The sequence below is a fragment of the Natator depressus genome, chromosome 22 (genome assembly GCF_965152275.1).
Source record: "Natator depressus isolate rNatDep1 chromosome 22, rNatDep2.hap1, whole genome shotgun sequence".
Classification (NCBI taxonomy): Eukaryota; Metazoa; Chordata; order Testudines; family Cheloniidae; genus Natator; species Natator depressus.
The window spans coordinates 16,334,080-16,405,928 of record NC_134255.1 but is presented as its reverse complement, the minus strand read 5'-3'; the positions used below and the strand labels follow the sequence as shown (position 1 = coordinate 16,405,928).

General features: G+C 43.8%; 2 protein-coding genes and 1 pseudogene across 5 annotated transcripts; 1 reads left to right on the top strand and 2 right to left on the bottom strand.

The window, feature by feature from the left end:
- Positions 1 to 11,948: 11,948 nt before the first annotated feature.
- On the top strand, positions 11,949 to 16,151 carry LOC141975870 (NXPE family member 1-like; annotated as a pseudogene).
- A 7,769-nt stretch (positions 16,152 to 23,920) lies between these two features.
- Positions 23,921 to 34,180, bottom strand: REXO2 (RNA exonuclease 2). The gene is made up of 7 exons (XM_074936752.1): positions 34,026 to 34,180; positions 33,105 to 33,188; positions 32,010 to 32,087; positions 29,905 to 30,016; positions 28,981 to 29,089; positions 27,692 to 27,745; positions 23,921 to 24,337 (listed from the first exon to the last, which is right to left on the bottom strand). Exons 1-7 carry the CDS (start codon positions 34,149 to 34,151, stop codon positions 24,208 to 24,210), a joined length of 693 nt encoding a protein of 230 aa, XP_074792853.1. The 5' UTR covers positions 34,152 to 34,180; the 3' UTR covers positions 23,921 to 24,207.
- A 7,250-nt stretch (positions 34,181 to 41,430) lies between these two features.
- On the bottom strand, positions 41,431 to 50,575 carry RBM7 (RNA binding motif protein 7). Of its 4 annotated transcripts, none has more exons than XM_074936749.1 (5): positions 50,398 to 50,565; positions 48,021 to 48,183; positions 45,501 to 45,603; positions 43,135 to 43,234; positions 41,439 to 42,245 (listed from the first exon to the last, which is right to left on the bottom strand). In XM_074936749.1, the coding sequence occupies exons 1-5, from the start codon at positions 50,491 to 50,493 to the stop codon at positions 41,808 to 41,810; spliced, it is 900 nt and encodes a 299-aa protein (XP_074792850.1). In that variant the 5' UTR covers positions 50,494 to 50,565; the 3' UTR covers positions 41,439 to 41,807. The 4 variants fall into 4 exon arrangements, with proteins under 4 accessions (XP_074792852.1, XP_074792851.1, XP_074792850.1 ...); XM_074936747.1 differs by having other exon boundaries at positions 43,135 to 43,237; positions 50,398 to 50,564; XM_074936751.1 differs by lacking the exon at positions 48,021 to 48,183 and having other exon boundaries at positions 41,431 to 42,245; positions 50,398 to 50,575.
- Between the last annotated feature and the right edge of the window lie 21,274 nt (positions 50,576 to 71,849).

Here is a 71,849-nt window from a genome sequence, read left to right as displayed (position 1 = left end):
CTTTGTATCCGTGGCATAGAAATAGGGAACTGTTGGGAAAATAATGGCAACAGATATTCCCTGCCCATTTGTGCGAACATTAGTAAAAAGATCATATCTGCAGCTTTTCATTCTGCACACACACACAAAAATCAAATGGAAACCAGTAAAAACATGCCATACCGTTATTGTTGGCTAAAATGTACGTAAAGTAAAATGGGGAATGCTGGCATAAGCAGAATGTGAATTTCACTGATGAATCAATAGCTGCTGGTATGTTTAAGACTTTGTTTTTCTCCCCTTTTTCTCATAGCTCGCAAAGAGTTACCGGATATGAGAAGACATATGTAAGGCAAATAACATAGTTAAAGCTGGAGGATTCTTTTGTAACTTGATTAACAGTAAGAGTTTCATAAAGCTTTGTTTGGTTAGTTGAAATATGTAATAAAACATTCTAAATAAAAGAAGACAGATTCGTTGGGGTTTGGATGAAGACTGGATTTGATTATTTTATGTTAAGGGGGAGTAGGGACTTATGGTTAAAGGGTTAGAGCAGGATTGGCTTGGCACTTCAGAGGTCTGTGTTCAAATCCAGGTTCTGTTATAAACTCCCTCTGTGACCTCAGGCAAGTCAATGACTCTCTCTGTGCTTCAGTTACTCATATGTAAAATGGGCATATATTTAGGTCTAGTAAAAAACAATTAGAGCTTGTAAGGAAAACAAATTTCCCCATGGAAAAATGTGATGGAAAATAAAAAATATATAATGTTCAGTAGTCATTTTTGACTTTTTACTGCAAAGATTAAACATTTCTGCAGACTCTCTGACATGAAAATTTTCATGAATCTGAAAACCTCTTTTGTTGAGAAATTTCAGAGTAACAGCCGTGTTAGTCTGTATTCGCAAAAAGCAAGTGAGCTGTAGCTCACGAAAGCTTATGCTCAAAGAAATTGGTTAGTCTCTAAGGTCCCACAAGTACTCCTTTTCTTTTTGTTGAGAAAAAGTTGGTTTTGGTTCTGATACAGCCCAACGTGGTGAAAATCACATGAGGACCATTCCATGTGAGAGTCATGAACATTTTCTTGTGAGCCTTCTCGCCATTTGAGATTTCCATGATCTATATGACAAACCTAAACCTGAGCCCTCATCCTGATTAGATTTTGAGCTCCCAACTAGAAATTTCAGCCTAACCCTAATCCAGATCCAAACAATGTTCCCATGGGACCATCTCCAGTAATTACGCAACTTTGCAAATTAGAGTGATTTTAATTAGGGTTTGTAGCAGAGTGTGCCATGCCTCACTAACATGCAGGATAATGACATCTGTGCGTAAAGAGTCCACCATGATCTGCTACAGGGAGAAAAGGAACTGGCCTGAACCTTCAACCAGACCTCAAACCAATAGCCTAACCTTTCACTGAGTGAATTTCACCAGTTCCTCCTTAAAACACCCTTGTCCTGCAGAGTGGAACACTTCAAACAGTGTGCACAGACAAACAGATATCTCCATTGCCAGGGGAAGTTTCTGTCAGCTCTGTTACAACAGTTATCCCATGATAGGACCGGGATGTAGTGCATGGGATGTTCATGAGACGTGACAGTGCTTTGGCTCTTAGCTCGACAAAGCAGAAGTAAGGTACCTACGTTGGCCATTTGATGAAATTTTTTGGCAACTGCTTAGGTAATTTTGCTGCCCCAGCTGTGCCCCAAGGCAGGAGAGTCACACAAGCAGCTCCCTGTAGAGGGGCGCTGGAACACTGACTGCCTTGTGTAGTGGGGTGGCTGCCCCACTCCTATACTAGTGGGGGCTCCAGCAGTCCAGACAGGCTGTGCAGGTGGGCGGCCAATCAGAGAAGGCTTGCTAGGGAGCCAATCAGGGCCAGGCTCAGCCCTATATAAAGGCTGCCTAGGAAGGGAGCAGGTAGTCTCTCCCAGGGTTTCAAAGGGTGAAGGTCTGACTCCTGTGCAAGGGGACTAGCACCAGGGATGGCGCGGGGCAGGCGAGGGGAGCAGAAGGAACTCCAGCCCAGGCTGCAGGCCCTGAGGGAAGGGCCGGGCCGGTGCAAAGGTGACGAAGGGGAAGCAACCCAGGGAGAGAGGCAGACAAGGGGAGAGGAGGGCAGGAAGGCTGCTGCCAAAGGGTCCCTAGGTCGGGACACAGAGTATAGGGTGGGCCTGGGTCCCCCCACCCTCTTTCCCCCTGGCACATACACCCAGCCATTGGATGTGGCGATAGTGGACTGCAGCGGACCCCTGGCAAAAGGGGTTAGACTTTAGGGTGTGGTTGGCTGCTGTGGCTGGGCAAAGTGAAAGACTGCTGATAACCCCTCTTCCCCCCCCCCCGCCCCGTAAGGGGGGGGGGGGAATGAGGACTAAGAGGCACTGCCGGAGGGCAGCGTCTTGAAGAGGACGCTGCAAGGAGGGAGCAACATGGGTCCAGGCGCCAAGAGAGGGTGAGAGACTGACAGGACACCACCAGTGGAGGGTGCTCGACACTGGACTGAGCTGATTCCCTGATGAGTCAGCAGGAGGCCCTGCAGTGGTGAGTCCCAACCCTGTCACACCTTGCAACAGCTCAGAATTAATTCATCTGGAAACCAACCAGTTCAACTCCTCGGGACGCTCCTGAGTGTGGGGACCAACAGCTCAGGTGCTGATAATGTGTGAGGAGCCGTTCGGCCGCCAGGCCGCTGGCTTGAATCCAGTCTGGGCTTGTACTGACCAAACACTTTTCTGATCTCGTGGCTGCTCAGGGGCCTGTGTGAAGAGACTAATTTTCTCCTGGACAGGTGTCATTGGGAAAAAACACACTTGTGATTGGCACTAATTGTCCCCAAGTTTGGAGTCTCAGCTGAGGGTTCATGAATGGATTAGACTATGGAGATGGATGACTAATTCTGATCTCTCTGGTGTAATCCATTGACTTCAGTGGATTTACTCCTGATCTATACCAGTGCAAATGAGAGAAGCTTCAAGCCCTGAATTCCCCTTCCCTACCAGAAGGGAGTCTCTCCAGGTCTGGACATTGGTGGGATGGTGAAGAGACACTGACATGGCTGCAGCTCTGGCTGAAACGGATCTAGGGAGAAGCAGAAGACTGAGCTGCCAGCCCAGCACTGATCTCACTACACAAAGGATTTCCAAGAGAGAAATGAAGTTGCGAAGAGCATGAGGCACCGAGTGGGGATGATGCACCTTTCTGAATTTGGTCAAAAAATCATAATTTTTTTGCACATGAAGTCAAAGTGGCAGGAGCCAGAGGCACAGAGAGAAATGTGAGAGAGAATGTTTAATATGGGAATTTCAATCTTCACCACAAAGGAACCTCCCCCATAAACAGTAGAGCTTCCTCAAGCAATACCATGTGATTAAACCAAAATAAAGCATCAAAGACCTTGAGGAAAAGGGGAGGGAAAGAAGATCTTTTCCTCACCTGAGCTTGTTCCACACCTTCTGTCTGTACCAAGCTCATTTAATACTAAAACAGGTCCCTGCAGAGGAAGCTACCAAAAGCAGCGCAAAAGAGAGACCGTGACGGTAAAATTTGTATGTAAATGTGTAGATGACAATGATTTACATGGTGATTTGGTTGCATCTCATTTGTTAGTAACTTATGTGTGTCTATTTAAATCAAGATGTTAAAATCAGTGTGTGTATAGATAATTTTTCACAAAGTACCTTGAAGATTACAAATCCTAAGAAGCCTATGTAAGGGCTAACAGTTACTTTAGTACCAGGAAACTGTGACCATTATTATTGCACAGGGAACTTTCAAACACTTACACATGTGAATAACTTTATTCCTGTGGATAATACCATTGAAATGAATGGGGTCGTTCACATGAGTAAAGTTACTTGCATGCATATGTGCAGGAATGGAGCCTTAGTCAGTTTCCTTCCCTTGCTGTTCACGTAGTCACGAGATTGTACTTTTTTAAAATAGGCAAATATGTCTGTAAACCCCACAGAAATGATCCAAGGGGACTCCAGAGTAGGTATACTTGAACTGCTTTTTACCTAATTGTTTAAAGCTGATAAGCTTGATGGTTAATGTTTTCAAATTTACATAAATAAAAGTACTATCTGAGAAGACAATCCTACAGCGTATGCAGTCACAAAACTCTCACTGATGTTGGTAGGACTTACAGGCACACTTAAGGCTACAAGACAGGGCCCTCAGTGAAAAGATAATGTACAGCTTTGGTGTTTTTATCTGCCTTTTGCCAAAATGCATGACAAATTTGTACTAAATCAGAACCTTAAAATATTCAAATACATAAAAACAGGAACTCTATTGCATAATACAGGGAAAACTAGACAAAATTCACCATACAACAGAATTGCTTCAGAAGCAAGAATAAACATTATTTAAAAATATTCCAAGAAAAAAAGCCAATTAAGAAAGAATAAAATATAAAAAGGAGAGAAACTAGGACAGTTCATAATTATTTTCTGCAGATTAGGGGGGTAAAAATAAACTAGAAAAACAAAATGAAAACTCAATGGGACTATATATTCCAGCAATAACTGCATGTGAGGTTTGTGCTGTTCTATGTTAGCATCTGCTGGTGCTGCAATGAATTGCAATCCTCAAGTGTAGATAAACATTTCTTTCCATGCTCCCGATCCAAGGCCATTGAGATCATTGGTGCTCTCTGTGGTGCACCGGCATGGATCAGCTTGCCAGATCCAGAGCCAATACTGGATGCTCTTTATAGCCCCAGCACTGAGTCCATGTGGATTCCAGGGATTGTTCACTTACAGTCATTTGCAGGGTTGAAGCCTAAGGAGGGAGTTGTCTCTTTAGGTCTGTTTCGCTCCTCCACAATTGGTTTTGTTTGCTTATGTTACTCCAAATTTCAATTAGCTTAATCTGGCTACACAGAGGTCCCTTTTATGAAAAGTCAAGAATTCTGCTTGCTCTCAGGCCTTTCCCAGAATCCCTGTTTCTGATATCTGCATCTTAGCCATTGCTATAACCAGGTAATGTACAAATTGCAAGAGGTTTAGTTAACAAATGTTTCTGGAACTGGTGAGCAAGAAGAATTCAGAATAAATTGAAATTCCATTGAGAAATAAACTTAAAGGTGGGGCTGAATCTACAAACGCGTTTTTAGTTTTGTTTTTTTTTTTGTTTTTGTTTTTTTGCTAAGCTACCATTTGAAATCTTTACCTATGAAATTAACCTTTCTTTGAGAGACTCAGTGATAAGGAGATGAATTAAACCTTATACCTCAAAGGGACTGAAGAAACATGTAAATCTTCTTCTACTGACCTTGATTTGGTTTCATCTGGAAATAACAGCAGACAGCCAAGGCTTTCAAAAGTGATGAGGGATTTCAGATGCCTCAATTTTCAGGAGCTCAACTTGAGACATTTTCAAAGAGCCTGATTTTCAGGAGATGGATGTTCAGCACTCTTTGAAAATCAGGCCCTTTTAGGGTTCTCATAGATTCATGAGGCCAGAAGGGACCATTATGATCATCTCGTCTGACCTCCTGTATAAACCAGGCCAGAGAACCTCACCCAGTGATTTCTGTATCAAGCCCAGAACTGCTCTCAGATCTCTTAGAAAGGTGTCCAGTCTTGATTTAAAGACTTCAAGTGATGAAGAATCCACCATATCCCCAGTTTAATTATTCCAGTGGGCTGAATTTGTCCCACTTCAGATTCCAGCCAACGGGTCTCAAGTTGGGAACCCCAAAATGCTAATTACTTTTCAAGATTTTGGCAAACATTTATCTAGCACCTTTATAATTATGTTTATGCAGCACAGTGCGGCCTTAGCCACCAGCCAGCATACGCTGTTCTGCCCAACAGTGGCAGGAGGCGAAATGTTAAACCAAGAATATCAGGGCAAGTCACTGCCCTTACACAAATTCACCCCAAGAACAAGGTGAACACATGCTTTGCTCAGCTCATCTTTGGCCAATAGAGTTAGGGTGCTGGGGAAGAGGCAGGACAGCAGCATCCTGGAACACCGTATGAACCCCAACACAAGAGATGAGAAGAAAGGGGAAAGAAGTTGGTGACTCCCTAGGAATAATTATGAAAGGAAGGGCATGCGCTCCAGACCCTAGTTCCCTACAGCTTGTTGAGTTCTAGGATGTCAGGGCAGAGGACCTCATCGTATGACAAAATACTTAGCAACAGAGTTCCCCAAGGAGTTTTGGCAAGGGAAAGCCGTTACAGAGTCTCACTTTGCCCCTGCCCTGTAAAACCCTCTCCAGCAATTTATTAGGTTGGGTCAGGAGACTCCTGTTTGGGGATGCTTGTTAAAAGTGAACAATATACAGCATGTTAGGGTAGGAATGGAAGAACACCCTAGTCTACTGAAACACCGGGGAGTTACATTACAGAATAAAATGACCAGTTTGCAAACTGGAATTTAAAACGGACACTGGGATTAACATGTCTGGTTTTGATGAGAAATGACATAGAGTGCTCCGAAATGACTTAGGTGCTAATGAAAATATTACCCATTGTGCTGATAGAAATGTCTCTCTTCACAACCTGTTTTACATGCCATGTGAATCCCCCATAGCACAGTGCCCCTGTACCACCCTGTGGTATTGAGTCAGGACTAGCACAGAAGGAAGTACACGCTCAGCACTGCCTGCCCTAGCACCGGGGTGTTCCCTGGTGTTCCACCCATGCCTAAGATGAGATATCCCACAGTCAGAGTACAATATGTCAGAAGCTTACAAGAACCAGTCAGGGTTTAGCTTTGATTGCCCTTCGTGTTACTCGGCAGGATATTGCACACCATGAAAACATTTTTAGCACTTCAAAATATTTACCTTGGCTTAATCATTTTAATGATGTGCTATGATCACAACAATCCCTATGCAGGTTATTTCTCTGAGAGATAAGTGAGCTTGAAGGCATTATGTGCTTTCATCTTCAGTACATGATAAATAACTTGCATTGTGGTCAATTATCTCACAGTGGAACCTCAGTGGTGAGAACCTGTGGCTTAATTAATTCCAGTGAACCTTTTGGTGATGTTGATTTAAAACCATTACTATTTTTTCAGGAAAGAATAAATAGGCGCATAGCTCATAAAATCAATGAGGACTCACATTTGTTCTTTTCTAGCAAGCTGAACTGATCACCCAGTTTAGAAGCACCTAAACATGAAGAACATATCTGATATGAAGGGGGTCTTTAAGCTAGAAGACAATGGTGTAGCAAGATCCTGTACCTGGAAGATTAAATTAGAAAAAATCAAATTGGAAAAAGATAAAAGTGAGAGTAATTAAACCCAGAAACAACTTATTCAGGGAAGTGGTAAAGTCGCCACCATTTGGAGTCTCTAAATAGATACCACACATCTTTCTAAGAGAGATATTCTAGTTCAACCACAAGTTATTGCATTCAATAGTATTTACTGCTGGAGCAGAAAGAGAAATTCCCTCCACTGCAGGAATCACTGAATGAAGGACTCTGGCCTGGGCTATCCAAGAGGTCAGACTAGATAATCAGCATGGCACCTTCTGGCCTTGAGACCTCCAAATATAATTTCTCATTCTAATTATTTTTCTTGTTGCACACCTGAGCTTACCAACTTTAGAGGTCAACATGAACTGTCACAGAGAAGCTTGGAAGTAAATCTTGCTGCCATTGAAGTTAATAGAGGTTTTTGCCATCAAGTCCAATGGGAATCTGAACTGGCCTTGGAAGTATGGTACATTCTGCATTGCAGTCTGCAATCCGACAGATGGGAACAGAACGGAAACTAAAGGACGTCCTCAAGAAAATGGATAGGCTAATATCTCAGATCTCTTTCCCTGACATGCTAAGCAGAGCATGGCTGTTGTATTAAACTACATCACCACCTACTGCACTGGAAACCTCTTCACTATTGACTTAATCTGTATAATTGCTAAGGCAAAAGAAAGGAATATGGAGCAGATTTGTTGAGAGCAAGGATATATTTCTTTAAACTCCAGGTTGGAGTGTCTGAACACATTGACGATTATAACAATTGGTTAATTTCACTTGATTTTGGGAGGGCAGAGTTGCAGTTTCCCTCTTGCTCATCCATCCCCAGTAAAGGACAGTTTCTGCCCTGCAGAGAACATGGAAGAAAGGGTATGAAAAAATACCTTTCGTGGTCCTGATTGGTGGTGGAATGTTGGCTGTTCACACTGAATGTGGTCTTAATCTAACTACAAAGGCTGAATTATGTCAATGGCTAGACCAAAGAGATCAAGAGGCGTTCTACTGTATTAAACCTGACAATGTGTCCTGTGTGGCTTTTACCTACCTGAAGACAGCAAAAAGCCAGATTCATATCTCAGCGTCTTGAAAAAGGGCCTCTAACAGGTATTTATATTAGAAAATAATTCACTGCATTTTCAAAGGCTTGGAGAGGGTTTAGGAGTTGGTGAGATCAGTGCAGCTAATCCTTTAAACCCTTTGCAAATGGAGGCCCTAGGTAATGCCTGAGTGGGGCTAGGAGATCCTGTTTTAGATTCTGTGGGAATGAGGCTTTTGACAGTGCAGGAGACACAGATGGGGGAAACCTCAAAGGGTTTTGAGAGCCAGTTCAGATATTGAAAACTTATTCAAAGTTTGAAACTATTTTGTTCTGGAAATCCTGCTGGAGAGCTCATGCTGTCAAGCTATTTGCATTCTCTTCTGGTTCCTGAGATCACAGAATGTCCCTTCATCAAGGCTGAGAAACAATTCGTGAACCTTAAAGCCAGTAACTGGACCATAGTGAGTAAAATTTTCAAAAGAGCCCCCTGATTTAGGAACCTAAGTCCTATTTCAAAAGTGACTTGGGGCCAGATTTTAAAGGTACTTAGGCATCTAAATCTAAATGTATCAAATTAGGATTAATACCTCTGGGATATATTGTTGTCAAAATGTGTATGTGGGATTGGAGCATTGTATGTACCTTCTCCAGCAGGGATGGGGGATGCTAATGAACCTCCCCCAATATCAGCCCCTGAGCCTACTTCCTGGAGAGAGATGCATATACTAGTTCAACCTGGATTCTCCAGCAGAGACTCTTGGATAAATAACCTGTGTTTAGACTGGCTCATGGCCCTCTTCATGATCCAGCAAATGGACAAGACTGCTGATCTATGGAGGGCCCCAATCCTTAGGGAAGAATTGGAAGCATTTGGCCCACTGAGGCCTCAGACTGGGTGCTTGTTCTGAGCTGAAGCTGTGATGAATTTGTTACCACAAGGAAACCCCTAGGCTGGAGGGGGCTGTTGAAGGATTTATCCTGCCAGAACCCATGTCTGAGCTGGGCTGAACTCTGGTAGGAGTATTAGCATGCATGTAGGTTCTCTTTGTGTTTATTCTTCAGGTGAAAAGCGTTATAGAGAAAAGTAGGCTTGCTTAGCAAGAGCTATATGGTAACTTAGATCTGTAGCAATCCCTCTGTGATCAGTCTCTGAAGAGAAAGCAAGCAGGCCTGTTTAGGCAGACTGTCTTTATAGGGAAATACACAGTGAAGTCAGGGAACTGTACAGCCTGGGAATAGCCTGCTCAGAAGGGAGAGACACACAGGTCGGCCCCAGAAAGGCAACATCTGTGGGTGCCCTGAACTACAGAGGGGAATGTCAGGTGCAGTTGCCCCACATTGGCTCATTCAGGGCTCCTCTCTCTTAAAGGGACACCAGAAGACTGGCTCATCCAGACAATCCTCCTACTGCAGTTTGATGGCTACAGAACCATTACACACCTACTCTCCCCTCAGATTCTGCCAGCTCCTGCTGCCAGGGATGTGCCTAGTCCTAAGAACCCTCCCCAGTTTCCCCATAGTGTTAGGAGCAGCTACTTCTGAACTAAGCTCTTCCTCACCTGAGCTGTGATAGCTTCTCCAGCACATGTGGGTCTATTCCACTCCTCAGCCTACACTGCTCCCCTGCAGGTGCTGGGGTTTTTTCCTCCTAACACCCACATGGAGGAGCTGTCTTGCATCCCTACTCCCATTGCTACTCCTCTACCTCACTGGACAGCAGCCTCTCAGATACCTGCTCTCTGCTAGCTCTTCTCCCCCAATCACAGCCACTCTGAGGGGCACCTGTTCCCATGCCCAGCCCACTGAGCTGTATCCTGGGTCCTAAGGAAGGAAGCAGTCTCATGGGATCACTGGCTGTGCTCCCAAGGAGGTAGGTTCCCCCCTTAGGAGCAGCTTCTTCAGGGTCTGCTCAGCTCACTGAGTTGGGCAGGAGTCAGACCTTCCCCTGCACCCTCCTGAATTTTTCAGAGCTGGGGAAAGGGCTCCTGTAGCTCACCAGACTCACAATACCTGCAAAGATATAGTATTTCAATCAGCCCTCAGACAACCTGAAATAAGTAACCCAAGCCTTCTTTCCCTGATCTAATTTGGACTGGCTACTAACATGGCCAGAATTATATAGGGCGCTGCGCTTTGCTTTGCTTTGCTTTGCCCCTCCCCTTTCTGATAGACCCACTACTTTGGGAGGGGAATTAGTCTATAAATAGACTGCCTTCCACACACACACACTTTTTTTTTTTTTTTTTTGGTGGGGTGGGTAAAATGAACAAAGCTCTTGCAATCGAAAAATTGCACCAATTAAAGAAAGGGAGCCAGGCAAGAAAGAACAGCTGGGAATAAGGACTGCTAAATGCTAGGATAAAGAGATCTGCACCCTCTCTCTCTAACCAGCCTAACAAGTTAGGGTGTGTGGCAAGGAAAGGCAGGAGGAAAAAATGAAAGCATTCGAGCTTGCTCCTTCAGATCAGAGGCATTTCACGTCCTGCTTCATCCTGTGAGGTGCCTCATGTGGGTAGACCAACTTTCAGGATTAGAATTTGTGCCTCTTTTGCTCTTTATGTAGCATAGTAGGTAGAAACTGCAGGGAAACACAGGGGTTCCAAATCACCACATTTACTTAATACAGGCAAGCAACTGAGGCCTAACCACATAAACACACTGGTGCTTTGCCTGGTTTCTCAAACTTAGAAGATGGGGAGTGGCACTAGAGGGCTCACAAACTATTTAGAGGAATAGTATCCAACTCTTATATGCCCTAGGACTACCGTGAGGCTCTTGAGAGATTTAACACAAGGGTCTCCCTCCCTCCCATCAGCCGTGACTGCTCCCCAAATATACAGAGAACAGACATGAATACAGAAGTAGGAGGGGAGTTTCTCAAGAGTCCTGCTGCTTTCAGTGGTAAAACAAGGAAAATTCCTGGAGAAACCCATGAGGGACCAGCAAGAACATGGAGTAAAAATATTTATTAGTTCATTTCTAAAGGAGCTTTTTTCAGTAGCTCTAGCTCTACCGTATTGCCTGTAGTTAAACTACTTAATGATGCCAGTGAGGTGTGGCTCGCTGGCTCATTTAAAATCTCCTGTTCGATTCATACCGAAATGAAACAAGCAAGAATAAAAAGTAAAGCCGGCTCATCTATGCACCCTTGTTTTTTAACCAGCCCTCTTGCCATGGCACTCCCTGAGCCATGGCTTGACCTCGTTTAGACCATAAGCTCTTTGAGGCAGATACTGTCTTGTACGTTTGTACGGTACCCAGAAAAATGGGGACCTGCTCCAAATTGGGGCCTCTGGATGCTACCATATTGCACATGAGAGGTTTGCCTGGCCCTTTACAGAGAAGGCCTAAAGATGAGCCCCTGCTCTGAGGAATTTATTATGCTAAAGGTGAGTGAAATCATTGACACCAGCTTTCCCTTCATGCAGGGTTAAAGGAAGCAAAAACTCATTGGGGCTGATTCTGATCTCGTTTACACTACTGTAGACCCAGGGGAACTCCTCTGGAAACACTACAGTAAATGTAGATTCGATGAGAGCAGCTTTTGGTCCATTAAGATTGATTCACTTATACCCCTCCAGCATGGTAGGCAATGGAACCATTTACTCAAATTCTCTGGTAGGAGAAGTAGGGCTCTTTGTCAAAGGGTTTTTCATTACAGCTCATTATGTGACTAGGAGGCTCATTAAAATGAGGGACTGAGTGATGGCGCTGCCGAGAGCGATGTATCAAGTAAGCAGCTGATGTGAAAGCCACCTTACTTAGCCAGCGCACCTCAACCCTGACCTCAGCCTTCTAATTCCAGGTCTGGGTCCTTCCTAAGGTAGGTCTTAAAAGTGTATCTCGGTTTCATCCCTTGTTCTTCCAGGCCTTAGTTCCCACAAAGCAGCTCCAATACAGGTTGCTCCTGAAGCATAGCCCTGTTATTCCAGCAAACCTGGGTATCAATGGCTCTTCTTACACAGAGACCAGACTTCAGGGATGCTCAGACCCCTGCTAATCCTGCAAAGCTGACCAATTAGGAGAATTTGTGCTTGACTTTTTGCACTCTTTGCAGCAAAACATCAGTCATATGGGAGATGTCCTTTCCAGATTTGCCTCTTCAGCACAGGAAGCAGCTACAGAAGACTGCCTCGAACACTGTGCACGCCTGCCTCCTGTTCATGTGTGGCAGATTCAGAGGAAGAACCAAAGGGCTAGAGACTTACCACTGTCTCCCAACTCTTCAGACAGGTTTTGAAGCTATACTGCCTGCAAAGGGTGGCTGATTTGGACCTTAAGGTTGGTGGATTGGAAAGACATGACTTGTGGCGGGCAGATTTTGTTGGGTTAGGGGAATCAGCAGTGTCATTCTAGCTACCTTCAGAAATGAAATGCTTCATGACAACCACTTAGAATGGTCTATACTGAACTACTTAGCTACCCTAAGCTACTTAGACCCCAAATTCTGGTCTGATTTAGATTTCCTGGTAGTAGCACCAGCTGTCCAGGCAGTGTCTGTATAAATGTTAATAGGAATTGTGCATGCAGGGGAATAATCCCAGATGTCTCATTAAAATGAAGAATATCACCCAGATAGAAATAATCTGACTTTTGCTTCCTGTGCTTAGATCACATTTATATGTTGTTATATATATGCATGAGGACAGTGATATATGAAAAGCCATTTTAGTTTAATTCATGTAAGTCAATGCAGGCTCTCATAAAAGTCCAGTGTGTAAAACGTACGCTGCTTACTCAGCATTAGCATATAAGTGACAGGTTTTTGTTCTGCATGGGAAGTTAAGCTGACAATCTTTCCCTGTTCTCTTGTTGTTCCAGGAGTTGCAAGTCAGCACCTTGTGTTGCAATAGTGCATGTTGCAACACTCTAAAGTGCTGATCTCCTCTGAAAAATGACAGGATGGGGCTCCACATATATTTTCTTTCAGTGATTTTCACATAATATTTACTCTGTTCATATGTCAAAAGATAATTTTTTTTTTCGGACCAGATCTGTGAGTTGAGCCTGGGATCTGCAAAGCTACCTTGCTCATCACCAGAGATAGAGATTCTCCAGTTAGAACTTAGTTGACAGCTCTGACGATGTGAAAGGTAGTGCAGGTCTTGCTAATGCTAGTAAAAGCTTGTTTTTTGTCAGTAACATAAGAGACGCCTGGCACAGTTGTGCTGAAAAAGGCACAACCGTTTTTATAACGTCACTTTTCTGATCCAATCCAACAGCGTTCTAGCACAAAGAGCAGGTCTTTCGCTGGTGTAAATAAGTGTAGTTTCACTGAGGCCAATCTAGAAGTGGGGGATTATTATAATTGTTGTTCGTGTTGAGGTAGCACCTAGGAGCCCTGGTCACGGAGCAGGACCCATTGTTCTAGGAGTGACAGGCTGGCCATATGCTGCAATGTCCAGGACAAACGTTAGGGAGTTAAGATAAACTTTGCTGAATCACGTTAAACCTAGTGAACTAGGTAAAATAGCTTTGGGTCCATCGTATTAAAAATACAATTGTTTGAACTGTTGTAGGAGTGTATGTAACTTTTCTAGGGACTTGACTAATGTAAATGTTAGGATCCGCAAAGGACTTTTTGGGGAAATGCATATAAGGTAGATTCCCTAGGAAATATCTGGAGGTGAGGGGAATGCAAATGACCCACTTCAAATCCATCCTTTTTGAATCTATGCCCTGGGGAGGAAAACCAATTGCATGCTAATTATCTGTTCTTGGACGCCCCAGCTGAAAGACCCCAGAACTGTATGAAGGGGAGCTCAACCTGTGAGGGTGCTTGTTCAGAGCTGAAGCTGTGAGGAACTTGAACCCACAAGGAAGCCCCTTGAGTGGGACTTAGAAGGACTGCTCCTGCCAGAGCCCAGGTTAGAGCTGGGTGAGCTCTAGTAAACTTATAAGCAGGCATGTACTGTGTTCTTTCATTGTTTTTATATATTTTCTCTGCAGTGCTTTTACCTTAACAATAAAATAGGCTTGCATGGGAAGTGTGTGGTACCTTATAACATGGGTGATTACTCTGTTTGTTAGTTTCTGAAGGGAAGGGAAATAGGCCTCCTTAAGTAGAGTCTCTTGCTGAGAATAATCCAGTGAAGGCAGGGGACTGTTCAGCCTGGATGCACCCTGATCAAAAGGGAGAGATGTGGGTCTCCACCCAAGAGAGGCAACAGTTGGAAGCCTGAGTGTGGATGCTCTTGCTGTACCATATAAGTTTCCCTGAACTGTGACACTAGGTGCTGTACACCCACACACACAAAGGCAATTCCTGCCCCAAAAGAGCTTACACTCTAAGAGACAATAGGTGGATAGAGACTGAGTGGTGAGGAAGCCCAAGTAAACAGGTCATATATGGCAGGCAGTGATCTTAACAATCTCTAGGCTACTGGTATGCAAAGTTTTTTGGTAGGCATTGCAGCGAAAGAGAGTTTTAAGGAGGGATTTGAAGGCACGATGAGTACATTCTTCCTAGATGTTAATTTCAAAACTCATGCTAGAATTTTAGTAGCATTCCGGTCTCTTTGGCCTCTCCTTTCACCCACTGAAATTTGCCGGGGTCTTTCTAACTGGTATCGATGAGTTTCTTAAACTATTTGCCCTTACATGATGTACTTGGAGGCTACATTATTCCATTCTGTTGCCTTGTAGCTTGCCTTAAATTAAGGATGATCAATTGGTAGTAAATTCTCGATACAGTTCATGACATTTAATGACTAGGAGAATCAATGTTCAAAGTGGAAAGGGAAGCCAGAAGGGGGATCTCCTGCAGTGTTACAGTGCAATAGAATGCTAGATGGAAAAATAGGGAACTCCTGCAGTACTATAGTGCCGGTCTGAAACAGTGTCAGCTGGAGACTCCAGCTGGTAGGAGCAGCTTCACAACCAGCCAAAGCTGAAACTGCTGCACTGGAGGGCGGGGGAATAAGGGGTAAAATGCGGCACGGGTGGGGCCACACTTCCTCAGACCCATGTGTATGATAGATCACAGACACACAAACACCCTACAGGGACTGTCTGAGATTCTGTGTTTGTACTGCACGATGGGATCTTGTTCTTTGCTGGCTCTTAGGCACCGCTGTAAAACATGATGATGATGATTAATAATAATAGAATTCTACTCCTTACCCATCCAAGGTTCAAGGAAATTCTGTTTGAGGTCTGCACAGAGAGGCCAACCCCTCCAGGGCACGGGTGAATTCCTCCCTGTGCTTAAAATCCTGGCCCCTTGGAATCAATGGGAGTTTTGTGTTTAACTGGTGCAAGTCTTAGGTTGGCCCTCTGCGCAAGGGGTGAATCCATTCTTTAAAATGAGGGAAATGGTGACAAAATCAGTGGTTTAAAGTTCCACCCCTTTCTCTTTTGTTAGCTCTCTGAAGGTCTTTGATCACCACAGGAATGGATAGTTCAAGACCCATGTGGCAATAAAGAAGGAGAGGAACATTCAAATTCTGTGAGAGAATCGTGGGCACCCTTTTGTGTGTCTTTCTCATTCTTTTTCATAAAAAGATGACTCCATCACACATGAAATCAACAGGTTAGTGGGATAGAAAGACACGGCCGTAACGCTGGGCCTGCACTTTAGACCCTTCCCTATTGATGCTTTCATCAGGAGGGTGATCAGCGTTCACAAAGCCATCTCACACCTTTTACTTAAATGCCCAGACACGAAAGTAATCATCAAAGCAGAAAATATCAGGGAGATGCACATAGGGAGCAATTCGGTGACATTCATGAATATGTCCAATATATGGCAATGACAGACATTTTTCAGGGTCTTAAGGTGGGTATCATTAATGCCTGGTCTATGACTATAGCATATGCCACAAAATTCACCCACCAGATCATGTGGTTGGAAACCAAATCAATGTGCTTTTTTATGTACATGTGTTAGCTGCTATTTATCTAAAATGAAAAACAGGCTATAACTTGAGAACAAAGCACTTGATTAGAGCTGGTTGGGAGGACAAAGGGAAATTTCACCAATCCCCCTTGGCCCCCCCAAAAAATCAGTTAATAAAAAAATAGGGAAAAATTTGTTGAAATTTATTTTTAAAAAAAATCAATTAAAAATCATCACAATTTCAAAAATGTTAAGTATCAGAGGGGTCGCCGTGTTAGTCTGGATCTGTAAAAGCGGCAGAGAGTCCTGCGGCACCTTATAGCTAACAGCCATATTGGAGCATGAGCTTTCGTGGGTGAATACCCACTTCGTTGAATGCATGGAGTGGAAATTTCCAGAGGCAGGTATAAATATGCAAGCAAGAATCAGGCTAGGGATAACGAGGTTAGTTCATCAGGGAGGATGAGGCCCTCTTCTAGCAGCTGAGGTGTGAACCCCACGGGAGGAGAAACTGCTTTTGTAGCTGGCTAGCCATTCACAGTCTTTGTTTAATCCTGAGCTGATGGTGTCCAATTTGCAAATGAACCGAAGCTCAGCAGTTTCTCTTTGAAGTCTGGTCCTGAAGCTTTTTTCTGCAGGATGGCTACCTTTAAATCTGCTATTGTGTGTCCAGGGAGGTTGAAGTGTTCTCCCACAGGTTTTTGTATATTGCCATTCCTAATATCTGATTTGTGTCCATTTATCCTTTTACGTAGGGACTGTCCAGTTCGGCTGACATACAGAGCAGGGGGGCATTGCTGGCACATGATGGCGTAGATTACATTGGTGGACGTGCAGGTGAATGAACCAGTGATGGTGTGGCTGATCTGGTTAGGTCCTGTGATGGTGTCGCTGGTGTAGATATGTGGGCAGAGTTGGCATCGAGGTTTGTTGCATGGATTGGTTCCTGAGTTAGAGTTACTGTGGTGCGGTGTGTCATTGCTGGTGAGAATATGCGTCAGGTTAGTGGGTTGTCTGTGGGCGAGGACTGGCCTGCCTCCGAAGGCCTGTGAAAGTGAGGGATTGTTGTCCAGGATGGGTTGTAGATCACTGGTGATGTGTTGTAGAGGTTTTAGCTGAGGACTGTATGTGATGGCCAGTGGAGTTCTGTTGGTTTCTTTCTTGGGCTTGTCTTGCAGCAGGAGGCGTCTGGGTACACGTACATCAAAAAATGTTGCTATCTCTCTAGCAATGACACAATAATTTACTCATTACAAAAATAATCAAATTAAAGATATTACTCTAGTACACTGGGTCCTGTCCATCCGTCCGTCCGTCCCCCCCGCAGGTTTTGTTAAGCAATTGTCTTCACCAGTTCTGAGATTCAGACTGGCTGGAAGAATTAGTGGTTATTATCTTCTCTTTATAGCGTTAGTGGTAGCCTTTGAAAGAGAGGAGATTGGTGACAATGTATAAACAAGCATCCTCACAGCCTTTCTAGAGAAGTGAATAAAGAGCCACAATGGATCTGACCCAGAACAAAGTAGGTAGTTCTCCTCCATTGCTCTGAAAACCTGAAATATTGCCATTCTAAACTTGAGTGACAATGGAACAAGTACTTACTGGTCACAGAGCATGATAATGAATGGGTTTGGCTAAAATAAGAATATGCCTCTCCTGCTGCTCCTTTTCCACTTAACTCTTGGCTATTTTTAGCACCAAACTTTTTTTGAGATTCTAACGATGGTTTTTTTCACCTGTGGGACCAGAAGCAGAAATCCTAGGCAAGGCTATTCCTGGTGAAATCTCTAACCCAATTTTGTAGTGTGCCGCCAAACTACGAACAAGTATCCAACACAAGCGCTGAAATTCTGGAGCCTGACCTGGCGTTAGATTTTGTGCCATGCTCATTCCTATCTATCCCGCTAATCACTAATGTATTTATCCTCAAAGAGGAAAGGGAAGTGCTATTGTCCTTATTTACAGATGGGGAACTGAGGAACAGAGACTAAATGATTTGGCCAAGGTTGCACAGAAAGTCTGTGGTGTACGAGGGACTCGAACCTGGGTCTCCTGCATCCGAGATTGTACCGGTTGGACACTCCATTCCTCTGAGTTGTCTTAAATATTAGCAGATAGTGATATGCCACTGACAGAATCTGTTTGCTTTTTAGTTTAGTTCTGTTTATGCTGCCAAATTGACTAACAAAGCTCTGGACAATAAGTTCAAGTAGCAGCATGCTTTCCAGCCCTTAACACTTGTCCTCATTTCACTTCTATTGTTTAATGGATTTGGAAATGAAGAGAAACAGTTCCCTAATGGCCCAGGGATGCTGCACTCCAAACAAACTGATGTCATGTGGTAACATGTGCAGCTTTGCTTCCATGTAATGTTTTAAAGGAACAACTCTAAACACTGTACAGCAAATGCAATAAATGGATGAATGAGCTGTTGGCTTACAGTGTCGGTGCATACTGGGGGTGTATATTGCAGTGCCAGAGCCCAGTCAGGGGAATCAAGGTGGAACATGACCCTCCCTCAAAGTAACCATGTGGTAGGACAGGCATCATGAAAGACTCTGCCAATCAGCTGCCACATTGTTGTTGTGCTAAGAGCCTAATGACTTGTTCTGTATGAAATGGATCAACTTGCAGCCATCTCCATCTTCTATACTGAGTAGGGTGACCAGAGAACAAGCATGAAAAATTGGGACGGGGTGGGTGCTAACAGGCACCTATATAAGACAAAGCTCCAAATATCAGGACTGTGCCTACAAAATCGGGACATCTGGTCACCATAATACTGAGGTATGGCTGGTAGGGGCTCCAGGTCCCTGCATACAATGTTCCATCTTGATTCAAGCAGCCAGTCTACTTGCCATAAGGCAATCTGCTAAATTTTGAGCCAACCTGAGAAAAGGAAGCATGGGTCAGTTGGATGTCTCCATGTGGCTGATTGATTGAGCACTAAGAGTTAATACAAATCATCTGATGGTACAATTCCTTCAGAATTTAGGTGTGACCATCCCTTTAACTCACTATGCGGCTTGTCTTGTTAACGACAGACCTCCCAGAGACAGATCATAACATATACTAGGGCTTACAATGCCACTAGCCCAGTCTGCAAAAGGCAATTTTTAGTCACAGTCATTGATTAACATTACAGCAGTTTTCCTTGAACAGTTTTTCTTCTCTTTTTCACCATTTAGTCTTTCCTTACTAAGTGCATAGCAACTTCCTTGAGCCAATGACTATACTAACCCCCAGAATGATCAAATTAAAGGTGGAAGATGCATTATTTTGAAAACAAGTTATTTGATTTCTGAGGGTTTGAGTAAATTAAACAAATACTCCAATTAACCAAAAAGAAAAGGAGGACTTGTGGCACCTTAGAGACTAACAGATTTATTTGAGCATAAGCTTAAGTGAGCTACAGCTTATTTCATCGGATGCATCTGATGTAGCTTATGCTCAAATAAATCTGTTAGTCTCTAAGGTGCCACTAGTACTCCTTTTCTTTTTGCGAATACAGACTAACATGGCTGCTACTCTGAAACATCCAATTAACCAGTGCTTAAATTATCAAATAAATATTACCATATGTTGAACATATAGGGTGTTTTTGTAGTTATCAGTTAGAGTAGTGAACCTACTGCTTTCTAAGGGCTTGATCCTTAAAACAAAAAATCCTTTAGGCAATAAATAATCCCTTTGAAGTCTGTTAGGCCCTGAACCTGCAAAAATTTATGCACATGCTTAAGCCATTCATTTGCACATGCCATGAGTAATGGCAAAGTCACGTGCAATAAATGGAATTGAAAAAAGGGCTGGGAAATCTAAGTGTGCAAGTGGAAACATGCATGTAGCTAAGGGAACACAGTAAGCCACTCACAGCTTTCTATTCTGCACATCGGGCTAGTCTGCGTGTCCTAACAGGTCAGATAATGCCTGGATAATCTGGAAATGAGCAAGTTATAAATTACTACAAAGAGAGAGATTGTGTCTGTCTTTAACTTCTATTATTCTAGGAATCCTGCATGCCAGGGAAACTCTCCCACCTTCTGTATTTGACACAAGCAGCAGAATAACCACTGGTCAGTAACTTTATACTTCTCTAGAGCTCTTTACAAACATTAAGCCTTGTGTGATGGGTTAATACTCATTTTACAAATGTGGCAACAGATTGACAGAGAGAGGTTAAGGGCAAAATTTGCAAACTTTTTCTGTGCCTGAAGTTAGTCACCTAAGTAAGTGGTTTGATTTTCAGGGGCTCTGATTCTAGTCCCTCTGTGTGCTCAGCAGCTCTCAAAACCAAGCCACATTTTCTGCAGGAAGGCAGCCGCATTTTAGCCACTCAAATTCAAAAGCGTTGGCTGAAAGCGACTTATCAACAAATCAGTAACTGCAAATAGGATGTGGGCGTCCTGACTTCCACTCCCCTGCTCTGACGGTTCCATCTCATGAATGGCACAAATGCTGAGTTATAGTATGATCTAAGTGAACGTATATGCTTAAATGCTGTAACCTTTACATAAATGCTTGAATCAACTGTTTTTACTCATGTACTTTGGTTATATTCACAAGTTGTATGGGTCTCCCTCTGGTGGCTAATTTTAAGATCTACAACTTCATGGGGTTTTCTCATTTGTAAGACTTTCAGGTAGACATGGAAAGGAGCTAGGGATTGTACTGCTATTACAATTTTCTTATTAAGGCCTATTTTCAACCATAGAAATGACCTGCTGACATTTGTCACTCATTTTGTCAGTCAGCATGATATTATCAAATGAAAAATGCAAGATTAGAACGAGATCCCCTTTCCCCAGTGGCTTTATCGGGCAAAACAGGTGGAAGCCTGCTTTCCGCAACATATCTGACTTTACAAAATTAATACTTGCTTGAAGAGAAAAATGAATTTACCTTATGGGAGATTCAACAGTGTCAGTGGATCGAGTATTTCACAAAGACAGAAAACAGTAGGTTTTGCTCTGTTTTCTTAGAATCAAAGACATAGCGGTGGCTCTTTTCCTTGTCTAATAGTATTTAATTTGTTAGGCTTCTGCTTTCTGGTAAGCGGTAGCTTTTGTTTTACTCTGTTTACATTTCCTTTCAATAGAAAAACACCTGGCTAGGGAGTATTTATTTTACTTTCTATTAATAATTTTAACTGCTTATTTGAGGTGACCAATTTTACCATACTTAATGTACATTTACGTATCAGTAAAGGTATGTGACTTGTTCAGTAGACAACTCAATAGCATAACAAACACAGCCACTTGGGAATTCCCAAGCGAAACCTGAAATCAGACAAGGCTCACTCAAAATTTTGTTAAAAGTGGCCCACGGTGAGAAACTGAGAATGAACAAGGCATATGTCAACTTGAGTTTGTGACCTTGTGGTTTCAAATGAGTTTCACTGATTGAGTATAAGTCTAGTATAGCAGGGCTTGATCTTGATTGTGAGCTACCCTAAATAAAAATAACAACAGATATGGAACTCAAAGCAAAATTTGGAGGCAATGTAAGAATTTGCAAATTGAAACAAAAGGAAGTGGTTTTGTTTTATGGGTTGCATCAACCCATAAAACAAAACCACCAAAGCTAGAAAGAACATAGTTAGGAGAGTACAGAGACTTTAATTTGGTACATTCATCCATGGAGTGAAAGCAGCAGTTATTTATTTTCTTTTAAGATAGTCTTTGTTTCTTTTTCTCCATTAGCACTTAAATATTTTGGTCTCGGTGGAACTGGAAAGCTTTGGACTTTGCTTGGTGTTGATATGGATTGAAACAGTCAAGTTCAAAGGAAAAAACATGGACATCCCATACTCAGAGCCCATGAGTAAACCGTTAAAACGTTGCTCATGAAATTGACAAACTGTTAGGGGACTGTCCATAGCTCTGGGCCAGTACTTCAGACCCTTCCCCATTGATACTTTCATTAGAAGAGTGCTTAAAGTTCACAAAGCCCTAATCTCTTCTTTAGAAGCCTAAAACTAAACATCAAAGCAGAAAGTGTCAGTGAGATGCACACAGATCCAGAACAAGATGGGGAGTATGGCTATGTTCAATACCTGGCAGTGAAGGATGTTTTTCAGTATCTAAACATTGGTGTCCCCGCTTCCTGGGATATGACTCTTGACTATGCCACAGCCAGCATTCACACACCAGATCATGTTGTTAGGAATCACATTAATATGATTAACATATCTGTTACATATTTGAGACAAGTCAGGTGATGTAAAACCTGTTACTAGACAAAGACAAAAAAGTGAATTTAAAATGTATCTTCAAATCTGTTGCTGACTAGAAAAAATTTGTTTACTGAAAAAGGTCCTCTTCCTTACACCCCAGCTTATTGATAGGTTAAGCAAGGACTTGTGGTCACATCAACAAGTTAAATGGCAGCAGCATCCTCTTCTAGAGCCTGATCCAAAGGCCAGTGAAGTCCATGGACTCATTTAGCTGTTTCCTAGCCACAGGAACATCCTGTGAAAATTGGACATGTTTTTACCATAAATCCTTTTCAAGTGAGTATTGTAGGGACAGGATTTTATAATTGTACTACAAGAATTGATGTAAGCCTTGATTTCATTCTGCTAACCACCCTTTTTGAATAACAGAAAGGAATGACTGTTTGAGACTGGGATCCTGTTTCCCATATGCACCACAATTAGGACCTGTTATAAAGTTTAGTTAGTAAAAGACAGGATTTTGTATTGTGTCTATGATAAACAGATTAGAGAAATGTTGAGGGCTTGAAGCCATGTGAATCATTTTAGTTATAAGATTTAGCAAGGCTTAATTTACAATGTATTCTGCTACCTTTGAAGGTTTCTGTGAAAGACTGTGTGAATGAGGAATGCACGCATCAGGAAAAGATAAGGGTTGAAGGCCACTGTTAACCAGATGGTCAAGAAAGGAGGGGTGAAGACACCTAAGGAGACTTATCTTGCCAGAGAACCATCAATGCGCACCCATGATTGAAGAAGGGCAAATTGACGACCCTGCGGTGAAAGCTAGCACCCCTAAAGACAATTGATTAAATCGGAACCAGGACAGGATAACCCTCTCGGAGGTGTATTGGAATGTTTACATCAAAAGATACACCAATTAAGAAGTAACCGGTCACAAACTTACACAGCAAAATCCATAGACTTCAACAAAGAAAAAAGACTATAAGAACAGGGTGCTTGGCCTTGGGACTTTGGGTTCGTCTTGCCACACTCCAGGAGCATCAGATCGCGACCAACAGAGCCCTGATCCCCTCTGCGACCAATCTGACTGGCCACTAGATTGATCCAGACACTGGACTGGTAACTATATCAACTGGCGGGAGAGGGGGAGGGAGAGAGAGAGAGAGTGTGCGTACGCGTGCCAATGAACTTCATTCCTGGCCTGCAGCCTTTCATTTTTCATATTGAAATTTCATCTGCTTGATCACAAGTCAGCTTTTTGTGCAGCTCCTCCCTAGCATCCTTTGAGCACAGACTGCTGTCTGCATGAGAGTTTTTTAAAGTGGATAAATGTCCACGATGGAACTAAAACTAGCTTGTTACTTGAATTAGCTGTCCAGAGAAAAGTTGGTCATATCTTTGATGCCACACACACAGAAGGCCACTGCTTCTCAGGCTACATTAAGTGATCCACATGTTCAATCTGTCTTCAAATGGCACTGTGTATTTTACAGAGGAATTCTTCTTAAGCACACAAATGTGACCGCTGAAGGATGCAATATATTTCCCATAACATTTTATTTTGAAAATCCGGGAGAGGCTGGTTCACCTTTTAGATGAACGTTATATACAAAGTCTTATAATTAAGACTGCTGTAAAAAAGAGAAGGTGTAAAAAAAATCTTTCAACAGGATTGGTTTTATTTTTGTAACAAAAAAAGTGCATCTAGAACTAAACTAAGAGACACATTAAAAAGCAAAAGTGACCTGATACGTACAAACAAAGGAGCTGCTGAGATTTAAATGGCAGATTCACAGCTCAAACATAGGAAAGTAGCAGTAATTCAGACTTCTGTGTGCTTTAACAACAGTTAAGAAACAAGGTAACTGAAAGAAGCCTCTTCATTGGTGAACAGAAGAATATCAGGAGATACATCCAGTGGATACTATAGGATGGCATTGTGAAATGGAAGATCAGCTCACAGTTTTATCACTTTCTCCATTTTCTATTAATTTTCTTTTCTTTTCATCTGTTTTCTTTTTGAAGATGCTATTTCTGTAGAACTGAAGTTCTTTGATGCTTTCCCTGATGTCATCCAGTGCTCTGTAAGAGAATTAAGTAAGGTTTCAAAATGCACAAACACTCAGGCTAAATTTGGATTCTGATGCATCTCACAAATTCCAAACTGTGTAAAAAAAAAAAAAAAAAAGTAGAACACTGAGAAATATATGGTGCACAAATCTGACAGTTATAAAACCACCTTCACTAGACTGAGTAATACAGGAAACAATAAAAGTTCAGCAGAGCAGGCATGCAAGGAAGTAACACTTTACTTATTGGTTTGTGCTACAATGGAGTCGCATCTTACGTGGGGGTTAGGTTCTAAAGTCAGCGCATAAGGCAAAAATCGCATTTAGTCAAAATTACCCTTGAAAATCCCTTAAATTGCCCATGAAGTACAGTATGCACTCCATCACATTAAGATTGGGATCAGCATCTATAGCACTACGTATCCGAGAGAATGTAAGCCTCAGGTACGTGCCCTTGAAACTGCAAATTACGCCTTGGTCCAGAGGTTGGAGGATGGACGTGGTAGTGAGGGGGAGAAAGACGACTTCAACGTCATTATGTGCAAACCAGAATGCCGCAGGGTGGCCAGGAGCATTGTCTACGATCAGCAACACTTTAAAGTCAAGTCCTTTCATTCCGGAGGTGAAGCAATACCTCGAGGAGAAACACTTTGTGGAACCAATCCAGAAATAATGCTGCCGTCACCCAAGCCTTTTTATTTGATTGCCAGAACACGGGCAGGAGATTTTTGTTCTCCCCGTTTAGGACACGGGGATTTGCAGCCCTGTAGAGCAAGCCCGGCTTTATTAAATGCCCAGCCGCATTGCCACAAAACAACACAGTCGCACAATCTTCATTGGCAGATGCAGCTTCACCAGTAGTCTACACGTTTTTGAGGTTGAAGCGGTTCCTAAAACTGTTAAGCCAACCGTGGCTGGCTCTGAATTCGTTCTCATCAGAAGGCTGTCCCTCTTCGGTGGGAGGTTTGAACAGCGCGTAGAAGCTAAGAGCCTCTTCTCACAATGTGTTGCCATCGATAGGCACACGTTTACTGTTCATGTCTTCCAGCCATAAGTTTAATGTTTTTTCAGTCTTCACTAAAGTCTTATCATGCACCTGGCTTGTCACCTTAGCAGTTATTGGAGCACTTGATGCTACGGCTTGACGAATTTCTCTCTCTCAAATCTTGATGGCACGAATGCTAGATTCGTTGCAGCCATATTTACGCGCTGCGTTGCAGACCGACATACCATCTCTCAATAAATCCAACACAGCCAGTTTTTCCTCCAGCATTGGAACAGATCACTTTCTTCGGTTGAGCACCAGATGAAGTAGTTGGCTTGTGTTTAGGGGCCATGTTGTACGAAAAATACGTACAGTATCTTTAAACACTAGAATCACATTCAGTGCGGCAAGATGCTCACACTATAAGAGGCATGTGGAAACTGAGACCGACTGATGGAACAGCAGATTCACATCTCCCATCTCACGCTCACTCCGGGGCATACGCTCATTGAGTAGAATGGTGGGCAGAATCGCCTGCAGTATTTACAGGTATCTTGTTGTTTTTCTTTTGCCAAGCGTGTATAGTTGAATTCGTGTAAGTTAAATGCGTGTATGATGCGACTCACCTATACTATGCAAGGCATAAGCTCTAACAAGCCAATACATTCCATGACATCAGAGGACTGGACTAGATGACCTCTAGAGGTCCCTTCCAGTCCTATGAGTCTAGTGTAGTTGAGGGTAAAGGCAGGTAAACTGAGTTGAACATGTTCTCATTTGATAAATATGGAATTTAACACTACCTGGCCTGAAAACCAAAAAGGTTAGTTTACCCACTTTTGTTTTTTAAATCACTGCATGACTTCAACTATTAAAACAAGTATTGGTATTAGTCTGAGATGCCTTATAATGGACAAGGACTCAAGAGACCCATGTTTTATTCCTGGTTTGGCCAATTATCTGCTGTGAGACCCTGAGCAAACTGCTTTACCTCTCTGTTTCTCCTCCCACCCTTTGTCTGGTCTATGTAAGCTCTTTGGGACAGAGATGCTTTCATTATGTATTTGTACAGTGCCTAGCACAAATGGACCCAGACTTCAGGTAGGGCCTCTAACATACCGTAATACAAATAATTATTAGAAAAGGACAGTTGTCAAGAACAGTATTTAGTAAAAACCAACAAACAAATCAAATCAGGACCTAGATTCCTGTCAGTCTGAAATCTACGTAAAGCCATAGCTAAATACCAGATTCCAGAAGATAGTACTTCCTGAAATGAGGGCACCACCAGCCAATCTTTACTTGATGATGACATTTCATTCCAACAAATGCTTCCTGAAACTGTGCCAAAAACATGCCAGCATCCAGCAAGCATCAGCAGTAATCAAAATGTACCTATAACCTCCCTAGCCATCTTTGTATTTTAATGCACAACAGTTTTAAACACCAATCTTTAGCCATAGGATGGAATGGCTGGGAATCACCTTCTGCAATACACCAGGCTTCAGATGGCAAAGGCCTGGCTATGATGCAGGCTGGTCCCTTTGAACTCTGGGCCTTCATGTGCCCATCTTATAGAGCCCATGCATCAGAGAGCTAGGAGAAGAGGTACTTGAAGATTCAGTTACTCCTTTTTCCAAAGATTCCCATGCAAGTAACAACAACTCTTCTCCATCCCTGAATGAAAGAACTGTGCCTTATCCTAAAACAAGAGAGGTTTCAAGAGGCAGTAAAATTAAGCCGTAAAAATAACTTGTGCTCATTTTAATTTTTTGATGTAAAAGGGATCATCTGCCAATGTAGTTATGCGCCCAGAGGGAAGGCATCTCAGTACTGTTCCTGTTGGCTTCCTATTTATGCTAAGTCACAGTTGCTTCGTTTCCCAATAGGAATGAGTTAAAATTGCCATCAGCAGCAATCTGCCAGACAAGTTCTGGTTTCCAGATCTTTATTCGTGAAATAAACAAACTCAGTAAAATGTTTATATTAAAATAGTACCCAGAGGCCTAAGGCAGAACTGAGGCCTCGCTGTGCTAGGCACAGTATTCGGAAAAACATGCGGGGCCAATCCTGCCCATATTGAGGTTGATGGCAAAGACTCCACAGGGCTTTGGATTAGATTCATGGTGCTGGTCCTGAAAAGCTTACAATCTAAGAGAAAGCGTTAATACTTTCTACTGCATGGCACCTGCCATAATCAGACTTTAAAGAGAAGGATATGGCAAGGAACAGAACTACACAGACTTCCTGTGCCATTGGCCATAGAACTAACATGTCAGGTTTTCAAAGAAATGAGTATGCTCTGTATTCGAGTGGAAGAGAGTACTATAGCTTAAAGATATAAAAAATGTACTGCATTAAAAGCAATAGTGGAAGTCTCACCTGTGAGAAGCCACCTTCTTTGGTGCAAATTCAAATTCTTCTGAATACCAGCGCCTGTATATGGAAGAAATTGAGTTTTAAATCCATATATCTTAAATATATAGTCAGAGGACTCTTTGGGTTTGCTACAGTGGGAAATGTCTCTTCAGTGCAAAAATCTGAATTTCACTGGCATTCAGAAAAGTCACTGTTATAAGCACCAAAATAATATACAGTAACTCGTCACTTAACGTTGTAATTAAGTTCCTGAAAAATGCAACTTTAAGTGAAACGATGTTAACCTAATCTAATTTTCCCATAAGATTAATGTAAAAGCGGGGGGTTAGGTTCCAAGGAAATTTTTGGGGGGCAGACAAAAGGCATTATATACTGTACAGTACTGTACTGTGGTTGGGAAGTGCCCCTGGCTTACCCCACACAGGCACAACCCGCTGCAGGCAAGGATGCTAGGAAGCACCTTTGCAGCAGCAGTGGCAGCTTACCTGGAGAAGAATAGGTGCCGACTTTGCCGGGGGATGCTCCAGGGCCACCTCTTCTTGTCCCCACTCCACTCCAGACCTACCTCTTCCCACCCCCACTCCACCTCCTCTCTGGAGCACACTACATCCCCGCGCCTCCCCCTCCCGCCCCGAAAGTCCTAAGCGCAGCCAAACACCTGTTTGGTGGCGCTTAGGACTTTCTGGGAGGGAGGGGGAGGAGTGGAGATGCGGCGCTTCCCCGCTCCTTCCCCTCCCTCCCAGCACTTCACACTTAAGACTTTCTGGGAGGGAGGGGGAGGAGCAGAGACATGGCGCTTCCCCGCTCCTCCCCCTCCCTCCCAGCACTTCCCCCACCGCCAAACAGCTGTTTGGCAGTGCTTAGAATTTCCCTGGGAGGGAGGGGGAGGAAGCGGAGAAGAGGAACTTGTGCAATGCTCCCTGCTCTTCCACAAAATCTTACAAGCAGCGGACAGAGCAGGCAGTCAAACGACATTATAAGGGACTACTGCACAACTTTAAAAGAGCATGTTCCCTAATTGAGCAGCGACGTAACTTTGAAACAATGTTAAGCGGGAGGACATTGAGGAGTTACTGTAATCCATGTGAGAGCTAAACACCTCCCCACTCTGCGTGCAGTTCAGTAAGTAGGTCCTCGTCCTTTTTCTGTTTGATCCTAGTGGAATATCTGAAAGAACTAAACAGCTGCATACTGCTCTTTCCCCGCTGTCCTCCTCTTGTTTTAGAAGAAAATTAGTAAAATATAACTAGAACGCCTTAGATCTTTTTACACAAACTTTGTATGGTATTTACCTGCAAAGTTCTTTGACAGTGCTCACATCAATTATCCTGTAATGAACATGCCTCATGAACTGAGGCATATATTTGTCAAGAAACTTCTTATCTGCATGTACAGAGTTTCCTAGAAAAAGACAAAACAGATATTTCTTTCAAAGACTTTACGAAGCTACAGTGAATTACATCCGAACTAGAGGTAGGCTATGCATCCTGAGGAAATCACATATGACTTCTAAATGTTTTCAGTCAGCTTGTAAGTCTCATGTTCCAATAAATATGATTTTAAAGGTTTCTGTCTGATTTTCACTCTGGGATCACTTCTGTGTGGTTTAAATATATAATCTCTGTGCACTGAATTCTTCAAATTACTTCCTCTACAATTTCTGGGTCACAAAAATAATTATTTCAATAAAAGTAAAAATATTACACACACAACCAGCTTTTCCACTAAGGGTATATAAGCTTTATTGTTTGTTTAATATATTTCCCTCAGGTCATCCTTTTGACCTCTGTGAGTCAGGGTTCTGAGTCACCATCAAGTAACAGGACATTCAGAATAGCAGCACTTAGAGGTTGACTGTATTCATACCAGCCATTAGGGAAAAACAAGGTGCATATCTGGATAGTAATTTGTGAATGCAACACGAAGTCACACCAGTAATGACATAAATGTATAATGAAATATCACTACTAACAGGAATTTCTTTCCTGCAGATCTATGGGAATTTTCAAAAACTCATATGTAATATCTGCTTTAAGCAATTTATAGAATGGATGATACCTAATGCTGAACTTCCCTTGCTTAATGAAATTTGATTGAATGCAGATCTCCAAGTAGGAGACTAAATCACCCTGGCATTGTGCATTAACAAGCTTTTCAAAGCCCCACCGAGAACGAAAGGAGGATTGATTTTATTAGTATTAAAGTACACATTTTACCTGCAAGAGGACAGAGGCCAGGGGGTGTTTGCTGTCGTACAAATGACAGAAATTCATACTCTGCTTGCTGCAATGAAATTGTACTTTCTTTCACTGCCTTAGTAAGGCCAGACTGCAAGAAAGAGGCATCCATCACCAATCAAATATTTACCATTATTTAAAAATACATCTTGCATATTTAAGTAGCAGTCAAATGTTACCTAGAAATCAATAACTGAAACAATAACCAACTAATGGCACGTTTAATGCCCAGAAGTATTAAAAAAGACAACTTAACTCTTAAATTTAACCTTTTGGGAGGACTTAACATTTTACCAAGTGCATCAGTGTTTATCCACTTCAGTCCTAGCTAAGGGACAGATTCTGATCTTACTCATGTTGAATAACATCCCTACTTCACTGACTTCAGTGAGACTACCCCAGGAGTAAGGAATAGATTGCATGAGTAAAGCACATCACAACATGGCTCTGAGCAAACACACATCCCTGTGACTTTTTTCTACCTGCTATTTTATGATGTCTCAGTCCCGAATTACTCAGATTTTGTACAACTCTTTATTTATATGCATCAATAACTGTACCTCTTCAAAAAGAGGTATATGTTGATTTATTAAATGGATTATTTATTGGATGGTGTCAGTTAAATTAATGGTCTGTAAAGCATTTTAGCAATAAACCCTACTTTCAGGGATTTGGAATCAATGCTAGAATGTTCTGCAAATATCTGTGTGTTTTGTGGTTTTTAATCTAAACTGGAAAAATATGAATTGACATTTCTAAATTAGAGTGCAAATACATATGGACGTTACTGGCTTAGGACACCTATAACTCAAAAAAGTCTCATTTTTTAAAGTTAAATATCACTTATCTTGTCAATCTGCTGTAAGAAGTTCCTAAAGCTGTATTTCCAGCTGGCTGTGCTGTATATTTCCATAGCTGTGCCACAAAAATGCACTTGGGTCTATCAGATTGTATTTAAAAATGTCATTGTGTAGCTGTGTTTTCCTTTGTGTTCTAATCTTATATATATCAGTTAAAAGTAGGTAGCTCTGGGTGAACAAAGATGACTTATTTCTGAGCTGCTTCCATCTCCAATTCACTTGAGAAGTAAAACTAGGTTTGGATTCTCAACTGAAGGAGGACAAAAGGATCCACCACATGAATTACTTTGTTTTCCAAAGACCTGCTGATCTTTCCTAGAGAGAGTAAGATGCCTGAGAGGGATTAATGGGCATTTTATAACTTTGGCACGTAATCAAAAACTACCCTGAATTTAAATGTAAGGTGAAGGCTTGGAAAATCTATTCACTTTCTTGCCACTCGCAAGCAGGAAACTTCAATGGTGACTGAAGGAGCCAAAATCATCTATTTCTGCAAAATGTAGGCTTTCAATGAAAAATTAATGAGGTTTCCAGCCCATGGTGTTGGGAAAATAATCAGCCAAATTTAAACTAACTGTAAATTGATGCAACATTGTCTTCCCAAGTCTGTTAGCATTTTTCATATTTTTTTCAATCAGTAGCATTGTGAACCAGACAAGATGCTGTCAGTATAGCTGCTTAAATTCAGAACCCTGTAGGCATAGGTGGAACTAGCAAGAGTCATGTCAGTTTCACACTGCTGCTCAGAGCTTTCCCAAGCAGCAGCCCCTGGTGGCCCACTCACTATCTTTCACATCGGCCATTGTTGGTAGGTTTATTGCTCTCGCTAGAAGGTGTCTAGTAAAGTTTTCAAGGCCTATTCAAAGATGCTGCAAGTCAAGATTGTTAAGGCCCTTTGGACAGTCTATTTCAGGTTAGTCTTGTGGTTAAGACACTGGATTAGATCTCAGAAGATCTGGATTCAATTTTCAGTTCTGCCATGGAGTTCTTGTGAGATTCCGTGCAAATCACAACCTCTCTGCCTCAGTTCCCCATCTGTAAAATGGGGATATTTCCTTTCTCCCACCTTTTGTCCTCTACATTTAGAATGTAAGATCTTCAGAACAGGAACTTTCTCTAAAGTGTTCATATAGCACCTAACACAATTTTGAGATTAAGAATTATAAAATTGCTACTAGTTACAAGGAAGCAGAGATTCTCGTACTATTGCTCTAGAACCTTTACCTTCCCATGATGCTCTTTACACCATTCTGACATGCCATCCAGCAACTCATCTGGCTGGTTTATAATCAGGTTGGGACCCTGTTAATGAGAAAAAAAATATTAATATAATCTAATCCTAACAAAAAAGATCATTCTAAAGCTTATCATCAGACAAAAGGAATCTGTCTACCTCCTGTTGACACTTCTAGCTTTAAAAGGGAAATTAGGAGAAAGTTGCCCATCTTGCTCTGCACAGCAATCTTAAAACCCATGTGGTGGGAAATGCCTCCCCCACCTGCTATAAACTGTCAAGCGATCCTGTATGAATAGTAGCCTGTGGTTCCAGTTGGTCTCTCAATGGCTTCTAACATCAAGTTTTCTTAGTCTACAAATAAAAAGGCATAGTGGCGTTCTTTCTTCCACAGTCGATAACTCAATCTGGGATGTGAATATCAAGTCAGGTTCTTTCAGGCCCATGCACCATTTGATTGGATTCTGTAACTGGAACTTATTTAACAAGCGATGAGTCATGAGTCGGAACTAAATCCAGTTGCCTCTCCCAGCACTGTATGCATTTTGCAGCACTAAGTAGTAGTGAAACCTTATTCTTGTCACTAAAGCAAGAACATATGACTCATAATGTGTAAAGAAGAAGCACAGGTCTATTCAGTAAGATACTGCCAATTTTACAGGGACATCTTCCAGGTTATAATCACATCTTAAAAACAGGCATTTTGGAGTCAGCAGCTGGCAAACCTTTCAGTACTAAAAAGAGACATGCGACACTGTCAACAAGGTTGTTCAAGTACGCAGGTTATCTTCCACTAACATTTTACACACAGCCACAATCCAAACAGCCCTCAAAAACATGTACTAAAAATTGTTGTTTGACTTGTATTCCAGTCCACAGGTGGCACACATCTGGAAATTGCATTTATGAAAGGGCACATACCACGCTGGCTGCTTGTTAGCCAGATGGTTCAAAAAACATTGAAGATAAAAATATTCCACTCTAACCTAATAGACAGACAAACCTTCACGTATAACAAAGTAACAGTACCAGGCACTAGTAATCAGAGGTACGCCAGTACACATTGACTCCAAACTCTAACCTACCTCAGCCAAAATGTTTAAATCAGAATCAGTTATAAGACAAGCCATCTCAATGATCTGGTCCTTCTCTATGTCCAGTCCCGTCATCTGCAAAGGCAGAAGCAACAATCGTAAGAAGAGAGAAGAGCTATGTTTTATACTTTGCAGGGAATGTATGTCTTAACAATGCTTTAATCCCAGAGTTGGGCTAACGCTGCTGTAATGTTTGGTTTTTTTCACGAACGCTTTGCACTGATTTCAATCACCATTAGAGGGGAAATAATCAGTGTTGGCCAAATTGAGAAAGGAAAGGGAAATTTCCGAAGCTTCTCAGGGGGCTGTGCAAATGCTTGGCGAGTGAATTTAGAGCAGAACGGCTCAGCCATAACTAGAAAAGAGACCTGGACAGCTGGAACGCCCAGGGCCTGACTCTGAACGGGATGCTTCTCTGCCATCCGAAGCAGCGAAGTCAAACAAGTGCAGGCCAACCTACAGCCTGGCAGGATCAAAGGAAGGGAAAGGCTCTGCAAGTGCAGGGAGCCGACCCAGGCCAGGGCTTGGTCTCTGAGGTGTTTCCCTCCGCTCTGTCCAGCCTCCTGCTAAACACCCCAGGTAAGGCCACCCCTAGGCTGTCCTGCGGGGGCAGGGATCGCTCCTCCTGACACCCAGCCCGGCTTTCACTTGCACACCCCCCCTCCACGTGCGACCCCCGGCACCCGTCTGACATGGGGCGCCCCCCAGGCACCCATCTGACATGGGGCCCCCCCCGGCACCCGTCTGACATGGGGGGCCCCTCCCGGCACCCGTCTGACATGGGGCGCCCCCCAGGCACCCGTCTGACATGGGGGCCCCTCCCCCACTCCTGCCCCCTCAGCCAGGCACAACCCCATGGAAACAGCCCACCTGCGTGCCCCGAGCCCCCCGGCACACAGCCAGCCCCCTCACCTCCAGATCCACCCAGACCATCCGCTGCCCCATGCTGCCCGCAGCCATGGTCGCTCCGTCCCGGACCCCGGCCCCCACTGCCGCCAGCAGCCGGCGCCCGTTGGAGCCCAGCAACCAACTACGCATCGCGACAAGCCGCAAAGTGTCCACCTGGGGACTACAATTCCCAGACGCCCGTGCGCCATCTCCCCACGCCGTCCTATGACTGGGTCTGGCCCGGGGCTTGCTGGGAAATGTAGTCACCCCGGGGCATCCCAGGAAGCAGTATTCGCCCCCGCCTCCCGAACGGCAGTGCATGCTGGGGCTTGTAGTCTCCACACGTCCCATCTGTCCACGTCTGTACCGCCGCTAACTCTCAGGGGCAGAAGGTTACAGTTTTTATTCTGCTCCAAGCGCCTCTCTCCAGGGAGTATTTTACACTGAGGTCTATTTAGTTTGCAGGTTCTAGTCCATGACTGGGGCTCCTGGGCACTAAGTTTATACAAATAATGTAAAAGAAGGAAATTGCATTTACTTCCTCAAGGCAGGGGCCTCTAATGTTGCACATCGACTCAGCTGCCTCATCGAGAGCCTGCGCTCCCGTAAAACACAAATTAAATAACAAAATAATTCACAGACTGAGCCACTGCAAAGTAAATGGGACACTCAGAAACCTGATTAGTTGTCACTTATTCGCAGTATAGTTAAGGCTAAGATTTTGCCACAGATATTTTTAGTAAAAGTCACAGACAGATCATGGGCAATAATGAAAAATTCATGGAAGCCCATACCCTGTCTCTGACTTTTACTAAAAATATCCATAATATGAGCTGCCTGGACAGCTGCGGGCGGGCTGGGAGCTCCAGGGTCCCCTTCCGCTGGTGGCTCTGAGCTGTGGGGGTCCCACCTGTCTCCTGCGGCAGGTGGGAGCTCTGGGGATTCCCCCCCCCCACCTGCCGCCCACGAGCTCCTGGGATTCCCCCTGCTGCCCATGGCATCTGGGAGCAGTGGGGCGGGGGGGGGGTCTGCCTGCCGCTGGCGGCTGCTGGGGGCTCCCACCACCTGGGGCTGGGGGGGCTACTCCACAGCACCCTCCCTCCACAGGTAGCAGAGGACCCTGGTGCTCCCAGCTGGTGCTGGCTGAAGTCGCAGAGGTCTTTGGAAGGCACAGAATCTGTGACCTACATGACTAAATTGCAGCTTTAATTATAGTACCTGGACACCACAATGAGGATCAGGGCAACAATGCACCCAGCACTGTGCAAACAGAGACGATCCCTTCCCCAAAGATCTCACAATCAAAACAGGGAAGATAGACAAAAGGTCGGAGGAAACAAAGTTATCACTCTTGTCCCTTGAGCCGCAGGTCAATATTGCCTTTCCATTTGCTCTGGAAAATAATCATTCCCTCTCAAATTTGTGTTTTGTGCTGGTGAAAAGTGCCAAACTGGCTGAAGCTGGAAATTGGATAATGACCTCTCCTGCCTCTAGGACAGGTACAGTATAGGCACTGCCCCAACAAACGTGCATCAGCCTTAATGTAGGAACATGCTCCAGGAGCGAGAGGGGACTTCAGACTCTCCTGAGGCTGCCAACAAGAATGCCAAATGAGAATTTTTTTTTATTATGCAAAGACTTGTCCACTAGAAAGTGGACCAAAACCCACCAAGTCAGTGCACGTAGGGGTTACGGAACAGCCATTAGATAGTGCCCTATGGTGGGATAGCCATTCCCAACTCGACCTGCACTCAAACAAAGACTCAAGAGGAGAAAGGGTCTGTGCCCCATTGTCAAAGCATTGACCCCTCCCCTACCATTTTTAATTTCATGTGTAAGTCCAACTTTGTTTGCTCGCATGAAGCACACAGCAATGGTCTTGAGGCCCTAAAGTAAGCAAGCAAGTAAGCAAGCAAGTAAGCAAGTAAGAAAGTAAGAAAGTAAGAAAGCAGAAACCACTGCATTGTGGTTGTAGCATAGGAGGCAGAGTGAAGTATGAGCCACATGTTAGGGTCTTCAATTTTTAAAAAACATAGTGCGGCTTGGAGTTCCTGTCACGTAAAGTATCATCATGGAAGAAGCAAGCTTTATTTTAAATCAATGAAGCTTTTCCTGCTGTGGTTAGCGCTGTCTCGTTGCATCAAAGCAGTATCATAGCAGGGCACTGAATGGGCACATCATTTATTTATTTATTTTTGAAAGCAGTAATATGACCCTTAATTTACAAAATGAATTCACCAATATGCCAACAATGGCTGGTAATTTGGTGCTTAATTGCAAATGTAGCTTGTTTTCAAGCACAGCACGAAGAAGTTATATTCAAGCTGGTTTGAATAATGGGAGCTTAGGTACACAAATGTGTAGTGCAGGCATCATCAACCTTTGGCACGCGGCCCGCCAGGAAAAGCCCCCTGGCAGGCCGGGCCGGTTTGTTTACCTGCCACGTCCACAGGTTCGGCCAATCGCGGCTCCCACTGGCCACGGTCTGCCGCTCCAGGCCAATGGGGGCTGCGGGAAGCAGCGGCCAGCACATCCCTCGGCAGGTAAACAAACCGGCCCGGCCTGCCAGGGGGCTTACCCTGGCAGGCCGCGTGCCAAAGGTTGCCGATCCCTGGTGTAGTGTGATGGGCAGATCAGCCCCCCACTGGTACCGAGGGGGTTAATCCTTCCCTTCTAGCAGAGGAAGCCCCACCCCTGAGGCTCTGCTGGGCATGCTCCACCTGGAAGTCAGGTATAAAAGCCTGCAGAGCTGCTTACTCAGGGCTGGCTGATGAGAAGGGGCTCCAGCCCATGAGCCATTACAATGCTTTCCTACAAGAGCTGAAGAGACAGAAACCTGGATCAGAGGCCTGCTGCTATTGGAACCCCAGGGTGTGTCTGGTGCTGAGGTGCTTGGAGACCCTGATACCCTATGGACCACTGCTGCAGGGGAGCGGGTAGGAAGTGACCCAGGAAGGCTAAGGGAGTGGTACCTCACACCCTTATAAGGTCAGCCTGTTTCAGTAGAATTTCCTGCTGACCCCCTGGCAGACTACTCTGCTGCTGACAGGGCCCTGGGTTGGGTCCTCCTACCCCCTTGTGATGGTCACTAGGCCTCCTGTTTTGCCTCCAAAGGGGGAAGTTTTGACTCTGGCTGCTAGGCTGTGCTACCCCACTAGGGGAGGGGAAATTGGGTGAACTCTGGACATTGCCCCACGGGCATATTGAATGGATTCTGGCCATTCTCTGGCTGACGGCTGGGGGTGTGTGTAAAAATAGATGTAGCTGTAGAGAGATGGGATTACCTCCTGCCCCCCCTTGACTTAAGGGATTGATGAGGTACAAAACCCACCACAGTACCTTCCTCATAAATGTGTTTGGTAAATCCAACCAGCAGCTTCTTGCGGCAGTTTCTCCAACTTCCCCCCAACTGCAGGTGGATTGTGGCCTCTAACGAATTTGTGCTTTTACTGATTTCTTGAAACTAAAAACTTAGTTTGCCAAAAGCTGCTCTCACTAAAAGAAACATACAATTCAAAAGTCTCAATGCTTTCCAGAGACACAAGTGCTGAAATTGTCTGCCTTGTTTGTCAATAGACCTCTTAACCCAGGGGCGGGCAAACTTTTTGCCTGAGGGCCACACTGGGTTTCTGAAATTGTATGTGCCTCCCTAAACAGCCAGGCATGGCCTGGCCCACCCCTCCCCCCTGGCTTCTTGCAACCTGACAGCCCCCCTGTCCCATCCGTCCCCTGACCACCCCTGGGTCCCCTGCCCCATCTGACCACCCCTTCTCCCTGACTGCCCCTTGCCCCTAACTGCCCCCCACCACCCCATCCAACCCCCCTTCTCCTTCCTGACTGCCTGCCCCCACCCATTCAACCCTGTTCCCCACCCTCTGACCACCCCCTAAACTCCCCTGCCCTCTATCCAACACCCCCTCCACCCCTTACTGTGCTGCCTGGAGCACTGGTGGCTGGCAGCGCAGCTGCACCAGGACGGGCAGTCACGCAGCACAGAGCATCAGGCCAGGCTCTGCAGCCCCGCTGCCCAGAGCATCGCAACACACGGTGGCATGACTGTGGGGGAGGGGAGACTGCAGGGGAGGGGCCGGGGGTGAGCCTCCTGGGCCAGGAGCTCAGGGGCTGGGCAGGACGGTCCCAGGGGCCGGATGTGACCCACAGGCCACAGTTTGCCAACCTCTGTCTTAACCCAAGTTAAAGTAAAACTACTAACATTTGTCCCAAAACATGTTTTTGTAATGTCCACTAGAAATGTCTTTTTTTTTAATTCCAGGGGAAGCAGTAATTCTTTAAAGAAAACATTTGATTTATTTGAAAACATTTTTTCAGAAGGAAATGCATTTTTAAATATTAAGTTTAAAAAGTCAATTACAAAATTTTTTTTGCCAGAAGCTGGGAATGGGTGACAGGGGATGGATCACTTTCTGATTATCTGTTCTGTTCATTCCCTCTGGAGCATCTGGTATTTGCCACTGTTGGAAGACAGGATACTGGACTAGATGGACCTTTAGTCTGACCCAGTTTGGCCTGCCTTATGTTTGATCATTTCAAAATATTTGGTTTTAAGTTTCAAAACAAACTCAAAATTGCAGAATTTCCCACCAAACAGAAAACCCAGATACTATTTAAGGGCCCTGGCATTCTAAAATGAGAGCACCTATTCAGCCCACTTGGTGCTTAAATCCAAGTGATTTACAAGCAGTTCATGGATATATGCATAAAATACCAATGGTACTTTGTAATTTTTACACTTCTAATTTAACTAGCATCCTGCAGAATCAGTATCTAAATGTCCAAGTTATCTTATGGATGTCTTTAACATGGTAGTTTTCTGCTGTTGCAGTCACATTTGCAGGTCATGAAGTATCATGAAATAGAAGCTTGAATGTGAAAAATTATAGAAAAGGTAAAGAATTAAGATATTTTTGATAATATCTGGCCTAGTGTTTGTTATGAAATTGTCATTACCACATCTACTAAAATCTGATTTATGACTATTTTAGCACTAGATCTTATTGCCTGGTACTACTGCTGGCATTTAAGTAAAAATAGACAATGAATTTTTTTAAACATGGGTTTTTTTACATTTAAACTTAGTTATCCAAGCAAGAAAAGTCAATTTAGCTATGTCTACACCAGTTTAAAAATACTTTTCCAGAATGTATACTGCACAAGGATCACAAATGCTAGTTTTCAGTGCTACAAGAAATGAGGGAGTAGCCATCAGGACAGCATCTGGGAAACTAACACTTCCATTACAGTGTGTGCTCCAAAGAAATTAGTGAACTAGCAGAGAAAAACCCACCTGCATCCTGCCCAGCTTCCCCTTTTTCCCCATCAACTTTTTCAACTTGTCTAGAAGTGTGACAGGATGAAAACACATTTACTTGGCTAAAACCAATCACTTAATTACAAAAGGATTGATATTTTCTGGCAAACTGTATGGCTAGGTTCTTATCCAAAGTTTGTAAGCAAGATGTGGTTTTCTGGCTTCCCTGCAGCAAATTTAGCTTCTAATTAAATTCACTGCACCTATTCTGAAAATCATGCCCAATAACTTATTCCGAGAGCAGAACTGGTCATCCTAACAGCTTAGCTTTCTGGAATTAGCATTACACAAGGAAAAGGTGAGTTAAATTATTTCATTCTTTGCATGTTAAATTCAATGGATCAGGAAGGTTTTTTTAAACTTTGGTATCTCCTTTTCCCTAGCAGATATATACTAATCCTCTGCAAACAGTTGCTGTTCTGATTAATGCACTAAAACTTGGTAGTAAAGTATCAATTTTGAGTATCTACTAAATAGCCTCAGATTTGGGGAAAAAACCTCTGAACAGCCAAGACAAAATGGCTGATCCTTGTAAAATGAAGGATGAGTCTTTGGAAGACATTCATTTGTTATTCCAAAAGTCTTCTGCCAGAATTTTTTTTATAAATCTTCCAATCATACAATGAAATGGCTGATGCCATATCATTTATCAAGTCCTGCATCTTTGCTTCATGGCTTGCAGGCTTTAATCATTCATATGGCATACATAAGTGTTCTAAGAGCTTCACAGCATTGAAGTTACTTCTCTTCATATCACTTGCACCTTGCATAACTGATTGTAAGGTATCATAGTTGTGTGGATTTTTGTGCTTGTCAAAAATGGAGCCTGATATTAGACTGAAATACTCTTTAGTAACAATAGTTTAAGTTCTCAAACACACAGATCAGCCTGATCTGAAAGGAAACTTCATGGCATGTTTCATTTAGGGTTTAATATTATGGAGCTTGACAATTACAATAGAACATGCAAAGACTAGGAGACAAGCAACTCAACACATTTTATATGTCAAGTAGATTGGAACTACTAAAATCTAGAGTTTAGTCTCCATGTCTCTACTGTACTATAAAACTTGTCATCCAATGCCAGGCTTTAAAGAAGGATGGGGTCCTTAGTGATGTCTGTTCTTTAAATCTTTCAGGAAAACAGTATATTCATTCCTCTTGACAATACTGAATATTCTGTTTTCCTTATTCTGACTAGTTTGGAGTATCCAATTAAGTGAGCTGTAGCTCATGAAAGCTTATGCTCTAAGGTTAGTCTCTAAGGTGCCACAAGTACTCTCTTTATGGGTACAGACTAACACAGCTGCTACTCTGAAACCTGAGCAAGTCCATCTAAAAGACATTAAATCAAAAGTCTGAAAACTAGATATTTCAGTTAGTCTAATTGGTTCTGTATTTCTAATTACCACTCAATTCTCATTCCATCATGAGTCTGACAATTGCTAGCTATATAGGAGAGACACTGAGATGCAAACTGAAGAGAAACAGCTTAAAACCTCAAACTTTTCACTGAATACTTTTATAAAAAAGTTTGCTATACTGAAACATAGGAATACATATATTAAAGTGATCAGGGCACATGAATAGTTATTTAAACAAGATTTCAATACATGTGGAATTCTGTCACTAACAGCCTCTTGGTTACTACACTGGAACAAAATCAACCAACCCTTATTACTTTTGTATACTGTAGCTCAGTCAGACCACAATTCAGCAACTGATTTAAAAGTTAATATTGCATAAAAATTAGGGGCATACATCTAAAAAATATTTATAAAATAGGCACCTGTTTCTCCTGTGCATTAAACAAATTCTTTGCATCAAGAGGCACAGGCTAAATTCAGATTTTCTAAAACAGACAACATACTTCAAGGGATGTAATCAGTTCCTGAATGGTTTTAGTTACATAAATTTCTTCAAACATTTTAGGCTATTGCACATAATTTTTAAACAAATCAAAAGACCCAAGATTAGAACAAATGAGAATAAAGTCCTTAAATGCAAGAACTTGGAACACTGAAATTGTTTTATCCACAGCTTTTATAGGGCAATTAAATACTATTCAATACATTTTCAAAAGCAACCTTTATTTCAGTATGAAACACTGTCTTCAATATTTAAACTGCCACATATCATACTACAAGGAATTTGTTTAATGGGATTACCACCAGACCTGTTGCAGAGACTTTAATTACACTATAAAAAATACAATTTTTTTAATACAACCAAGCTGTACAACTTCCTCCCCCAAACTATGATTTTTTTTTAAAAAGTTGTGGCACATCTCTACATAAAACCCTGAGGTGAAAGGTTAATACAATAAAAATGAAGCTTTTTTTTTAAAAAGGTAATGTACATGACTTTACAAAAGTTTTTTAAAAGGTAACTTAATGTTACTCTATACACTGTTAAAATCAATTTGAGATCTGGAGGAGAGCCCATAAAAGTTCTTTAGAGCCCACTTTAAATACTGGCTAATGCCGGGATGGGTGCCATTTGCCATCTCTGTAGTTCTCTCTTCTGTTATAGTCATGGCTCCAGCCATCATGGCTCCTGTCTTCATAGCAGTACTCATCCCTGTTCCCTCTAGAATAGTGATCAGATCCAGCATCATGAGGACTCCTGTCTTCATAGCAGTACTCATCTCTGTTCCCCCTGTAATGATGATCAGATCCATAGTCTCCAAAACGCTGCTCACGGTTAAAATGTCTGCTGTCCATATAAGGATGGGAGTTCAGCCTGTTCTTGCGCTGTGCTGACGATCCATCTGGACGACGCTGCATTTGTGAGCCTGAAGACTGATTAAATGAATGACTCTGCTGCTGCCCCAGTGAGATATAACTGGACTGATCTGCATGTGGAGAACCATACTTTCCACTGTATTGTGACTGCTGCCGTGTACCACTATTCATCTGGGGGGAAAAAAAGGCTAATCAAGAAAGAAGTCTAGCTGATTCAGTATCCATCAAATCAGCATTTGGTTCTGCTGAGATTGGATGACTACTGGAACAGCTTAGCACTCCATGGTGCAAGATTTAGGACAGTTTTTTAATGCTTACAAAGGGCTATGAGTTCTGCATTACATATAGTAAATACAGGAGGAATACCATGCACTATGTGCATCAGCATTCATGGCAGCCGCACACTCTCTACTGGAGACCTTAATGTCATACAGTATTTTCATCCCTCTAATGAGCCAGGCCTGCTTAACTCTTCTAAATGATATACTAAATAAAATTCAGGATAATAAAAAGCAAGAGCATTTAATTTCTTTGAGGTATAGTTTTGGTTGAAGAGATTACACAAACAGTTGACCCAAAGGAGACAAATAACATACTGACCTATTTTTGGCGAGTGAGCATTTGTTTTCAGAAGTTGACACAAACAATGAAAAAATCAGAGCTGATGGTTTTATTCATATGGATGCTAAGTTGTCCTTTGTGGAACAGTATTTGCTCCTCAGCTGAAAAGCTTTGATGTGAATACTTACTAACAGAAGGACTGGATGCAGGTTCACAGAGTAAGTTTAGACGTAAACACTGATTGCTTTATCTATAGTTACTCTTTGGTTCAAAGAGTTTTCAGGCACTAAACACTTCAGTGGCAGGAACAGTAAACCTACTGCAATCATACTTTCAACACTCCATAAACACATTCCTGTGAATCAGTATCTGTTAAATAAGTATCCCTAAGTAAAAAAGTACTTAAAATTAAAAGGAGAGAGTTCTTTCATGTGTTATCCACCTACTGCTTGTGACCACTAGGTTTAGATTTTCTGTTTCTATTGACTTAACAGCATACCATTTGTCTCTGAAGGTTATCAGGAGATGAGAAAGACCTCTGCAGCATCTGCGTGGATGTGAATCCTGTTGCTAACGTGTTATCTGTGCTCCTATCATATCTGCTGAAGAAAGATTGGGAATTTTAGTGTTTCAAACCATCATTGTGCAAGCTAAAGGGGCATCAGCCGCCTAATCACATTAGTTTTTTTTTTTTAAAAAAAAAGTCATGCTGTAATTTTCTTTAAAAAGTCTTGCTTATTTTGTGTATTTGACAGCCCTTTGCCCATTGTTATTTCCCCTTTTCTGTGTGGGTCTTTCACACAGCAATGGAAAAACATGCTTAAACAGGGAAGTGACTCAGACCACAAGAATTGGCAGGTGGACTTTGAGGCAGGAGTGATTGAACCTGAAACTGCTTTTCACTTTTCTCAAAAGGGACTAGCCATCAAGGTAACAGCATACCTTTAATGTTCTTACTAATTGGCAATACTTATTTAGACCATTAGGTTTTGGGCCACTAAGAATACATATACCTGTTCCATAAGGAGAGAAGCTGTAAAGATTGTTTGGAATGCAAAGTAACTAAAGGTATCATTTGGAAAAACAAACTGCTTCCTGGTTCTGAACCAAATTATACTAGAGGAGGTAGCAATTTTTTTGTATGCTGAACTGCATAAATTTACTCTATTTGCACTATGACTACTTCAGTGATATCATTTGAACAACATACTGAGCTAAAGGCAATTCACAATTTCATTTGATGGCACCACAAAAAGTCTGGATAGAGATTTCTATTTACCACTGAATTATTCAATGCACAAAGTTACATCCATGGGGGTTGTTTGTGGTAGATGTGTCAATAAGATTTTCTAAACATCTGCATGAATTAACAATACTCAATAGTTCAGTTAAAGACCTGCTGAAGTTTTATTTGTACACTATCAAAACAAGAATCAAATCTGCATGGATCATTTACATTTAAGTTAGCTATTACACTTGTACTTGACATCATTCTTGTCATAACTTACGAGTTAAAAAGAAACCGTCCAGTAAGACTGTATTCATGTCCAGAGACTAGGGCCTGGTCTACACCTAAATTAGGTCAACCTATTTATGTCACTCAGAGCTGTGAGAAATTTTGCACCCTGTTCACTGTAGCTAAGTTAACCTAACCCACGCTATAGATGCAGTTAAGTGGACCTAGCTACCGCTTCGCAGACAGGCGGATTAACTACATCAACAGACAACCCCTTCTGCCAACGCAGAAAGCATCTACACCTCAGCAGCATACCTGCAACTCTTCTGTTGCAGCTCATGTAGAGTAGAACTAGCCTAGTTTTAAGTGAATCACCACATAAGGCTCAAAAGTATTGCTTTTGATAGTGGGTATACTAACCCATCAAATAGTGGGCACTGAACACTATATTCCTCTGGTAACCAGAAATCCAATTTTGGAGCTGATAATTTTGGCACCTTTTTGATTTTACAGAAAGAACGCAGGATTGCTTTGCTTAGTATATGCTAAGTGTCAGCTATTTTTTCCAATATGATCTTACCCAGCTTTTCATTTAGATCTGTTTAAAAACCTACATGCAGGATTTCAGTTGAGATACACCTGACCAGTTCTGTGAAGTCTCAGATCAAGCTTCACAACACAGCTTTTGTAATAAAATAATTAAACTCTACAGTCTACAGCAACACAGAGGAACAAAAACCAGAGACACTAAGGGCAAGGCTAAACTACATCTGTGCCGCTGCACTGCTGTAGTGCATCTAGTGAAGATGTGCTATGCCAATGGAGGATCTCCCATTGGCATAGTTACTCCACCTCAGCAAGAAGCGGAAGCTATGTCAGTGGGAGAGCATCTTCTGCCAATATAGCACCTGTGTGGACAGCACAAAACTTGCATCGCTGAGGGAACGTGGGGGCCTTTTTCCACATCCCTAAGTGACGCAAGTTAGATTAATTTAAGCAGTAGTTTAGACCTGCCCTAAGTTACTACAAATTTTCTATTTTCACTAGATTTTTCCTAAAAGAACACAGCTCACTAGAGCATATGAAGTGGAAAGCTTTAGAAAACTAGTGTTTCACATTGGGTATGCATTTTTCAACCTTGTTTTCATAAAAAAAACCCAAAACCACCATATACTTTTTTCCCCCTCACAATAGATTCCTAATTTTTATTTTGTTGCCCTAAGAGATACAACTGTGCTCCACCTACAAACAGTATAAATGAATAGGAAGAGAGCCTCACACTGGAAAGAAGGTACAACTGCTACTCTGCCCAGAAGCAGGACAGCAGCCACAGCAAAGTCACCATATATTAAATTACAAAAGTATATATTTGATTAGTACTTGCTGGTAGGTGGGATAGAAGTCTTTACCTGTTTGAATTTGGTGTTGAATGTGGTGTGCTGGAAGGACTTGTATTAGCAGATCCATGCTGGGAATAAGATGAATTGCCATCTTGAGATGCATGACTACTCCCTGAATTAAAACAAACATTTTATAAGACAACCTAAAGAACAAATGGAAGTTTGGATAAGAAGTGAACACCTGTTAGAAGATGGAAACACTTTTGCATTGCTTTTAATTAGCTTTGGAGTTTCATCAGTGAACCGTCAAGGCACACAATCAGGTTTACAAAACAGGGTGTTGCAATTGTTTTAATACCCAATGGTAAAGATGCAATCAACTTGCAACATTCTGGCTAGTAAACCTAGTTTAACTGCAATCAGATACAACTGTCACTAACACGCCAGTAACAGTAATTTGTAACCCCTGCCCCTCCCCCAACTAAAGCATGAGGAGTTTAGAGCAGCGGTCCTCAACCAGGGGTACATGTACCCCTGGGGGTACATCAACTCATCTCAATATTTTCCTAGTTTAACAGGCTACATAAAAAGCACTAGTGAAGTCAGTACAAAACTAAAATTTCAGACAATGATTTGTTTATACTGCTCTGTGTATCACACACAGAGCAGTAAAGTACAATATTTATATTCCAATTGATTTTATAATTATATAGTAAATTAAAAAGTAAGCAATTTTTCAGTAATAGCATGCTGTGACACTTGTGTCTTTTTATGTCGGATTTTGTAAGTTTAAGTCAGGTGAAACTTGGGGGTTACACAACACAAATCAGACTCTTGAAAGGGGTCTGGAAAGGTTCAGAGGCACCGGTTTAGAGTATTTCTTGGAGCTATAAAATAGATAATCTAAACATATAGCAGAAAACCTGAAGAGTGAGCTCTCCTTACCTTGTAGGAAAGCTTATGTTTCTTAAGGCAACCCATTTCACTAATGGTTTGAGCCTCACCTATTGAAAGCAACGGACTCATCAAGGCAGGGATCATCTCTTATGCCATACACCACTAAGCGCAATAGGGCAGTAATCTTAGTTGCAACCACTAGATACTACCATAATCTATTAATCTGAGCTTTGCCTCCGACTCCAGTGTGTACTGTATTACACTCCAAATGACTAAACTGTGCATTCACTGAACTCAATTTTTTCACCTATGTAACAGGCAGGAATATATTTAAATGGATTGTTTACTGACCCTACTTATCTGGTTCTACATATATAAACCTTTTGCATGAAACCCCAGAAAATAAAGTTAATGAATTCTATGGCCCACCAGAGCAGTTCATAAGGCTTGCAGCCTGTTTCAACATAATACGCTAACAGCCAATTTATTAGCTTTTTGTCATGCTTACGTCATTTTAGTTTGCACAAGTGTGTTAACAGGTTTTCTAAATACGTACAAAACATGCTGAACTTAAAATATCAATATAGATGACTTTGTACATATTTTAAGATTTAATCTGTTTGACCCACACAAAGTTGGGTTTATGTGGCCCTCCTGTGTAATAAGGGTGGGCACCACTGATCTAAAGGATTACCACCACTTTTTGAGCATTCTTATCCAAGAATTCCAATAGATATTTCCTTCCTCTTTTCCGGAATCAGTCACTCCCACTGGCAAACCCAGGCATTCACTCAGACTCTATACTGTTGCCTCCAGAACATTATACAACCTTATGACTGTACCTCTTCCAAACCTCTCTAGCATTGGGGTGGGGGGGTGACGGGGACTAGAAACAAAGATTTCCCTCTTTCTGAGCATGCAAATTCCAACTCTCCTGAATTGGTTGAATTTGTTCAACAGCAGCAATTTATCCCTACGTGAGAGAACTTCATTTGCCATCCTATCCATTTCCAAAACAGTCTTATATTCAATAATCTGCACCCTCTATATTTTTGCTTACCTTCCTCTCTGGCAAACCTTATTACTCCCTGTACACTAATACAAGACCTCACTTGTTGGTTAATGATCAAAACTGAGGTCAGAGACTAGGACTTTTGTGAAAAACAAATCCCACCATTTGAGTCTGAGCCATTTCTGCTGTTTCAATGCTATTAGACAATTTTGGGTATACACTCAGCTAAATCGGAAGCTTCCCCCCCACACCCCCATACTGTAGATTTGAACAGCCTTGAGAAAAATGTAGAAGTTCTCTAAATACATAGATGTAATTGATTAGGATTGCTATAGTCACCATTCACACAACATTTGCAGTGTAAAAAACAAAAACCTGAAATCAAAGTTAACACTAAAAAAAACAAACCAGCTTATGCTCAGGCAGAGCTGACAGACAAGTCTCCTGCTGCAGGAAAAGTATAATAAGGAAAGGCTAGTGTACAAATCTGTTCTGACACCTTCATTTCACAAATATACCAACCATTAGAAAAATGAATTACAATTTGATATCCTACAATGACTATCCTTTTTACCTAAAAATATTAAATATAAATAGTCAAGTTTTTTGTGAAGGGGGAAAAAGATAACTCCACTTTGCCTAAAACAACTAGATTGTTTAAATGTTTATTTCATGGATACCTGATCGGAACTGAATTTTGATGGGCCTTCCAAAAAGTTTGATCCCATTAAGCAGACTCATTCCATAAGGGACAGATTCTTCGTGTTTGAAATTCACAAATGCAAATTGCTTTGGTTTACCATCTCTATCCTTAGGTATTTTAACTTTAATTACTGGACCTGCCTGCAAATCAAGAAACAAAAAATGTTAAATAAAAATGGAGCAAGTTCAGAAGAGTTTTACTCTTACAAAGAAATGGAAAAGGAAATCAAGAAACTCATAAGCAAGCACACAAACACCACCACACACATGCCAGTTCTGCAGAGAAATGTTACATGCACCTGTATTTAAGTGAAGCTGTTTGGGGCAGCAAGTATCTTTTTATTATGCGTGCATTCAATGTCCTGATACAGTGTCCTCTAGGCACTACCACAATACAAAGAGTAATAAGAAGCAGTTGTAGTTATGCAAGCCACCTATGTTACTCTAAGAACAAAACATGTACTGCAATAGAAGGGTAAGACTACCTCAAATTAGAAAGGGAAGAAAGAGACCAAGGAATAGGCTTGATCAATACTGCCAGCCACAAGCAATCAAAAATAGTGACACTGGCTTAAAAATCATGACATCTGACAATACTAAGTTTTGGTTTCTGTGTTTCCTGGTTTGAGCCTTTAGGTCACATTTCAAGCTTTCCTTCACAATTATGACAAATTTTTTTTAAAAAAAGTGTTAGTTGATGGTTCAGTGGTGAGGCACTGAACCATCTTAATACTAGGGAGACTGGAGTTCAAGACTGGTGACTTCCTGTATGACCTTGAGTATCAGAAGGGTAGTCCTGTTAGTCGGGATCTGTAAAAGCGGCAAAGAGACCTGTGGCACCTTACAGACTAACAGACGTATTTATTGGAGCATAAGCTTTCGTGGGTGAACACCCACTTCGTCGGATGTATGACCTTGGTTAATTCATGTAGCCTCTCTGTGCCTCAGTACTCCACCTATAAAAATGAGAATATTCCTCCACCTCAGAGTATTGAGGACAATAAATTAAAGTGTGGTGAAATGCTTTGAGATCTGCTAATAGAAAGTGCCGTAAGAACTATGTGGTATTATTATTCTTCAATCTACTTCAGTAGTTGTGCCTTCACAAAAAACCCACATATAATATCATGAGCCTAGCAATAAAATTGTAAGAGTTTAACAGTGCTGATGCAGGATTTGAAGTGCAAAATTCTCTGATCTACCTTTTGCAGGAGATCAGACTAGATCAGGAGTTCTCAAACTGTGGGTCAGGACCACAAAGTGGGTCACAACCCGTTTTAATGGGGTTGCCAGGGCTGATGTTACACGTGCTGGGGCCCAGGACCGAAGCCAAGAGCTTTAGCCCTGGGCTCAGGCTTTGACTTTAGCCCTGGGCACAGGGGCTCAGGTTACAGGTCCCCTCCCCCCCGGCTGGGGATGAAGCCCTGGGCTTCAGCTTTGCTCCCCACCCTCTGCAAGGGGTGGTGAGGCTTGAACTTTGGCCCCTCCACCCAGGGCGGTGGTGCTCAGGCGGGCTGAGACTTCGATCCCACCTCCTGGGGCCACGTAATAATTTTTGTTATCAGGAGGGGGTTGCGGAGCAATGAAGTTTGAGCATCACTGGACTAGATAATCAAAATGGTGATTGCTGGCTTTAACATCAGAGCGTGTCTACACTGCACAACAAAGCCCAAGCTCTGACTCACGTTTGAGCCCAAGCCCCCTTTGGTCCACGCTCAAATCCATCTGACTGAAGCCAGCAAGCACTCAAGACCCTGGTCCCGAGGGCCCTGCTAGAGGGGCGGGTGGGGATCCAAGCCCCGCTGTGACTGGCATCCAAGCCCTGCCGTTTGGCAGCGCAGAGCCTCAGGCCAGGCACCGCCTGCGCAGTGCGGCGGGGACGCGTTCGAGACCCGGCTCCAGGGAGGGTCAGCCCCGCTTCACAGGGCAGCGTGGACGCCTGAGCAGGGCGGCGAGACCCGGCTCCAGGGAGGGCAAGCGCCGTGCGGACGCTCGCGCGCAGGCCGAGGCACGCGGAGGCCCCAGAGCGGGGCGGAGACACCCTGGCCTCAGCCGGGCGGCGGCAGCGGGCGGGGACCGACCCCCACGGGAGCCTCCCCGGCCGCTGCGGAAGGGGAGCCCCGCCTGCCGGGGCGAGGCGCCGATGCGGGGGAGGGGGAGGACGGCACGGGCAGGGTAGTCCGGGCCGCGCGGGGCTCGGCCGGGGCGAGCGGCCCGGGCCCGCGGGCGGAGCCTGGGCTGGGGGCGGGGCTGACGCCCATCGCGGGGGGGAGGGGAGAAGGCTGCTGCCAGGAACCGCCCGGCCTCGTCCTGCCCTCTCAGATCGCCCCCCCCGGAGAGCGCAGAAGCCGGTACCTGGTGGAAGAGCTCGAAGATCAGCTCCTCGGTCACCCGGGGGTCCAGGTTCCCCACGAACAGGGTCCGGTTGGCCTCGGCCGCCGCCGCGCCCATCTCCACGCACGGGCCCTGACTGACTGCGCAGGCGCCAGCAGTGCATTGCGCAGGCGCAACCGTTCGAGGGCGAGAGCTTTACGCCTTCACGGGAGAGCTTTACGGTGGCGGGCGGGCGCGCGCATGCGCTCGTTGGCTGGGGAACAAGTATGGTGGGGTCTCCGCTGTGCGCATGCGCGGCCCCAGGTATTAAAAAGCCACGTGTTCCACTCCCTGACCCTCCCTGCCTGGGCTACTTTAGGAGGGGAATGAGTACTGCTGGGGGAGTGGCTGGTGCCAAGGAGGGAGAGGGAAGGAGCGGGCCAGGAGGTGGGCTTCAGCTCAACTCTCTGGTAGCCACAGTCTTGCAAAAATCTTGAGGCTGATTTTAAAAATAATGAAATTCCAAAAATATCATGGTGAAGTGGGGGTGGCTTGCTTTGCCTTGCAGATGTTGATCCTTTAGGTCACAGTTCAAGCATTTCCCCTCAACTGTCAGGGGCTTGGAAACCTGTTTTTTGTTAAGTCTCATATAATCATATGACTCCAGAAGCTGGGGCTTCCAGAGAAACACCTCCTGTCGTGAGAGTTGGCAATACTGTAAAATGATACAGGAAGCAGTAGGTGAAATTATTTGACCTACTTAGCAGGAACTCAGCCTAGATGATCACAATGGTAATTTCTGACCTTTAAAATCTATATGTCTGGGATGTCCTGTTTAAGCACGTGGGGGAAAGGAAAAGCTGTAGAAAGCACGAGCGCCAGTATGTGCCATGGTGCTGTGAGAGAGCGAATGTTTCCCAGCAGCTGCAAGGGACATTTGTTGAGCAAGAAACTAACCACACAGATAGCTGAGGGGTGTGACACAAAGTATTATGCCCAACAACATCAAATATGAGCAAGTGTAAGAAAGATACTACCACAGACTACCAGGAATCCCAAGATTTATCATAAAACAAAACAAAAACAAAACTGTGCCTTACCTTGAAAGATGGCATTCTGCTGTGTAGCAACCTGCCAACTGATCCAGAATGGACAGTAAAGACAAATAGGCAGAGAAACTCTAATTATTTACATATTTTTTAAAAAATAGCCCTGCATGTGTTGTTTTTCAGCCCAACATTCTGAAAGGACAGATGCAAAGTTGCCTCACACAGGAAATTAAGTGAGTGCTGCCATTTCAAATATAACTTTCTGAAGTTTCCTGCTCCCCTCCTCTTTTTTAAGTCTTTATTTTGTATTCAGTGTGTTTTGTATTATTTTATAACCTGAAAAATATGTGTGAGTGTTGTGACCTGGCATATGAGCTCACAGCGCCAGTCACTCAAATTTGCCCCGACTGGCCCTAGTCGTCATGACAGAGGAGCAGCTGGGACAAACCTGACCAGTGCTGCAATCCCGTGAAACAAGGTGCATTTCTTAGAATAGGGAGCCAACCCCAGTTAGTCCTGGGGGACTAGAGCCGCGCTGTTTTAGAGTAGGGCTTGGGAAACATCAGTTGAACAGCTAAGGATTTTTTTTAAATGTATTTCTGATATAGATTTACAGAATTGGGTTTTGGGCTGTGATTTTATTTTATTTAAAGCAGAGGATGAGAGCATTTATATTGTGACTATACAAAAAAACTAAAAGGTAAATGACAAAAGCAATCACAGAAGTAATGGGTTCTTGGCCTGATCTGAAGCCCTTTGAAATCAATGAGGCTCCTTTTGCCCCTCTGTTAAATCAGCCTTGCAGAAAACTGTTTTCAACTAAATGACAGCTGGGCAAAGGTTGAGGACTTACTCCATCCACTTCATCTTTCTGAGGGAGAATTCTATCATCCCAGGAGCTCATTGATCTCACTGAAAGGTTATCTTCAAAGCCTAGTTAAACTATTGTGCTTCAATTGACGGAAGGGAAAAAGGCCAAAATGTTGCACTTCAAGAATACAAATACCTGATACATATAAAAATAACTTACCTAGTAAAATATGATTATTCCAAAGCCATGAAAAAATTGCTACAAGAGGAAAACAACGTTGCTACACAATTATAAACTTAACCTGATCTTTTTTTTTAAATGACACATATATTTCCTAGTCCAACTTCCCTCTCAGGAACCTTTCAGACCTTTGGCAATACCATTATTGCTTTATTACTAGGGGTTGGTACTAATTTCCTGTAGGAGAACTTTTGATTACTATTTTTAAATGGTCTTTTATTTAAATTGAGTGAATAGCTGCAGCATATTTACAACAATCCTAACATACCAAGTCAATATAAACATGTAATTACTGACCATTATAGGCACAGTCTCATCTATAAATATGTCATGCTAACCATCCTAACACACCTGTAACATGTCACGGGGAAGAGCCTTGGTGTAAATTGTCATAATTGACCTTAATGGAGCTAGGACAGTTTACTCCATCTGAGGATTTTCCTTCATGTGCCCACATACAAAAATACTGCCAAATGATCACTGTTCATCTTGTCAATCCCCACAGGTACTATAGCAATGCAGATGGGAATCATTGATGTGAAAGACCCAATGGTGGAAACAGTCATCCCACTATCTACTGCACAGGGGGTCAAGTTTGTCAGATGCCACTTAGTTGCACAAATAGTGGAGCATGTACTGTGGCGCTCATTTGCATGCTATTTTGCCAGTGACTGACCATTCTTGCCAAGCTGGGGCAAGAGCTTTGTATGTATCCTGGTATCTTGGAAATGGCCCCTGTTCCTGGGGAGTTGTGAGTTTACCAGAGGATTATGGGAGCTTGGCTTCTTCTCCCCTGGGCTTTCAGAAAGCCTTTTAAAAATTTCCCGAAAGGAACTGTTTCAAAGAACTCTTTGGACACTACGGTGCTAATAAGCGATGGTCACATAAACACCACCCTATACCGGAAACCTACTGACCACTATTCCTATCGCCATGCCTCCAGCTTTCATCCAGACCGCACCACGCGATCCATCGTCTACAGCCAAGCTCTACGATACAAACGCATTTGCTCCAACCCCTCAGACAGAGACAAACACCTACAAGAGCTCTATCAAGCATTCTTACAACTACAATACCCACCTGCTGAAGTGAAGAAACAGCATGACAGAGCCAGAAGAGTACCCAGAAGTCACCTACTACAGGACAGGCCCAACAAAGAAAATAACAGAACGCCACTAGCCGTCACCTTCAGCCCCCAACTAAAACCTCTCCAACGTATCATCAAGGATCTACAACCTATCCTGAAGGACGACCCATCACTCTCACAGATCTTGGGAGACAGGCCAGTCCTTGCTTACAGGCAGCCCCCCAACCTGAAGCAAATACTCACCAGCAACCACACACCACACAACAGAACCACTAACCCAGGAACCTATCCTTGCAACAAAGCCCGTTGCCAACTGTGTCCACATATCTATTCAGGGGACACCATCATAGGGCCTAATCACATCAGCCACACTATCAGAGGCTCGTTCACCTGCACATCTACCAATGTGATATATGCCATCATGTGCCAGCAATGCCCCTCTGCCATGTACATTGGCCAAACTGGACAATCTCTACGTAAAAGAATAAATGGACACAAATCAGACGTCAAGAATTATAACATTCAAAGACCAGTCGGAGAACACTTCAATCTCTTTGGTCACTCAATTACAGACCTAAAAGTTGCAATTCTTCAACAAAAAATCTTCAAAAACAGACTCCAACGAGAGACTGCTGAATTGGAATTAATTTGCAAACTGGATACAATTAACTTAGGCTTGAATAAAGACTGGGAGTTGATGGGTCATTACACAAAGTAAAACTATTTCCCCATGTTTATTTCCCTGTGCCCCCCACTGTTCCTCACACATTCTTGTCAACTGCTGGAAATGGCCCACCTTGATTATCACTATCACCCTCCTAGTGAAAAAGTGTTTCCTAATATCCAACCTAAACCTCCCCCACTACAACTTGAGACCATTACTCCTTGTTCTGTCATCAGCTACCACTGAGAACAGTCTAGATCCATCCTCTTTGGAACCCCCTTTCAGGTAGTTGAAAGCAGCTATCAAATCCCCCCTCATTCTTCTCTTCCGCAGACTAAACAATCCCAGTTTCCTCAGCCTCTCCTCATAAGTCATGTGTTCCAGTCCCCTAATCATTTTTGTTGCCCTCCGCTGGACTCTTTCCAATTTTTCCACATCCTTCTTGCAGTGTGGGGCCCAAAACTGGACACAGTACTCCAGATGAGGCCTCACCAATGTCGAATAGAGGGGAACAATCACGTCCCTCCATCTGCTGGCAATACCCCTACGTATACATCCCAAAATGCCATTCGCCTTCTTGGCAACAAGGGCACACTGTTGACTCATATCCAGCTTCTCGTCCACTGTAACCCCTTTTCTGTAGAACTGCTGCCTAGCCATTCGGTCCCTAGTCTGTAGCGGTGCATGGGATTCTTCCGTGCTAAGTGCAGGTGTCCTTGTTGAACCTCATCAGATTTCTTTTGGCCCAATCCTCTAATTTGTCTATGGCCCTCTGTATCCTATCCCTACCCTCCAGCGTATCTACCTCTCCTCCCAGTTTAGTGTCATCTGCAAACTTGCTGAGGGTGCAATCTACACCATCCTCCGGATCATTTATGAAGATATTGAACAAAACCGGCCCAAGAACCGACCCTTGGGGCACTCCACTTTCTACCGGCTGCCAACTAGACATGGAGCCATTGATCACTACCCGTTGAGCCCGACAATCTAGCCAACTTTCTACCCACCTTATAGTCCATTCATCCAGCCCATATTTCTTTAACTTGCTGGCAAGAATACTGTGGGAGACCATGTCAAAAGCTTTGCTAAAGTCAAGGAACAACACGTCCACTGCTTTCCCCTCGTCCACAGAGCCAGTTATCTCATCATAGAAGGCAATTAGATTAGTCAGGCATGACTTGCCCTTGGTGAATCCATGCTGACTGTTCCTTATCACTTTCCTCTCTGCTAAGTGCTTCAGAATTGATTCCTTGAGGACCTGCTCCATGATTTTTCCAGGGACTGAGGTGAGGCTGACTGGCCTGTAGTTCCCAGGATCCTCCTTCTTCCCTTTTTTAAAGATGGGCACTACATTAGCCTTTTTCCAGTCATCCGGGACTTCCCCCGATTGCCATGAGTTTTCAAAGATAACAGCCAATGGCTCTGCAATCACATCCACCAACTCCTTTAGCACTCTTGGATGCAGCGCATCCGGCCCCATGGACTTGTGCTCGTCCAGCTTTTCTAAATAGTCCCAAATATCCTATTTTCTTGTTAATTGTTCCCTTTTCATTTCCTTCAGGTCATTACTTAGTATTACCAGACCTAGAATTTATATTGATTTCTTTTAATCATGTTTGTCTGGTTAAATTCTAAACAATTACTCATTCAAAAAGGAAATTATTACCCTGTTCTGCCAGGACTTTCAGTTTGGCTTAATTTCCCTGGAGACTCATTTAGTTTTCTTGTTGGATCCCCTCAGGTTGGCCTAGCAGAGTGTGTGTGATATTTATATCAATAATGATTTTCTCCTTGTATGATAGAGACAGTCTTAGAAGCAAGCTGCCAGAGGACTCTATGGTCACTTAGTCTGTGTCTCATCAACAAAAATAACTTTCTTGGTCTCCTGGAGTCTGACCCAGGCCCAAAGCTTGGCATCTACAAGCTAACGTCCTGATGCTGCAAGTTATTCCATATGGTGCTGCTCCCATTTGGAGCCGCAAGGAAGTCAATGGCAGTCTGCCCATGCAGAGGTATGCATAATCAGGGCCCAAGAGTTGGTCAAAAATAACAGCAAAAATTCATGAACATTTTTGAAGTTTGCAAAAAGGATTGATTTTTTTTTATTATTGTTTTTGTAAACATTTACCAAAATTTTTTTGGTTTTCATTGTTTTTACTTTTTTCTCCTTGTCTCCCACTTTTTTCATTTTGCTGCTGAAAAAACAGAAAAAGGGAAGAAAGGAAAATAAAAAAAAATGTGTTTCCCCTGGGTGGGGAGGGGGAGAAAATTTTGATAAACAATTTTTAAAACAAACTTAATTTTCAAAAAAGGACATTTTTAAATTAAAAAAATATTATAAATATTTCAACCAGTTCTACTTGTGGGAGCCTTTCCACTCACTTCAGTGGGCTTTGGATCAAACCATTAGTGATTTTTTTATAGTATTGCTAATCACCCTTTTCCCCCATTAATTATCATTTATGATGTTGTGTGAAAAGATTTGAGAATACAACCCCAGTAAGGCAGTACCTTCCTGAGTCATGCTGGCTGTGGTCATGAATGTTCTGAATACCACATGCATACTTCTGAGCACTTGTGGTCATGACCTATCTAGAATTTGGGCACCAATCTGGGGAACTACAAATATTCCTGGAGAGCTGTTGGAGCTGAAATCAGCAAGTAATTCATTTGAGGGAAATGCTGTTCTCTGAATTTGAATTTAAACTATTTTTGTTTTAAGTAGTTCAGAAGTTTGTTTTGTTTTGCTTCTAAAACCTTTCCAAGTTCAGCCATGAAGAGCTAACAGCAGAACAGAGAGGCTGGCCCAGTGGTCAGGACATAGACCTGGGACTCCGGAGACCAGGGTCAATATCTTGTTCTGGTAGACTTCAGTGTGATGTTGGGCAAGATACTGAAGGTGTGTCTACACTGCAGTCTTGGGGTGTGATTGCAGCTCCTGTACACGTTCCTCAGCCCGCTTTAATCTGGCTAATTTGGTACTGTATCAGTGAAGCTGCAGCTAGCCACCTGAGTAATTACTCAGGATTCTAGGTGGGATTGTACAGGTCATGCTACTGCAGCTTCACTGCTCTGGTACTCGAGCAAGCTAGATTAAAGCTAGCTCGGGTATATCTACACAAGCTGCTATCACGACCCATTACTGCAATGTAGCTATACTCTTAGTCTGTCTGGACGTTAATCCCCATATGGAAAAATGAGGACAGTAGTATTTTCTTACCTCGTAGGGGTGTTATGAAGATAAATGCATTAAATAGACTGTGAGCACTCAGATGCTATTGTAATCATAGAATCATAGAAATGCAGGGCTGGAAGGGACCTCGAGAAGTCATCTAGTCCAACCACCTGTTCTGAGGCAGGACCAAATAATCCTAGACCATACCTGACAGGTGTTTGTCTAATGGGTTCTTAAAAATCTCCAGTGACCGGGATTCCACAACCTCCCTTGGAAGCCTACTCCAGTGCTTAAATATCCTTATAGTTAGAAAGTTTTTCCTAACATCTAACCTAAATCTGTTTTACTGCAGATTATGCCTGTTACTTCTTGTCCCAGCCCTGGTCTACACTAGGACTTTAGGTCGAATTTAGCAGCGTTAAATCAATGTAAACCTGCACCCGTCCACACGATGAAGCCCTTCATTTCGACTTAAAGGGCTCTTAAAATCGATTTCCTTACTCCACCCTGACAAGTGGATTAGCGCTTAAATCGGCCTTGCCGGGTCGAATTTGGGGTACTGTGGACACAATTTGACGGTATTGGCCTCCGGGAGCTATCCCAGAGTGCTCCATTGTGACAGCTCTGGACAGCACTCTCAACTCAGATGCACTGGCCAGGTAGACAGGAAAAGAACCACGAACTTTTGAATCTCATTTCCTGTTTGGCCAGTGTGGCAAGCTGCAGGTGACCATGCAGAGCTCATCAGCAGAGGTGACCATGATGGAGTCCCAGAATCGCAAAAGAGCTCCAGCATGGACTGAACGGGAGGTACGGGATCTGATCACTGTATGGGGAGAGGAATCCGTGCTATCAGAACTCCGTTCCAGTTTTCGAAATGCCAAAACCTTTTTCAAAATCTCCCAGGGCATGAAGGACAGAGGCCATAACAGGGACCCGAAGCAGTGCCGCATGAAACTTAAGGAGCTGAGGCAAGCCTACCAGAGAGGCGAACGGCCGCTCCGGGTCAGAGCCCCAAACATGCCGCTTCTATGATGAGCTGCATGCCATTTTAGGGGGTTCAGCCACCACTACCCCAGCCGTGTTGTTTGACTCCTTCAATGGAGATGGAGGCAACACGGAAGCAGGTTTTGGGGATGAAGAAGAAGATGATGATGAGGAGGTTGTAGATAGCTCACAGCAAGCAAGCGGAGAAACCGGTTTTCCCGACAGCCAGGAACTGTTTCTCACCCTGGACCTGGAGCCAGTACCCCCCGAACCCACCCAAGGCTGCCTCCCGGACCCGCCAGGCGGAGAAGGGACCTCCGGTGAGTGTACCTTTTAAAATACTATACATGGTTTAAAAGCAAGCATGTGAAAGGATTAATTTGCCCTGGCATTTGCGGCTCTCTTGGATGTACTCCCAAAGCCTTTGCAAAAGGTTTCTGAGGAGGGCAGCCTTATTGCGTCCTCCATGGTAGGACACTTTACCACTCCAGGCCAGTAACACATACTCGGGAATCATTGTACAACAAAGCATTGCAGTGTATGTTTGCTGGCGTTCAAACAACATCCGTTCTTTATCTCTCTGTTATCCTCAGGAGAGTGAGATATCATTCATGGTCACCTGGTTGAAATAGGGTGCTTTTCTTCAGGGACACTCAGAGGTGCCCGTTCCTGCTGGGCTGTTTGCCTGCGGCTGAACAGAAAGGTTCCCCGCTGTTAGCCACGGGGAGGGGGGAGGGTTGAGGGGTAGCCACGCGGTGGGGGGAGGCAAAATGCGACCTTGTAACGAAAGCACATGTGCTATGTATGTAATGTTAACAGCAAGGTTTACCCTGAAAGAGTGTAGCCACTGTTTTATAAAATGTGTCTTTTTAAATACCGCTGTCCCTTTTTTTTTCTCCACCAGCTGCATGTGTTTCAATGATCACAGGATCTTCTCCTTCCCAGAGGCTAGTGAAGATTAGAAAGAAAAAAAAAACGCACTCGTGATGAAATGTTCTCTGAGCTCATGCTGTCCTCCCACACTGACAGAGCACAGACGAATGCGTGGAGGCAAATAATGTCAGAGTGCAGGAAAGCACAAAATGACCGGGAGGAGAGGTGGCGGGCTGAAGAGAGTAAGTGGCGGGCTGAAGACAGGGCTGAAGCTCAAATGTGGCAGCAGCGTGATGAGAGGAGGCAGGATTCAATGCTGAGGCTGCTGGAGGATCAAACCAGTATGCTCCAGTGTATGGTTGAGCTGCAGCAAAGGCAGCTGGAGCACAGACTGCCACTACAGCCCCTGTGTAACCAACCGCCCTCCTCCCCAAGTTCCATAGCCTCCACACCCAGGCGCCGAAGAACGTGGTGAGGGGGCCTCCGGCCAACCAGCCACTCCACCACAGAGGACTGCCCAAAAAACAGAAGGCTGGCATTCAATAAATTTTAAAGTTGTAAACTTTTAAAGTGCTGTGTGGCATTTTCCTTGCCTCCTCCACCACCCCTCCTGGACTACGTTGGTAGTTATCCCCCTATTTGTGTGATGAATGAATAAAGAATGCATGAATGTGAAGCAACAATGACTTTATTGCCTCTGCAAGCGGTGATCGAAGGGAGGAGGGGAGGGTGGTTAGCTTACAGGGAAGTAGAGTGAACCAAGGGGTGGGGGGTTTCATCAAGGAGAAACAAACAGAACTTTCACACCATAGCCTGGCCAGTCATGAAACTGGTTTTCAAAGCTTCTCTGATGCGTACCGCGCCCTCCTGTGCTCTTCTAACCGCCCTGGTGTCTGGCTGCGCGTAACCAGCAGCCAGGCAATTTGCCTCAACCTCCCACCCCGCCATAAACGTCTCCCCCTTACTCTCACAGAGATTGTGGAGCGCACAGCAAGCAGTAATAACAGTGGGAATATTGGTTTCACTGAGGTCTAAGCGAGTCAGTAAACTGCGCCAGCGTGCCTTTAAACATCCAAATGCACATTCTACCACCATTCTGCACTTGCTCAGCCTGTAGTTGAACAGCTCCTGACTACTGTCCAGGCTGCCTGTGTACGGCTTCATGAGCCATGGCGTTAAGGGGTAGGCTGGGTCCCCAAGGATAACTATAGGCATTTCAACATCCCCAACAGTTATTTTCTGGTCTGGGAATAAAGTCCCTTCCTGCAGCTTTTGAAACAGACCAGAGTTCCTGAAGATGCGAGCGTCATGTACCTTTCCCGGCCATCCCACGTTGATGTTGGTGAAACGTCCCTTGTGATCCACCAGAGCTTGCAGCACTATTGAAAAGTACCCCTTGCGGTTTATGTACTCGCCGGCTTGGTGCTCCGGTGCCAAGATAGGGATATGGGTTCCGTCTATGGCCCCACCACAGTTAGGGAATCCCATTGCAGCAAAGCCATCCACTATGACCTGCACATTTCCCAGGGTCACTACCCTTGATATCAGCAGATCTTTGATTGCGTGGGCTACTTGCATCACAGCAGCCCCCACAGTAGATTTGCCCACTCCAAATTGATTCCCAACTGACAGATAGCTGTCTGGCGTTGCAAGCTTCCACAGGGCTATCGCCACTCGCTTCTCAACTGTGAGGGCTGCTCTCATCTTGGTATTCATGCGCTTCAGGGCAGGGGAAAGCAAGTCACAAAGTTCCATGAAAGTGCCCTTACGCATGCGAAAGTTTCGCAGCCACTGGGAATCGTCCCAGACCTGCAACACTATGCGGTCCCACCAGTCTGTGCTTGTTTCCCGAGTCCAGAATTGGCGTTCCACCACATGAACCTGCCCCATTAGCACCATGATGCATGCATTGGCAGGGCCCATACTTTCAGAGAAATCTGTGTCCATGTCCTGATCACTCATATGACCGCGCTGACGTCGCCTCCTCGCCCGGTATCGCTCTGCCAGGTTCTGGTGCTGCATATACTGCTGGATAATGCGTGTGGTGTTTAATGTGCTCCTAATTGCCAAAGTGAGCTGAGCGGCCTCCATGTTTGCCTTGGTATGGAGTCCGCATAGAAAAAAGGCGCGGAACGATTGTCTGCCGTTGCTTTGACAGAGGGTGGGGCGACTGACGACATGGCTTACAGGGTTGGCTTACAGGGAATTAAAATCAACAAAGGGGGTGGCTTTACATCAATGAGTATTTCAGGCAGGACTTCACGGAGGGTTCCAATAATAAATGGTGCACCTAAGTAATTGTTCTTATTGGAACAAGCAGGTTGGTCCGGCCTCTGATTGATACATGGCTAGATTTACCTTGCTGCACCTTCTCTGTGAGTGACTGCAGTGTGACCTAGAGGAATGAGTCCCCTAGATGGGGGAGGGGGGGAAGCAAATGAGTACAAAACAAATCTGGTCTATTTCTTGTTTTGATCCACTCTATCTATCTTTTACATCTTTGGCTGGCAGCAGACGGTGCAGAAGGACTGCAAGCCATCCTCATCTCTTGCCTGCCCGGCAGAAGATGGTACAATAGGACTGCTAGCAATCCGTATCGCCTGCCTGCTCACCATAAGATGGTTCAACAGGACTGACTGCAGGACTAAAGAGAATGACCTGGTCAAGTCACTTCTAATGTAGTCCCTGCACCCATGTCTGCCCAGGCGCTCCTGGCCGACGTGGCCCGGAGCACCTCGGACATGACGATGACGGCTACCAGTCCTATTGCACCGTCTGCTGCCACAAGGCAATGGGTTGCTGCTGCTGTGTAGCAATGCAGCACCACGTCTGCCAGCACCCAGGAGACATACGGTGACGGTTACCTGAGCGGGCTCCATGCTTGCCGTGGTATGGCGTCTGCACAGGTAACTCAGAAAAAAAGGCGCGAAACGATTGTCTGCTGCTGCTTTCACGGAGGGAGGGAGGGAACGGGGGCCTGACGATATGTACCCAGAACCACCCGTGACAATGTTTTAGCCCCATCAGGCATTGGGATCTCAACCCAGAATTCCAATGGGCAGCGGAGACTGCGGGAACTGTGGGATAGCTACCCACAGTGCAACACTTCGGAAGTCGGCACTTGCCTCGGTACTGTGGAAGCACTCCGCCGAGTTAATGCACTTAATGCACTTAGAGCATTTTCTGTGGGGACACACACACTCGAATATATAAAACCGATTTCTAAAAAAACGACTTCTATAAATTCGACCTAATTTCGTAGTGTAGACATACCCCCAGTTTCAGTGGACAACTGTGAATTGACCACACCCACACACAATTGCCTAGCTCTATTAAGACCCAACCATACTCCCAGAGCGATTGTGGATAGCAACAATGCCATCAATTTTGCCACTAACTAAACAAAGAAGTTAAATAAACTCTGGTGGGAACAAAAATTCTGCCCAAATTAAAGTGCAAACTATTCTAAGTGAGTAGAAAAATGTAGCTATAATGAAAAAGATTTAAAAGTATTTAAAATATTTGACACTGTCCTTGATGGTTTAGGTTTATTGTGGTCTTTGCATCTGATGTACTATAATTGTGATTCATTCTGGTGAACAAGAACATATATGGTCATGCTATCCAGTTGCTCAACTTTCCATTTGTCATCTGTTTATCATGCTGTGGCCATATGAATTTCTTGGACATAAACAGGGTTAGAACTTGGAACACTGCTCCAAAAGTTGTCCTATTATTGACCTCCCGATTCATTAGGGAGCTGGTGTTAAGGGCGTGCAGATGGATAAGAGCTGGAACATGCTAAGGTTTTGTTCTTTTTTAGCTGCTTCTGTGTTAAAAAAGCTGCTTTGGCTGAACATGCATACATATGGGATTTTGTGTTTCGTAACTTTAATTTTGGGGGAGGGCATGGATCATATGTAAAGACTCATATGTAAACAAATGCTCATTTGCTAACAGGAATCTGCATAATTGATTAAATTTATGCTCAAAAGCCAGAGTCTTGACCTATCTATCATGGAATTCAGTGGAAAGACTCCAATTGACTTCAGTATGGAACTTGGCTAGGTCCCCCATCCTTGTTTTAAAAAAAGAGCAAGAGACCATTTTAAAGGCCTATTGCCAGTAACAGCATAGTACAAAGAGTTACTTTCACTAATCACAGACTTGAAAACAAGAATGAAAATCTCTGTGCCTTTTTCTTGGAAATCTCAGACATAGTTTATAGTGATACTTTGTTAAAGCTCTACCAGATCCTCCGATCACTTGGCTCTAACAAGTGCAGTCTTCCTACTTCCTGTAAAATAGATAAATATTAGACTGGTTATAAAGGTGGTGAAACAGAGACACCAACAAGTTATGCACCTTCCCCAAGGAACAGAATTTACAGCCATGTCTACGCTGCACACTAAGCCCAGACTCTGATTTAGTTCTGAGACTAAGCCACCCTTATAGCCACACGTAAATTGGTCTGACTTGGGTCACCAGGCACTCAGGATCTGAGTCCTATGACTGTACTATGGGGCTGAGTAAGAGTCTGACTCAGGTCCAAGACCTGTCATTTTACACTGTGGACACAGGTCAATGACAGACCCATGCCAGAAGGTCTGCGTAGTACAGTATGAACACATGAGCATGACTGTGAGACCTGGGTCCTTCAATTGTAAACCCAGGTTTATAATGCAGTGTGGATGTTGAAGCACTGGCTTGGAAAGGCCAAGTCCACAAGCCCGGGTCCCATAACCCCTTCTTAGTCCCTTGCACTGACCAATAAATTTCAGTCCCAACCCATATTTGTTCACTGTGTACAGTGAACGCAAAGTCAGGTTGCTTAAGTGCACTATTTAAAATTGTCTGTTGATCTTACACAGGAATTGTTATGCAGAATCAGACCAGTAGTTGAGTTAGTCTGATGATCTGTCTTTGACACTGACATTATCAGATGTTTCAAAGGAAAGTGCATGAAACTTTATAGTGGACAATTATATAGCACTCTGCCCAATAGGAGACTTTTCCCTATGCCCTGTGATTCAGAACATGGGTGTGCTCTGAATCACTGTCCCTTCAGCCAGTTTTATTGTCTCTAATGTATCTGTGGATGTTCTTTATATTAAACATCCAATTTTTGTTTTTTTTTTAAATCATACTAAACTTTTGGTCTTAATAATATCTTGTGGCAATGAGTCCCACAGGCTAACTATGTGTTAGGTAAAATGTGTATTTCCTTTTATCAAAGGTCAAAATTTTTCAGGCAAAAACACTGATTAAGTAAATGCATCGGAGAGCTTCCAGGCTCGGACGTTTTATTGGGCTGTTTTCCAGGTCAATATTCTAAAGTTATTGATTCCCTAGGTACTGTCTTCTACAGGTAGGTGCTAGACCTCAGACTGTATAGTATTCTAAACTTGGCAGGCATTCAGCAGCTAGGCCTGTCATTTATATTACTGATATGCAGCCTCTGTCTTCAGAGCTGATTGCAGATGTCAGCTGTATCTTCCTTGCCACCTGATTGCATTCACATTCCACAGGTTATTCAGCTGTTTCAATGACTTTCCCATCCAGATGACAATCTTTACAGCACTATGGTAATGGGGGCTACACAATCAAAAGTGAATACTTGAAAATTCTCTGTGCCCCGCTATCCTACCAGAAAGTGGTTACCCATAATTACACTAAATGATAGAGAGATCAGTCAGGCAAAGCCACTGCAAATGACAGTTATTTCACCAGAGAGCCTAGAAGAACTGGTGACACTCGCTAATACAGTAACAGTCCACCTTACCCGTGTTCGCAATTTTCATTACTGCTATTGAACATCTGTGGGCTGATTGACATCTGTACAAAGAGAGAGAGAGAGAGAGGCAGAGAAAGATGACGGTTGCCATCTCTGCTGAATAAACTGAACGCAAAGGGTCTTTCTGCCTCAATTCCTCAGTTGCATATTTATATGTGCAGTGGGGGAGTGACCAGGAATAAGTCACTGAACTGAAAATGGAAGAGACAGAACATAACACAGAGGGCAAGGAAGAGAAAAGGAGGCAAGAATGATGAATATGAAAGCAATACAAGAGAGAGATATGGGGGAGTTCTTGCCCTTTGTATTCCTTTCCCACAGTTAATGTTCTATTATACTGAATATTGTTTGCAGGACTAATAACTTAGCCTTGCTTGTTCCTTTCTGTGGACTTTTACTGCTCTGTGCCATTCCAGCGCTCCGGTGCCCTCAACAGTCTTTTGGAAATACACTAACAAATAAACCAGCCCATCAGTTACTCCAATATCAAATCCAATAACATCTCCCCCACCAGCAATATAAATACAACAAGCTAATTAAGATCCCTCATAAAGTCCCCACGCCACCGCTACTCGGCTCTGCCTAATGCCCATCCACTTTTGGCCAACGGAGAACAAGTGACTTTGCAGCTCACCCTGAAGGGTAACAAACTTGAGCTCTTACAAATCAAGGTGGGGAAGCACATTCCAAAGGCCTGTGGTCCTAGCAGCGAGTATCCTGAAAGCCATCCTGTATATCCAATATAGTGGCATGAAAGGAAACATTAGTCTATCTTAGGTACTTGTATAGCCTCCATCCCTGAAGTAGCTGAGCCACTGTAGCCCATAGGGCTAGCTTGCCTTTATTATATTCACTGCTTTGCATTATATTCAGTAGTAATGCAAGGAACCTACAGCCCTGTATCCTGTAGGATATTGGCTTCAGCAAGTTATCATAAGACTTGAGGCCTATACATTTTGAACAGATAAACAGCCCAATGGAAAACCCCAAGTACTGGGGAGCTGACAAAAGAGTGTTTTTAAGGGGAATTCTGATCACAGGAACATGACCCAGCCACATGAGTGTCATGGTATCGAATTGACTTACATAACAGATACACGCACTACATCTGCAGATACCTAATCACAAGAGGGCCGTGATAACAAATTGATGTAAATGATAATAAGTTGAAATCATTGATATACTACTCTATAGGAGAAAGACCCTCCAACATTAGTAAGGTGAGAATATACAAATAAGGAAAAGTGGTAAAACCTGTACTAAATATGCATCAAACAGGGGCGTCAGCGTATCATATTATAAAAGTTGCATCCCAGCCTAGGGGCAGTAAGAGAAGGAGGTGTCTGAATGATGAGCACTGGTTATGAGGGGGAAGGTGGTGGTGATGAAGAAGATGACGGCTAACAAGGGATGGTGTGAGTAAATGGATATGCAGATGTACATTCTGTAGTATCTCCATCTACCTTACTGAGTTGGGATGTTAGTGGCTGTGCGAAATAGTATTAATAAACTATTTGTAAATGTAGAGGAGTTCCTATAGTGGGAGTGTTGCAACTGTGCACATTGGGGTTCCCAACTATATAATAAGTTGAATAATACTGGGCCTGATCTTGGGACAAGAACCTGTCAACCCTCAAATGATAACTGGGGATTCTTAAGTTATCTATCTATCCTCATACACCCCCTCTATCTATCTATCTATCTATCTATCGATCAGGCTACACCCTTCACAATGTTTAATGTATATATCCTGGGGTATGAAAGTTCTATTAACCCCACTTCACAGCTGAGGAACTGAGGCCCAGACCCTCACAGGTATTTAGACTCCTAACCTTCATTGATTTCAATGGGAGTTAGGAGCCTAAATATGTTTGAGGAGCTGGGCTAGAAGGACCAAGAGTATGTCTGCACTTCTCAGGTTAGCCAACTTCAATTCGCTAACATGGGTTCAATAGCAGTGAAGACACAGAAACTCACCTTCTTTGGGTTGGCAGCTCAAGTTCAAGCCTCCAGGGGTCTGTCTACACTGCAGCTGAGAGATATCATTTCTAACGTAGGTAGACAGACTTGCACTAGCTCAACTCAAGCTAGCGCACTAGAAGTAACAGTGTGGGTCTTGCGGCTGCAGTAGAGGCTCATGCTAGCTGCTCAGTCCCCTGGATCCAAGCCTGGGTGGCTCGCCCAAGCTGCCTCTAGTGCCACAATATCCACACTGTTCGTTTTCGTGCACAAACTCGAGTTGAGCCTAGTGCGAATCTGTCTTCCCGTGCTGGGAATCAGACACCTCCCAGCTGCAGCGTAGACATACCCTGAATCGACCTGGGGTTGAACTCCAGCAGCTAGCCTGAGTTAAAAGCCAAGCCTCTTGTGTGAGAACTGCTATTTTAACTCGTTAAGAAGATGGTTTTTGTGTGCAGAGTAGGCATTTCTTAAGTGACTTGCCCAATGTCATACAGGAAATCTGTGGTGGATTTGGGCATTGAACCTGTTTTGAACAGGGGTGTTGTGAGGGTAAATGCACCAATGATTGTGAGGTGCTCCGATATTATGGTAATAGGTTTCATATCGTGGCTAGACTAGCATCTCTTTTTAATGGGCGAGGCCTGGTTGTCCTCTCTGGTATGCTGGTTATGCATTGCTAGCATTCCACTGATTGCAGTGCAGACACCTCTACTTTACACTGGTGTAAATAGGGGGAGAAACAAACCCACAGTCTTTTGAGCCATTCTTCCTCCTTTCCAGTGTCCCTGATTTGTATCCTTTTTCCCTGACTCCAGCAGGAGCTGCCCCTGGTTTCTGTCAGACAGCTGAAAAGGCAATCAGAGTGCCCCCAAGCCTACTAGCTGGAAAAGAACTCTTAATTACGCCTGGCAGCCTGCAACAGAAGGGTAATTGTAGCTACACACTTCTCCATGTAGGGAATCATTGTGCTGTTTAAACAGACCATAAAAATCTCCAGCAATTCTGATGTTCAAACTGTTAAACAGCCATTAAAGACACCAGCAATACAAGACCTAGGCATGTTTTTTCCCCAAAGCAAATGCCAGCACCAACTATGTTCCTGAATTTACTTTCCCATGGTGAAATCCACAAAGGCCTTTTGGAAAATAATTACATTATATACAGGCTAGGTCAGGGGCAAACTTTTTGGCCAGAGGGCCACATCTGGGTATGGAAATTGTATGGCGGGCCATGAATGCTCACGCAATTGGGGGTTGGGGTGCGGGAGAGGGTGAGGGCTCTGGCTGGAGGTGCGGGCTCTGGGGTGGGGCTGGGGATGAGGGGTTGGGAATGCAGAAGGGTGCCCCAGGCTGGGACTGAGGGGTTTGGAGGGTGGGAGGGGGCTCAGGGCTGGGGCGGGCGGTTGGGGCATGGGAGGGGGTCAGTGGCAATGTTCCCTCTAATTTTTGACAGGCTGTGTGCTCAAAAAATTTCTTCTGTGCAAATTGTTGTGCTTCTGGGCAAATTTTTGTGCACGCGGTGTTTCACTGTGTGCGCAGGGTTTAGGATCTGTGTGCGCACGCGACAGCTTGAGGGAACAGTGGTCAGGGGTGCAGGCTCCAGGCAGCGCTTACCTCAAGCAGCTCCCAGAAGCAGCGGCATGTCCCCCCTCCGGCCCCTACACAGAGGTGCAGCCAGGCAGCTCTGCGCACTGCCCTGTCCACAGGCGCCGCCCTGCAGCTCCCATTTGCCGCGGTTCCTGGCCAGCAGGAACTGCGGGGCAGTGCTTGGGGCAGGGGCAGTGTGTGGAACCCCCTGGCTGCCCCTACGCATAGAAGCCAGAGCGGGGAATGCTGCTGCTTCCACGAGCCGCGTTGAGTGGGGCAAGCCCCTGACCCCACTCCCCCACTGGAATGCCAGAGCAGGGCAAGACCCGGACCCTGCTCCCCAGTGGGAGCTCAAGGGCCGTATTAAAATGTCGGGGGGCCGGATGTGGCCCCCGGGCCATAGTTTGCCCACCCCTGGGCTAGGTAGTGAGTGACAGAGCTGCCCCACTGTCACCACAGTTGATATAAGAGACAGAATCCCTTCTGATCCGTTTTGGTTTTCATCTATTGCCAAATCATTTCAGTGGGTATTAGAGCTGCAAACTCCTGCTGGAGCCATCCTACATAAGGAAGAGGGAAGACAATAGATAAGTTATTTACATTAGAGTAATGCCAAGGGGCCCATTATACTAGGTGCCATACAGAGCCATAGCAAGAGACTCCGAAAAGTTTCTAAAATCTAAACTGAGAAGCCAAACAATGGGAGGATCATCATTCCAGTTTTACTGGTATGGAACTGAGATACACAGAGGCTAAGTGACTTGCTCAGGGTCACACCGGGAGTCTGTAGCAGAGGCGGAAATGAATCCTTACCTCTAATCTAGTTTCCTGGATCAGAAAACCAGCCTTTTTCTCTGTGACTTCGCCATGTTACTTACATGAGTAAAATCTTGCAAAGATCTCACATAGAGCCTTTTGTCATGGAGCAACAGTGAGAGCTGAACAAATCCATAAGCCCCTTTTACCTTGATGAGGGCAGGGGCTTCCCTGACAGTCACTTAGTGGAGTAGCTATCAGGGAAAAGCAGCAGCTCCCTCCCCCGCTCTCCGGCCTGTTTTTCCTGAACAGAAGAAATGTTGTTTCCAGACCACTAGTTCTGGCAGTGCTGAAAACTCAATGTTTACTTTCCATAATTCGTCCAAGATTCTGCTTCCACTCTTACAAATAACCCTTGATTCCAAGAAAGAGGGAGTGCTGTTCGGATCCAGCAGCTCTGGGTATTAAGGACTTTGCTGTGAAAGTCAGTTGAACTCTGGGAGGTAGAGAGGCGCAATGAAATGGTTTTTCTGGATGTCTTGCATAGGACTTTTCAGATAGCTTTGAGAAAAGGTTGCACCAAGTCATTTTAAAGAAAAGAAAAACAACACGCTTGTGCTCTCCACAGCCATTAGCAAACTCACAGAGGACAGGCCTGATCTGGAGAGCATGTCACAGCCAGCCCACTGTACTAGTGCAAGTCTCCACTTCACTCGGATCTGAAGCACTTGATGGCACAGCCTGAGGGCTAGGAGCCTGGAGCTCCTGAGTTCTAATTCCAGCTCTGCCTTGTACGACTGACTCACTTTGTGACCATAGGAAAGTCATTTAACTTTCTGGCTTTAATTTCATCATCTATTAAAACTGGAATAATATATATATAATTATTAAAATAGGGAACATTTTTTACCGTTAGTTAGTAGTATTTACTTGCCTACTGGCTGTTTATGAGAGGAAGAATGGCTTTGTAAACAAGGCAGTAGCTTGGGACTGCAGCAAGGTGAGGTCAGTTCCTGCCATACTTGGGCTAATGGCTTGATTTTCCTCTGTCTCAGTTCTCATGTCAAATAAGTGCAGTTAATAATGCTTCCTGGGACGGGTTGGGTCACAGAGACCCCTTGGAACTGCCACCTGATGTGCTGAGACTACCTCTGAGCCCATTTTCTCTGCTAGTTTGGGCCTAATCCCTTTCAGACCAACGTTGTAGTTTATGGCCCGGGTCCAGCAATCACTCACACCCCCATAGTTACTGTCCTTTGTTCCAGTTTCTTTCAGGCATCTCTTTGGGGTGGAGAGGCCATCTCTTAAGCCAGCTGAAGACAAAATGGAGGGGTTTCCAGGGCCTTTTATATTCCTTCTCTTGTGGGCAGAAACCCCTTTGTTCTTCTGTGAAAAATCATAGCAACAAGATGGAGTTTGTAGCCATCTGGGAAAGTCACATGTCCACGAATGATTCAGCTTTTTGTAGGCTGACGCCATTGTTTACATGTTAGTTTGAACCTTCCCAGGAAAGCTCAGATGTGGATTGGAATCTCCCAGAGTTCATTGTCAGTAAAGTGTTTTTTGATTGGGCACTTACTGAGAATAGTCCTTTCTCCAGAAGCTGACCAAATGCTTCACTGAGGCTACTTAGAATCAAACACATTGAGATACAAATACATAGCCAATATTCATAACTTCAAATACAAAAATGATACACACATACAGACAGCATAATCATACCCAGCAAACGACAACCTTTCCATAGGCACCCCACTTGACCTCCTCTGTACAAGACCTGGTGCAACCATAGGACCCTGGTTGCAACAATGATCTATATGGTCACAGTTCCTGTCAATAATGTCACACTTCCTTTGTCCCATCCAATGACTGTCTTGTCTGTTATCGTTGTGGGAACCAGGCTGCTATCATGGAACTAAATGACACTTTAAAATATTCCTTCCTTCAATTTGACCCTGCACCTTGTCGTGGAGAGCCTCATGTGACCTGTCGTACTCCAGACAACTTTCTGTAAACATCTCCTCATACCGCCTTTTGTAGGAGGAAGTACACTTGGCATTTTAAAAAAGCAACAATAATTTACACATTTCTCTAACAAATTGGGATCCATCTCAGCCTAAAACCCCCATCATGGACCAAAATATGCCATGCTAAGGATAAGCATTTAGCACAATTTGAGGCTGAATTCAGTACAACAGGATATATCTTATAACAATTAGTCCAACAGTCAGTTTGCCAGCTGTCTTTGTAGTAATTGTTTTTTAGATTATAAACTCTTCAAGCCAGTGACTCTCACTGCATGTCTGTACAGTGCCTAGCTTAATAGGGGCCCCGCTCTCGGCCATAGCTTCTAGGTATTCCTAATAATGAATTAAGCAAACCAAAATATTTGCAAAGAGAATCACGTCTGGGAGAAATCAAGAGCCTGGGAGAAATCAAGGGTCTTGGGCTTAGATTTTTAAATGTATCTAAGCATTGCTTTGCTCAGCACTGCAAGGCCTAATGGTATG

Coding starts and splice junctions, on each gene's coding strand:
- REXO2 (XM_074936752.1), bottom strand. CDS start 34,151: ATGCGTAGTTGGTTGCTGGGCTCCAACGGGCGCCGGCTGCTGGCGGCA. Junction 32,088..33,104: donor ATTTAAACATTTTGGCTGAG/GTAGGTTAGAGT, acceptor TCTCATTAACAG/GGTCCCAACCTGATTATAAA. Junction 29,090..29,904: donor TGGCCTCTGTCCTCTTGCAG/GTAAAATGTGTA, acceptor GTCTTTTTCTAG/GAAACTCTGTACATGCAGAT.
- RBM7 (XM_074936747.1), bottom strand. CDS start 50,493: ATGGGCGCGGCGGCGGCCGAGGCCAACCGGACCCTGTTCGTGGGGAAC. Junction 48,184..50,397: donor TCTTCGAGCTCTTCCACCAG/GTACCGGCTTCT, acceptor CTTGATTTGCAG/GCAGGTCCAGTAATTAAAGT. Junction 45,604..48,020: donor CAAAATTCAGTTCCGATCAG/GTATCCATGAAA, acceptor GTTTTAATTCAG/GGAGTAGTCATGCATCTCAA.